A 68,171-nucleotide genomic window follows, 5' to 3' on the forward strand; every position below is an offset into this window, starting at 1 on the left:
TGGCCTGGACCAGCTCCCGCCATCGGTCCCTTGTTAAACAGTGGATTGTTTACCAAGTCACACCTGGTTAATAGAGGATAACCAGGTTTAACCAGTTACACCTGGTTAACATACGATAACCAGGTGTAACAGGACGCCTTAAGGTGGACTGTTTAACAGGTTTAAGAGGATGCCTTAATGTGGACTGTTAAACAAGGTTTAACCAGCTACACCAGGTTAACAAACGATAACGAGGTCTAACAGACTTGTCCTCACCCTCCATCTGCAGTCTGTATAGCAGGGATCATGCGTCCTCCGTGTCCAACATGCCTCCAGTAGATTTACAGCCTCTGGACACCAGACATAAAGAAAAGACCATGTGAGCCTAGAACCACAAACAACACACTGTACGTATACTAAAAGAACGGCACCTGGCATTTACAAGGAAAGAGTACTCCTGAAAAATTCAAGAGCCAAGTTGAAGTGTGTGGGGAGCGCATATGAGTGCATAGCCAGAAGATAATGAAATGTTCCTGAAGGATTTGCGGAGGGACAAACCAGTGTTTCCATCTGTCCATGGCTCTATTTTTAGACAACGAAATACAAAAATCATCCCATTTGAACGGCATCTGCTGAGAGAGAGTTCCTTCTTCCACATACCGCACATACATGCACGACACATTAATTTTAGCCACACATTGGCAGAAGCATTCTTTAATTAAATTCTTCATATAAATGTGCATTCAAATTTTTATTTAGCGGCATTATTAATGGAATGGAGGTAGCCTACCGCCTACTCAAAGAGACTGGGAAAGACGAGCAAGATGAATTGCAATGAGCAACATTCACATCCCTTTAAAATAGCTTGTTTGAGTCTATTCGAAATGCTGTATCTTTCAACTGACTAATTGGACACCTGGCCAATCAGAAGGAGCCCTTCATTGCGTTGGAGTGAAATCCGTTGGCTTGACTGAGCAAACTCATTATATTTATTACCTTCTTGATAAAGTACAACGCCAAGTGCCAGTAGTTATGGCAGGCCAGCAAGTATCATCCCTGGACAAATTATCAAATAATTATCTCTGATGCATAACTATTCCACACATAAGTACACTTGGGAGTCATTCTGGACACATGGTTATCAACAACGTATCATGTTATTAAATCTTCTCCATGTCGAGGTGTGGAGCTGAGGAGTAGGAAGTATTCGAAGAAGGAATCAATGGACAAAGGAAAGGGGTTGGGAACACACCTGCCAGTCTGTCTCGGTGGTCCCCAGGAAGCTGAGCCCCTTGTCCACCTCGCCCTTCATGTCATGACCGTGGGCCATAGAGTGGACCCACCAGGGGGCGGGCCCGTTATCTCTGGATCCTTGGAGATCAGGCACGTTTGCATCTCTGAACAGAGACTTGGGAATTGGGACTTGGGAAGCAATCTTGATTTGGGTTACATCAAACACAGTTTTAATCTACTGTGAACAATTGTGGATGTGAACAATTGTGATTATGATCTGGTTACAAACATTCTGCACAAGCGGTTAAAAATATCAAACATAGGACCAATGGAGATAGGAATAAGAAGCTCTTGACAGTGATATGCAGGGGAAAGAAAGGAACAACTGGGCTACACGAATCCAAGTTAATTAATGTTTCCTTTCACCGTTTTATTAATGCCAACTGACAGTCCCATTAAACAATGCCACACAGTGAACATTCAGACCATGGAGGTGTGCGGGAGTGGGCCATAAAACCAGCTGAACAGCAAACCTCAACGGCAAATAAGTGCTCTGTGCTTTATTGTTTCCAATAAAGGATAAAGGAAATGTCATGGGGGCGGGGGGGTCTCCGACAACCTGAAGGAGTACAAGCCTTTCAGGTTGCTGAGAACAAACACAAAAAGGACAGTTGTTAGACAGATGTTACACAACGTGGGGGGTGGACCTTGGCCCCTTAAAGATTGACTTGAGCATGTGCTATCTACTGAGCTCACTCTGTGGTCATGAGGAGCTGCGATTATGTATCATTCAGACAACCCGGCTCAGGCAACAAAACTGTGTGAATGAGTGTGAACGAAGGAATAGAGCCATGCTTTTATTAATGCATTTTATGATACCAGTATAAAAAAACATATCTCTTTATGATGGTGGGGCTGAGTGGCCACATAGAACATATCCAGTCAGTCTCACGGCCTGTATAACGTTCAACCAACTGTGAGAATCCCCTTTTGGGTTCACCTTTTGTCTCTTTGTAACCAACGTGCTCTGATGTTTTTAACTTTGTAACATTTTCCTATAAAATGTAAAAACTTTCCTTGCTTCAAGTAAGAGGCTTGGTGAAACGCTGCCAGTGTGTCTTTCCATGATCATGCTCCATTGAACCAAATACTTTGCTGTCAAGAAGTGTCTAGAGGGAATCAACTCATGAAACAGTGTATAAGCTGATGTTGTTCTGTTTACATTCACCGTTTTAATGAGCGCTTGAACCGACATAAGCATGCATTTACCTATGTCACATGTGTGTCTGTTTTGGTGAGTTTGGTGATGGCCTACTGTGTGATTATTAAAAAGTTGATAGGATTGTTCCTTTATCAATATTTGGCTATGGCTGCATGTGTAGCTTTATAGCATGGTTTCTAAACGGGGCGTTCGCACAACCTAAGGGGGGGACTTGGAACGTGATTTTTTCTTTTTTGGGGGGGGGGATTTTAAACTTTCATGGTTTTCGAAAAAAAAAGGTGAAAAAATAGGCTATTTTCATTTATTGGTTTCTAACCCCTCTACCGTCTCAGATACTTTTTACTGTCTATGCGCAGTGTAACAGTGGTCATACAGCGTGGTTCAGTCCTGCACACGCCCGGACTTCCGTTGCATCAGCTTCCATCATGATCTCTATCGCTGATAAACATAACCCAAGTTCGCGGGTTAACAGTTCAATAACCAACACAACACATTCAAACATGGTCGATAGCAAAAAAAAGGAGAAGGGTCCATCTGCAGGCTTGGGCGTTTCCGTCATGACACAAGAACGCCCTTTAGGCGTTCCTGGTAGCGTTTCATCGACCAATCACGAGGTGTTTCGAAAGGCATACTGGGTTTCGCGAGGCATACTGCGAAGCACAGTCGCAAGGCATACTATGCTTTCCTTCCTTCATGGCAATTTTACCTCTCTCATTAGATTTAGCAACCATGGAGCCCCCACTTGGCTAACGTCAGTTCTATGCTACCCGTAGGCCTACTTACTACCAGACATTATTTTGTAACTTCTGTTTGAGAAAATCGGGTTCTGTGTTGACGGTAAAAGTTAGGTCGGTTTATAGCAGAGTTTCCGTTGTCCGGTTATTACCGATCATTGACCCGGGAAAAAATGAGGATGACCGAAATGTCTTAATGTCCCTGGTCAGAATGACATATTTAACTTATAAATCTCAGTTGGAAGTGGGGAGAGCTGTGAGCTAACCCCCTGGAGACCAGGATTGAAGTCTGGTTGATGTCCTCTGTTGGAAGACTCTTATCTCTATTTCATGCGAATTATAAAGTCAAGTATAACCATTGTGTTGGCTTTATTCTGTGTCTTGATGGTGCATTGATAAGTTCGGATCCCCGCAAAAACGTTGACAGGGGTACCACTGTTGTTTTTTATTGGTCAACATGGAAAAAACATGAGGGGTAACTCTGTAGTTTTTTATCGGCCGTCATGAAATAAACATAAGGGGTAACACTGTCGATATTCATCAAATAAAACAGGGGGCAAAAAAACATAAAACATCGTTTTTTATTGGTCGTCATGAAAAAAAAAATAAGGGGCAACACTGGTGTTTTTCATTGGTCGTCATGAAAAAAAACATAAGGGGTATCACTGTTGTTTTTTATTGGTTGTCATGAAAAAATCCATAAGGGGTAACACTGTCGATATTTATCCATTAAAACCTAGGGGGTAACACTGTCGTTTTTATCAATGAAACACGAGGGGTGACACTGTCGTTTTTCTTTGGTCGTCATGAAAAGAACCATAAGGGGTAACACTGTTGTTTTTTATTGGTCGTCATGAAAAAAAACATAAGGGGTAACACTGTCATTTTTTATTGGTCGTCATGAAAAAAAACATAAGGGGTAACACTGTCGATATTTATCAATTAAAACATAGGGGGTAACACTGTCGTTTTTATCAAATGAAACATGAGCGGTGACACTGTCGTTTTTCTTTGGTCGTCATGAAAAAAACCATAAGGGGTAACACTGTTGTTTTTTTATTGGTCGTCATGAAAAAAAACATAAGGGGGAACACTTTTTTTTTTTATTTTTCGTCATGAAAAAAAACATAAGGGTTAACACTGTTGTTTTTTTATTGGTCGTCATGAAAAAAACCATAAGGGGTAACACTGTTTTTATTTTTTGGTCGTCATGAAAAAAAACATAAGGGGTAACACTGTTGTTTTTTTATTGGTCGTCATGAAAAAAAACATAAGGGGTAACACTTTTTTTTTTTATTTTTCGTCATGAAAAAAAACATAAGGGTTAACACTGTTGTTTTTTTATTGGTCGTCATGAATAAAAACATAAGGGGTAAGTTACCCCTGATGTTTTTTTTCATGACGACCAAAAAAAATGTTTTATTGGTCGTCATGAAAAAAAACATAAGGGGTAACACTGTTGTCTTTGTCAAATAAAATATAAGGGGTAACACTGTCGTATTTTATTGGTCGTCATGAAAAAAAACATATTTGCAAAAAAAATAAAATTGTCCTTGTCAAATAAAATATAAGGGGTAACACTGTCGTTTTTATCAAAAGATACGTAAAGGGTAACACTGTCGTTCTTTATCTGTCTTCATGAAAAACCCATAAGAGCCCACTGTCGAAAAGTATCGAATAAAACATAGGGGGTAACACTGTCGTTTTTATCAAATGAAACATGAGGGGTGACACTGTTGGTTTTTATTAGTCTAAATGAAAAAAACATAAGGGGTAACACTGTCGTTTTTTATTGGCCGTTATGAAAAAAAACATAAGGGGTAACACTGTTGTTTTTTATTGGTCGTCATGAAAAAAAACATAAGGGGTAACACTGTTGTTTTTTTATTGGTCGTCATGAAAAAAAACATAAGGGGTAACACTGTTGTTTTTTATTGGTCGTCATGAAAAAAAACATGAGGGAAATAATAGAAATACACACATACATTTTAATGTCATGTATATCCTCTTTATTGGATATACATGACATTAAACATTGACACATGACATTATTTATTATTCATGTCTATTGCACTGTCATGTATTACCTCAAACACAATTAAATTACAAATCTCAGTGGGAAGTGGGGAGTGCTGTGAGCTAACCCCCTGGAGACCGGGGTTCAAGTCCGGTTGATGTCCTCTGTTCGAATACTCTTATTTCTATTTCATGCGAATTATAAAGTCAAGTATAACCATTTTGTTGATTTTATTCGGTGTCTTGTTGGTGCATTGATTAGTGCAGAGGTTAACACTCTAAACAGCTCAGGGTCGGATTCCCGCCAAAACGTTGACAGGGGTACAACTGTTGTTTTTTATTGGTCGTCATGAAAAAAAACACAAGGGGTAACACTGTTGTTTTTTATTGGTCGTCATGAAAAAAAACATAAGGGGTAACACAATAAAATATAAGGGGCAACACTGTCGTTTTTTATGGATCGTCATGAAAAAAAACATAAGGGGTAACACTGTCGTTTTTTATTGGTCGCCATGAAAAAAAACATAAGGGGTAACACTGTTGTTTTTTATTGGTCATCATGAAAAAAAACTCAAGGGGTAACACTGTTGTTTTTTATTGGTCGTCATGAAAAAAAACACAAGGGGTAACACTGTCGAGATGTATCGAATAAAACATAGGGGGTAACACTGTCGTTTTTACCAAATGAAACATGAAGGGTGACACTGTCGTTTTTCTTTGGTCGTCATGAAAAAAAACATAAGGGGTAACACTGTCGTTTCCGTGGCTCGGAAGTCAAAACCTTTATGCTAACGCATGATAGTCTTTATTCAATTCTTTCTTCTTCTGCTTCTTCTTCTGCTTCTACTTCTACTTCTGCCTCTGCTTCTGCTTCTTCTTCTACTTCTGCTTCTGCTTTGCTTCTTCTTCTACTTCTGCTTCTGATTCTTCTTCTAATTCTGCTTCTGCATCTTGTCTCCCTCTCTTTGTCTTCTATCTCTACTGCTGATCTTTATGTTGGTCATCATGAAAAAAACCATAAGGGGTAACACTGTTGTTTTTTATTGGTCGTCATGAAAAAAAACATAAGGGGTAACACTGTTGTTTTTTATTGGTCGTCATGAAAAAAAACATAAGGGGTAACACTGTTGTTTTTTATTGATCGTCATGAAAAAAAACATAAGGGGTAACACTGTTGTTTTTTATTGGTCGTCATGAAAAAAAACATAAGGGGTAACACTGTTGTTTTTTATTGTTCGTCATGAAAAAAAACATAAGGGGTAACACTGTTGTCTTTGTCAAATAAAATATAAGGGGTAACACTGTTGTTTTTTATTGATCGTCATGAAAAAAAACATAAGGGGTAACACTGTTGTTTTTTATTGGTTATCATGAAAAAAAACACAAGGGGTAACACTGTTGTTTTTTATTGGTAGTCATGAAAAAAACCATAAGGGGTAACACTGTTGTCTTTATCAAATAAAATATAAGGGGTAACACTGTCGTATTTTATTGGTCGTCATAAAAAAAACATAAGGGGTAACACTGTTGTTTTTTATTGGTCGTCATGAAAAAAAACACAAGGGGTAACACTGTTGTTTTTTATTGGTCGTCATGAAAAAAAACACAAGGGGTAACACTGTTGTTTTTTATTGGTCGTCATGAAAAAAAACATAAGGGGTAACACTGTCGTATTTTATTGGTCGTCATAAAAAAAAACAAGGGGTAACACTGTTGTTTTTTATTGGTCGTCATGAAAAGAAACATAAGGGGTAACACTGTCGTTTTTTATTGGTCATCATGAAAAAAACCACAAGGGGTAACACTGTTGTTTTTTATTGGTAGTCTTGAAAAAAAACATAAGGGGTAACACTGTTGTCTTTATCAAATAAAATATAAGGGGTAACACTGTCGTATTTTATTGGTCGTCATAAAAAAAAACATAAGGGGTAACACTGTTGTTTTTTATTGGTCGTCATGAAAAAAAACACAAGGGGTAACACTGTTGTTTTTTATTGGTCGTCATGAAAAAAACATAAGGGGTAACACTGTTGTTTTTTATTCTTCGTCATGAAGAAAAACATAAGGGGTAACACTGTTGTTTTTTATTGGTCGTCATGAAAAAAAACACAAGGGGTAACACTGTTGTTTTTTATTGGTCTTCATGAAAAAAAACATAAGGGGTAACACTGTTGTTTTTTATTGGTCGTCATGAAAAAAAACATAAGGGGTAACACTGTTGTTTTTTATTGGTCGTTATGAAAAAAAACATAAGGGGTAACACTGTTGTCTTTGTCAAATAAAATATAAGGGGTAACACTGTCGTTTTTTATTGATCGTCATGAAAACATAAGGGGTAACACTGTTGTTTTTTATTGGTCATCATGAAAAAAACCACAAGGGGTAACACTGTTGTTTTTTATTGGTAGTCATGAAAAAAAACATAAAGGGTAACACTGTTGTCTTTATCAAATAAAATATAAGGGGTAACACTGTCGTATTTTATTGGTCGTCATATAAAAAACATAAGGGGTGACACTGTTGTTTTTTATTGGTCTTCATGAAAAAAAACACAAGGGGTAACACTGTTGTTTTTTATTGGTCGTCATGAAAAAAAACATAAGGGGTAACACTGTTGTTTTTTATTGGTAGTCATGAAAAAAAACATAAGGGGTAACACTGTTGTCTTTATCAAATAAAATATAAGGGGTAACACTGCCGTATTTTATTGGTCGTCATAAAAAAAAACATAACGGGTAACACTGTTTTTTATTGGTCGTCATGAAAAAAAACATAAGGGGTAACACTGTTGTTTTTTATTTGTCATCATGAAAAAAACCACAAGGGGTAACACTGTTGTTTTTTATTGGTAGTCATGAAAAAAAACATAAGGGGTAACACTGTTGTCTTTATCAAATAAAATATAAGGGGTAACACTGTCGTATTTTATTGGTCGTCATAAAAAGAAACATAAGGGGTAACACTGTTGTTTTTTATTGGTCATCATGAAAAAAACCACAAGGGGTAACACTGTTGTTTTTTATTGGTAGTCTTGAAAAAAAACATAAGGGGTAACACTGTTGTCTTTATCAAATAAAATATAAGGGGTAACACTGTCGTATTTTATTGGTCGTCATAAAAAAAAACATAAGGGGTAACACTGTTGTTTTTTATTGGTCGTCATGAAAAAAAACACAAGGGGTAACACTGTTGTTTTTATTGGTCGTCATGAAAAAAACATAAGGGGTAACACTGTTGTTTTTTATTCTTCGTCATGAAGAAAAACATAAGGGGTAACACTGTTGTTTTTTATTGGTCGTCATGAAAAAAAACACAAGGGGTAACACTGTTGTTTTTTATTGGTCTTCTTGAAAAAAAACATAAGGGGTAACACTGTTGTTTTTTATTGGTCGTCATGAAAAAAAACATAAGGGGTAACACTGTTGTTTTTTATTGGTCGTTATGAAAAAAAACATAAGGGGTAACACTGTTGTCTTTGTCAAATAAAATATAAGGGGTAACACTGTCGTTTTTTATTGATCGTCATGAAAACATAAGGGGTAACACTGTTGTTTTTTATTGGTCATCATGAAAAAAACCACAAGGGGTAACACTGTTGTTTTTTATTGGTAGTCATGAAAAAAAACATAAGGGGTAACACTGTTGTCTTTATCAAATAAAATATAAGGGGTAACACTGTCGTATTTTATTGGTCGTCATATAAAAAACATAAGGGGTGACACTGTTGTTTTTTATTGGTCTTCATGAAAAAAAACACAAGGGGTAACACTGTTGTTTTTTATTGGTCGTCATGAAAAAAAACATAAGGGGTAACACTGTTGTTTTTTATTGGTAGTCATGAAAAAAAACATAAGGGGTAACACTGTTGTCTTTATCAAATAAAATATAAGGGGTAACACTGCCGTATTTTATTGGTCGTCATAAAAAAAAACATAACGGGTAACACTGTTTTTTATTGGTCGTCATGAAAAAAAACATAAGGGGTAACACTGTTGTTTTTTATTTGTCATCATGAAAAAAACCACAAGGGGTAACACTGTTGTTTTTTATTGGTAGTCATGAAAAAAAACATAAGGGGTAACACTGTTGTCTTTATCAAATAAAATATAAGGGGTAACACTGTCGTATTTTATTGGTCGTCATAAAAAGAAACATAAGGGGTAACACTGTTGTTTTTTATTGGTCGTCATGAAAAAAAACATAAGGGGTAACACTGTTGTTTTTTATTGGTCGTCATTAAAAAAACATAAGGGGTAACACTGTTGTTTTTTATTGGTCGTCATGAAAAAAAACATAAGGGGTAACACTGTCGTATTTTATTGGTCGTCATAAAAAAAAACATAAGGGGTAACACTGTTGTTTTTTATTGGTCGTCATGAAAAAAAACATAAGGGGTAACACTGTCGTTTTTTATTGGTCGTCATGAAAAAAAACATAAGGGGTAACACTGTCGTATTTTATTGGTCGTCATAAAAAAAAACATAAGGGGTAACACTGTTGTTTTTTATTGGTCGTCATGAAAAAAAACATAAGGGGTAACACTGTCGTTTTTTATTGGTCATCATGAAAAAAACCACAAGGGGTAACACTGTTGTTTTTTATTGGTAGTCTTGAAAAAAAACATAAGGGGTAACACTGTTGTCTTTATCAAATAAAATATAAGGGGTAACACTGTCGTATTTTATTGGTCGTCATAAAAAAAAACATAAGGGGTAACACTGTTGTTTTTTATTGGTTGTCATGAAAAAAAACACAAGGGGTAACACTGTTGTTTTTTATTGGTCGTCATGAAAAAAACATAAGGGGTAACACTGTTGTTTTTTATTCTTCGTCATGAAGAAAAACATAAGGGGTAACACTGTTGTTTTTTATTGGTCGTCATGAAAAAAAACACAAGGGGTAACACTGTTGTTTTTTATTGGTCTTCATGAAAAAAAACATAAGGGGTAACACTGTTGTTTTTTATTGGTCGTCATGAAAAAAAACATAAGGGGTAACACTGTTGTTTTTTATTGGTCGTTATGAAAAAAAACATAAGGGGTAACACTGTTGTCTTTGTCAAATAAAATATAAGGGGTAACACTGTCGTTTTTTATTGATCGTCATGAAAAAAAACATAAGGGGTAACACTGTTGTTTTTTATTGGTCATCATGAAAAAAACCACAAGGGGTAACACTGTTGTTTTTTATTGGTAGTCATGAAAAAAAACATAAGGGGTAACACTGTTGTCTTTATCAAATAAAATATAAGGGGTAACACTGTCGTATTTTATTGGTCGTCATATAAAAAACATAAGGGGTGACACTGTTGTTTTTTATTGGTCTTCATGAAAAAAAACACAAGGGGTAACACTGTTGTTTTTTATTGGTCGTCATGAAAAAAAACATAAGGGGTAACACTGTTGTTTTTTAATGGTAGTCATGAAAAAAAACATAAGGGGTAACACTGTTGTCTTTATCAAATAAAATATAAGGGGTAACACTGCCGTATTTTATTGGTCGTCATAAAAAAAAACATAACGGGTAACACTGTTTTTTATTGGTCGTCATGAAAAAAAACATAAGGGGTAACACTGTTGTTTTTTATTTGTCATCATGAAAAAAACCACAAGGGGTAACACTGTTGTTTTTTATTGGTAGTCATGAAAAAAAACATAAGGGGTAACACTGTTGTCTTTATCAAATAAAATATAAGGGGTAACACTGTCGTATTTTATTGGTCGTCATAAAAAGAAACATAAGGGGTAACACTGTTGTTTTTTATTGGTCGTCATGAAAAAAAACACAAGGGGTAACACTGTTGTTTTTTATTGGTCGTCATGAAAAAAACATAAGGGGGAACACTGTTGTTTTTTATTGGTCTTCATGAAAAAAAACATAAGGGGTAACACTGTTGTTTTTTATTGGTCGTCATGAAAAAAAACACAAGGGGTAACACTGTTGTTTTTTATTGGTCTTCATGAAAAAAAACGTAAGGGGGAACACTGTTGTCTTATTCAAATAAAATATAAGGGGTAACACTGTCGTTTTTTATTGATCGTCATGAAAAAAAATATAAGGGGTAACACTGTTGTTTTTTATTGGTCATCATGAAAAAAACCACAAGGGGTAACACTGTTGTTTTTTATTGGTAGTCATGAAAAAAAACATAAGGGGTAACACTGTTGTCTTTATCAAATAAAATATAAGGGGTAACACTGTCGTATTTTATTGGTCGTCATAAAAAAAAACATAAGGGGTAACACTGTTGTTTTTTATTGGTCGTCATGAAAAAAAACACAAGGGGTAACACTGTTGTTTTTTATTGGTCGTCATGAAAAAAACATAAGGGGTAACACTGTTGTTTTCTATTGGTCGTCATGAAAAAAAACATAAGGGGTAACACTGTTGTTTTTTATTGGTCGTCATGAAAAAAAACACAAGGGGTAACACTGTTGTTTTTTATTGGTCTTCATGAAAAAAAACATAAGGGGTAACACTGTTGTCTTATTCAAATAAAATATAAGGGGTAACACTGTCGTATTTTATTGGTCGTCATGAATTTTTTTTTTTTTTTGAAAAAAAAACGGTTCCCTGGCCATTCATTCATTCGTTCAGGGGGCCCGGCGGGAGTCGCGGGAGACGCGGGAGTGCCGTGTCCACGGCCGCGGTGCCCAAGGTCACGGTGCCCGGGCACGACGGGGCAGCTGGGAGTCGCGGGAGTGCCAGCGCCGCGGTCACGGTGAATGAATGTTCAATCCAACCATATCTTCCTCAACTCTTTCTTCTTGGCCAATAGATCGAGAGATATCTCTGTCAAAGTTCAAGTTGCAGTAGGCCTACCTAGCACATGATGTCACCGCTTATCTGATCAAATCTGTAGTCTGTAATCTGAATGCCACTAAATCCTACACAGTGCATCTTTGACCAAAGTATTTTAATCTCTAAATAAAATAAATAAATATGGGACTCTCTGGGACATTGGAATGATTAGGGATGAATTTAAATAGCATAAACAAATGCAAAACAAAATTAAAAAAAATGCCACATCGTTTTAGTCGGGTGTAATGTAATGTGTGTGTGTTTATTGCTGGATATTTAATTTTTTCATTAAATATAGCTGCTAGGTGAACCTTCAGAATTCCATGTAGTAGTAACTGGTGATCCGTTTGGCTGGCTCGGACACACATGGCTGGCAAGAGGAGCAGCTGGGTGAGCCGGGCTGCCAGGTGTAAACACAGGGAGAATTTAGGGCCAACACAGAACAGCACAATCCACCATACTAAACAAATCATTGTGTTTGTCTCTGGTATTTTATATATTTATAATTTACCAAAAATTACAATGATGTCAGCAACTTGAATTGAATAAGACAATGTAGTTTTGTCCCCAGAGCACCGCTAAGGCGTCAGAGTGTGACCTTGCAGTAGCGTGGAAGGCTACTATGGGCACAAATGGGTGTAGTGATTGCCGTTTCATTTTTCATTAAAATAATAATACAGCCTAAAACACTTCATCGTTATAAACGTCTCTTGGTGACACATCCCAGGTCCTATTAATCATGATCAGAACCCTTCGCGGTCGCTAAGTCCCTCGACGAAGATTTACACTACAAATCTCACAACCATACAACATTTAAAATGTAAACAGTTGCTTTTTGCGAAATATATCTATAAAGTTTAAAACATAACACACACACATATACAAAAAAAATCAAAATAAAAGAAATGACAAACAAATAATAATAATAAAATATATGTATATCCAAAGAAAACACATACTTTTATCAGCCTACTATATTAAATGCACATTTTATATAAAATATCTTTCCTCTTTTTTCGTATGTAGAAATGTAAATATATGCGACTTTAAGACTGACATTTAGAGAGTGTATTAGAATTTAAGAAGGTAATCAGGAATCTGCTTAATGCATATATTTTTTAAGCAGGCTCCTTTATCTAATCCTGTTTGTTCAGGAAGTCGTGGCAGACTAGCCATTAATGTTTCAGGACAGCAAATTGAGTTTCTGCAATTCATCAGTAGTTTCACGTCCCCTCTGCCTTTGGTAGGCCTACTGCATATTTCGCACGGTGGCCATTTGGAGAGCAGGTGGCCGTACCCTACGCCTAGGGTACGATACTTGTTGACCCAGATAAATGCAGCTGCAGCTGCACGCAGGTGGAGCAGTGCCAATACGTAATTTGCCTGTATGTTGTGTAAGGATTACAGACATATATTTAGGGGGGAGTTTTAAAACAATCAAACACAATTTATTGATAAAATCCAACTGCATCAATCTGCTGGATTGATAATCTATTGAACCTTTCTCCTTTGTTTTTATCACAAGGTGAGGTTTGGCAACCCACAGAGCCACTCTTGTCTATTTACATACCTGAATTGCAGGAAGTATAATCATGCCTCCAACTGTATAATATCCTGCCTCAGAGCTCTTTGACAAACACATTAGAGGGTAAAAAAAGAGTGATATCTGATAAAACATTTGCATCAGGAATCTTTGATGGTCATCAATCATAAAGGATTGATATTTGACTCATAAATCAAGTACTGGTCGGGCTACAATAATTGTATAACAATCCTTAGTGTTCTAGTGTTAAGCAGCTTTAATCTGAACAAAATAGTATGCCATATAACAGCACTGTAATGTGTATGTACCCTTAGGAAGGCTTTTTCCTGGAAACTTATTTTTTCTTGTTTTGTTTGTAAAGGTAAAATAATTCAATGTCAGAACATGAAGGTTGCAGAAATACTAGTTATACGGTTTCTTCATTTTTCATTGTTGGTGAATTGGCAATGTGAGAACTACGACATTAGACGGATGCGTTTGCCTCTGGAAAGCTTTAAGTGGCTTCATCATGGAGAAAAACAATGACAGGACGCTGTGGGAGGCCCAGCGAGGCTCGGCTGAAGTTCCAGAGACAAACTCCAGGATAATCTCCAGTGTCAAAGCTCTTCATTCTCCTTCTACACAGAAACAAAACTATTACTAGATCAATTCTCTTAAGGAACAGACGCCGTCTCTTACTACCACGGGCTGAGAAGTAAAACTCAAACAAAGTTGACATATCTTTCGCCTCCAGTGGTCTCAGTACATTGGTGAACCTCAACGATTTCAGGGTGAGCCCTGTCAAGGAAACCAAGAACTCTGCCTCAAACCTTAAGAGAAACACACACATAATAAAACAATACAAATCAAATGTTTTATGGATGAGTTCACCCTTCCCCCACCTCAGGTTTTCCCTGATATATAAATTCATAACTGACCCAATGCCGGGTGCATTTGTCCATCTGTAAAGTAATCTGCTGCAGACTGGACCAGGAATATCCACTCCAAGGAGTAGATGTACCTCCGAGTTCCTATCTTACTCAAGCTCTTCTGCATCTGTGATAACATAGTGGACAGTCTCAGCTCCATGTTTCTAAAAAATTAAAGTATGCCAATAGTCAAAGCAATAGGCTATACATTCAAACTTGTTGCCAGCAAGCATTGCAGGAGGCTGGTTCAAATATCCAATATCTCCCAAAAACTACAAATCTGGTGTGAAAACTTTTTGAATGCATGGCTTAGTGACAAGGCTTCTAAAAAAACAACATGGCCTTTAAGTTGCAATGCAATAACTTTTCAATTAAGAATCTGTCTCTGTTTCCATCCCATGAGGCAGGAGGTTGAGTTTTACCTCAAAGCTCAAGAAACAGACGCGTGGATAAGAAAAGAAAAGAAGCGTGGATCAACTCCACCATGAATTATGCACACGGTCAGCATCCTCCTTTCCAAACCATAAAGGACACAGAAGGGCAGACGAAGGACACACTGGCCACAATCTACACACCTGTTAATCAATAATATGCATTGGTTAAACCAGCCATCATCACACACACACACACTCTGAGTAATCTCCGGCATGGCAGCATGGATCACCATCCTAATGTACCATTTTCCTTCAATCTCTAGAATAAACTGGTCTCCAACATCATCATCATGTGTCCTGGTTATAGAGGAGCACCGAAAGCAACCTAGGTCGAGTGTGGCATCCACTCGACCTAGGTTGGAGTGGAGACCAGATGGAGAAGGAGAAGGGGAAAGGGAGAGCATGCAGGAAGAACCAGGGGAGAAAACAACAACAATAAATTGACATAGTGAATAGTGGCAAGCAAAACAGTAAAAACTCATACTCCTATACTTACTTATTGGCATTAAGTAGCCTAATTACATTGACTTTTTGTAACATTATTTTACACCACATTTTTTCATATTAAAGGAGGAGAAAAACAGGGAGAGTCCATAAGGGATGAGAGGGAATCGACTAGTGAAAGAAATGTAGAGACTGAGGGAGTGCAACATAGAGACCACCAAGCCAAAGCAGCAGGGACAGAAGAGAGCTGTTCAGACTTAGGGGATAAGGACACTGGTCCTAAACAGTTAAAGCTGACTCAATACCCTCATACTCAGTTTGGCACACAAAAAAGACAACAGTGGTCCAAAAGTTTCAGATGGCTGGAATACTCAGTTAGACAAAATGCTGCTTTCTGCTTTCCTTGTAGGGTCTTTGGCAAAAATGTCAGAAAGGATGCACTTGTTAATGATCAAATTTCAAAAACATGAAACAACACAGTCACATAAGGACAGTATGGTTTGTTGGAACAACTACAAAGCAAACCTGTCAAAAGGTAATGTTGTAGAGCAGATAGAGGCAGCAAGTGCCACTGAAATCAGTGAAAGAAGGGAGTACCTAGAGCGTATTTTGGCAGTAACCTGCTTCTTGGGGAAGCAAGGCATAGCATTCAGAGGTCATGATGAAGCGGATGAGAGTCACAACAAAGGCAATTTCCTAGAGTCCATGCCACTTTTGGCCAAATTTGATCCCTTCTTGCAGTGTTACACAGCCCCTTCAAACACCACATACCTCTCATCTGATAGCCAAAATGAGATGATAGAGTGCTGTTCACAAGAACTAACAGAAAATATCATCAGTGAGATAAAGGGAGCCAATATGTATGCCATTATGGCTGATGAGGCCAGGGATGGAAAGACAGAACAGTTGGCACTCTGTGTTAGGTACGTATCTGTTGAGGGTGCTGTCAAAGAAAGGTTCCTAGCCCTTACAGAGGTGTCACAGTTTAATGCTACTTCGATAACAGCTGCAATTGAAAATCAGTTGGTAAAGAAGGGAATTCATCAGTTGAAATGTGTGGCACAGACCTACGATGGGGCAGCTGTCATGAGTGGGGATGTTGGGGGTGTACAAGCCCATTTAAAAAAAAAAGCACCCTGACAAAGCACCAAGACAAAAATAATGGATATGTTGTTGAGTCAACTTGTGGGGCAGGCAGTGAAACCTATGGCTCCTCAGAGTCTGAAGATCTCAAGAGGAAACTTTTGTTTCCTTGTCTGGACCGATTGATCTGTTAACTTGAGAGGCGTTTTTCTGGTGTGAATGAGGAGGTACTCAATGGAATTCAGGCATGCAGTCCAACCTCAGGCCACTTCTTGTCTGAGCCACATCTGACAGCACTGGCTCTGCATTACCATATTGAACTTAAGTCAGAGGAAGTGATAATTGCAAAAAACTTTCTGAAAAAATCTTGCCTTGACAATACGAGCTAGCAGCTGTACATGTGAGCGGTCTTTTAGTGCCTTGCGTCGGCTCCATACATGGCTCAGGAGGACCACAGGCCAAAGCAGACTCCAGCACCTAGCTGTGATGTCCATTGAGAAGGAGTTGCTTGAAAGAATTGAACACCAAAGGGTCATTGACAGGTTTGCCACCCTCAAAGTTCGGCGACATAGATTAACTCTCCCAAAGTAGAGTGTACAGTATTACCTGCATACATGGAAGAGCCAAATGGGGATTCAGGGGAAGTACTATCAAAGATTTCCCTCTCTTTCTTTTTTTATATCTTTAATTTCTAAGTATTTTCAAGACCTGGGTAAAGTAGATTTTTTTTACTTTTTGGGTTTACCTTCTTTTTTTTGTTCTTGATGTGAAGCTTGTTTTATGAAAGTTCAGACAGGTGTGCAACCAAGTAGATTAGAGATGGCCATTTGTAAATAATTTGCAGACTTACATGACTTACATTTTGTTGTCCAAGTACCTGTTACTTTGTTCAATGACAATAAAGTTGAATCTAATCTAATGACTGTTGATACAGAAGGAGGCACATGGAGTTAACGGTCAGTAAAACCAGCTGAATGAAGAGGGTTTTGTGTTTGTTACAGGCGGCTGTGTGAACTGTCACAATAAAGCTGGTTTTCTGGAAAGGGCTCCAAAAAAAGAAAAAAATCTTTTGAGTTAGTTGAACCAATGTTAAAATGATAAAGTTATTTTTCAATAGACATATTTTTTTTTTTTGTGAGAAAAAAGGGTGGGTGGTGTGGTAGTGGGGCTCATTGAGTGCTCAGCACCCCTAAAGCTCTGACCCTAGAATCGCCCCTGGTTTGAACGAAACCAAAAAAATCGATGGTGTGAATAAAACCATCAAACCCTGGTGCGGACCAACAGTCGGGCTGAGACCCAGCCGGAGAGTATTCTCGGTTCGCTTCCAAACGAACGCCTCGGTCCGATCCAGTGCTCAAAATCATACGCCTCTTTTGACGTAACAGTCACCCGCTCAGCTGTGCGCCTTATGGAAATTAGTGTTTGATGAGCGCCACGGTAACTCCGAGATTAATGTCGGACTGTAAGTTGGAAATTAGTCGTGATTCAATATGGGGCAAAGAGGAGACGTCTGATATCCAATAGACATTCCGTCTCCTCTTTGCTCCATGTTGAGCCACGACTAATTTTAACCCGAATGTCACGGCAGCAGGTAAAAAGTATGCTGGAAACACACATACAAATTCCAATGCATTTAATACATTCTGAGTCAGGATGAGGGAGAAGGACTTCGACCGGTCTGCAGATCAATGTAGGCCTATATCACGCTGTATAACCATGTTTGATTACTAGCGCTTCCCCCCACCCCCCTTTTTTTTTATTTAACGCTTTACCCCACCCCAGACCTTTTTGTCCAATGATTAAACGATCTTTGCACATATGTGGGTTTGTTGTCATTTCTGCGAAAATTGCAATGTGAAAAGGAACCGCACCAAACCAAAAAGAATATCATTTTATTTTGGTCCGGACCAAAGAGAGCGAACTAAAGGACTTTCCTGGTGTGAATACGCCCTTACTTTCCTGGCGTGATTACGCCCTTAAATTACCATATTAATTTTGGATATGTCACCCAAATTACCATATTCATTTTGGATGTGTCATCACCAAAATGACCATATTCATTTTTTATAGGTCATCAAATTACCATATTAATTTTATATAAGTATGTACATTATTAATGATACACAATGACATTTGGAATTGTGTAAGTTGATTTAACAATGTGTTTCTAGAGTGGCCACTCTAATACAAAGGTTTCATCTTAAACCTTTAGAGAAATTTGTATAAGGTCGTTGTTGTCCAGACGTTTTATCTTGTTCCCATCAGCTACGGAACTTTCTGCCCAAAACGCGTTAAAATTAAATTTCATATTGTTCGAATCATTATCTAGCTGAAACAATAACTCATTAACCCTTCCACACCTAACCCTAACCCTAACCCTAACCTGTAAACCTTACCATAACCCTCCATAACTGGGTTGATTGGCTAGCAGAAAAACCCAGTCAGCTGGCCTAGGTCCAGAGAGGGGGAGCTGGACTAGGTCAAGCTCCGCCCATCTGGCTGAGCCCCACTTGGTTTTAGCGGAGTCGTAGTCTAATACCAGTACCGGAAGACTTGCGCTAGGTGAACACGGCATTGACCTTACATTGGTTGCTGAGATTCAGAACTACTAAAGATGCTTGCCTCAAGTTTTAGGGACTGCAAGGTAAGTTTTGTAGCAAATCGGGTAAAATGGCATGTGTGCAGATAACTTTTGAAACGAAACCCAACATTCAACATCATTGGACTAACGTGTACAACTTCAGAACGAAACATAACTATAAAGAACGGGCAGTATTTGGATTCATATACTGTGTATAATACTGCATAGAGCTAAGCAGATAGGAAATCGAGATAGGATCAGAAACTCTATGTGGGCTCATCAAGGTAAAGAAGTATTTCCTCTGCAACTGGAAACGACCCGACAAAATGAAAAAAATAATTAGTCAAATTAAGAAATTACTAAAATTCCTCCTTTTTCCCATGTAGGCTATGCATAGACCAGTGGTTCGCAAACTATGGTAACCTACGCGTACCACTGGTACCACTTTCGATTAAAAACAATACTATCAAAATACTAGTAGGCTACGATGGAAATACATTTACCAGGAGATCATTTCACTTGATGTGTGTGTATGTGTATGTATTTCCTTGTCTCTGTTCTAGTTCTACGACTTTGTACAGCTGACAACAGCTACAAATAAATAATATTATTTTTATTTTATTTTTGCTCTTATTGAACGGTCGATTATTAAACCAAGACGATTTATGATGAGGTGCAGTTCTAGACGCCGAGCAGCATGCATGCGCGTTATTGATTGATGTTGGAGAAAGTTTGTACTTTACCCATGGTTGTATAATAACAGTGCTTTACAAGGCTGGTTATCACCTGCCTTGGGTAACAGCGAGGTAGAATGCCAACAATCCGCACGGTTGCCTTATATAGGTTGTTTACTGGATGAGACAAATGTCTAAATCCAAAACAATCGTTTGTGTGTGTGTGTGTGTGTGTGTGTGTGTGTGTGTGTGTGTGTGTGTGTGTGTGTGTGTGTGTGTGTGTGTGTGTGTGTGTGTGTGTGTGTGTGTGTGTGTGTGTGTGTGTGTGTGTGTGTGTGCTTGTTTATCCTGTGTGGCTTCATTACCCAATGAAGACTCACCAAGCCAAAGGGTCTAAACAGTCTGACTGTCACACTCCAAAAATAATTCATAATGTAACATAATAACCATCCAGGATACATCATATTTAATATGGCCGAGGCCTACGGTCGACTCTATGTGTCATAATTTCAGTCTCCGAATAAACAGTGAACTTTATATTTTGGAATTCAAACGTTGAGCAAATCATTGGCACAAACAGAAAAAAAAAAAAAAATGCTTTTACAAGTGGTAGTCTATTTTCTAGAGTCCACACACACACACACACACACACACACACACACACACACACACACACACACACACACACACACACACACACACACACACACACACACACACACACACACACACACACACACACACACACATACATGCACCCAGAGACCCCCCTCTTAATGTGACCCCCCAGTATTTGTTTGAACAATCCCTCTGTAATAAACGATAATGACACACACATGGGGCTAGACATCCACCAGAAATCGCAATAGACCTAGTCCTGTATTTTTCTTACAGCGGAATTCTTTGTGCAAAAGGATAATCTCTGACCATCTCTGTTGGGACAGGCATGGAAGGATGAGGGTCTTCCATTGACAACAAGCAGCAATGAAGCCTGCAAAATGTATGACGCAATACTCTCTCAGGTATCCGATCTCCTTTCAGCCACTCATACCTCTGACACACACACACACACACACATTCACAGTTAATCAATGTCATTCTGTATCCAGTATGTGACCTGGCGTAATGATGAAACTTTGGGCGGAATATCAGGCTGCATGACTGCAATTAAGGAAGCCGATCCAAATTTTGGTATGTATAAATGCGTTGCAACATAATGCAAAAATAATCTGCAGGGTAAATTAATTCCTGGTGTCATTCCCTGTTTAAATCATCATCAGTCCACAGATGACTGGCCCGGAGACCTGACCCGGGACCGGGTCTGTTTGAGTAATCGGTTCTCTAACAACGGACCCTTTCCCCTGCAGTCATGGGCCATGTGATGACCAACGGTCTTGAGCTGGTGGGGACAGACAGCTCTATCAGGCTCAACCAACGCCTGGCCAGTGCCGTGAAGACCACGATGGAGCTGGCCGCAGCTCAGGACATCACGCCCCGGGAGAAGCTCCACGCCCAGGCTGTGGAGCACCTCTCCGTCGGGTAGGAACATGGCTAGGCTGTGAAGTTGGATGGTCGAATAAACGTGGTTCCACTTGTGATTTTTAGTTAATGCTGTTGGCAACACAATGCCAAACTAGCAGGAATCATTTTGAACATCTTCAGATGAGAGACAATGCTGATATTGTTCAATCTAGAGCGTTTGTATTGTGCGCTGATACTTATGGAGAGGCCTTATATAATATTTTAGTAAATAAAGCATGGAATGGCAAGGATGATTAAATGTCTTGCGCGGAAACAAATACTTTGTGTATTGCTGACACAATTATTCTGAACGCACAAACTATGTGTGTCTCTCTCTCTCTCTGTGTGTGGGAATGGTTTGGTGGATGTAACAATTACAATTTGGGGTGTTGAAATTGAAATGGGACTGCAGCAAAAAGTATTTTAATGCAGGAACAATAAGGGGTGATGCTAGGAAGGCATCATTAACATACTGATTATCTTCAATGGCCATATTTAATTAGGAAAGCAGCCTCAGCAATTGGCAAATAGCGACTACAGTTAACACAGTTAGCATAAGAAGAATATAGATTTGGAATTAAATGTACAATACACTTATGCTAGGTTATCTTACTTACAAATGATACACACAATAGATGGCCAAACATCCGTTGTGCGGTATATCTAGCCCTGGGTCACATAGTGAGGTCGACTGCATATAGTCCAAACAGTTGCCCTTATCTCAGTTGTTAACTGGGTGAAACAAACATCTAAATCCAAAATAAAGCAATTTTTCCATTCTTGACTGCCGTACAAACATAGTGGTGCAACATGGCAGGGTCTGTAGAACGTAACGTTCTTATGAATAATATATAACATTTCGGCCAAGCACGGTCCGCTATGACCCCAAATTCTACACACTGCACCTTTTAAACACATCAAACATCTCCTATGCCTTTGCTCATTTTTTGAGATTGTGCCAACCGTAGCTGGGTGCATACCTGGAACCCGTAAGCGCTTAATGAGCTTTGTGTAAACATCTTCGTTCTTGAACAATGGAGGGACTTAAAGGCCGTCGCTTTCTCCTTACAGGAACTTTCCTAAAGCATGTAGTGTATGGGAAAGTATTCTGGTGGAGCACCCCACGGACCTGCTGGCCCTGAAGTTTGCTCATGACGGCTACTTCTTCATGGGTGCCCAGGTTCAGTTGAGAGACTCTGTGGCCCGGGTCCTGCCTCACTGGAAGCCACACATCCCTCTGTACAGGTATTCACTCACCTGAGGCTATCTACGCCCAAGTGCTTCAAACGGGTGACGTAAATACAATGTCATCAGGTTATACGATGATGTCCAATTATTTAGAAGGCTGTAGTCCGATAGCACTACCGCCGCAGGACTTACGTGGACTTATTTGTTTGTCTTGACATGCCCTGCTTATAGAGGTTAACATCTATGACCAATTGTTGCTATAATAAGTTAATCATGTATGTGTATTGGCAAGGAGTCGCAAATGATGTAATCATGTATTGACACCAAATCCAATTCACACCTGGAAGACGGTGCTCAGTATGATGGAAAAGTCTGCAGGGAGACAAGGGGTGTGAGATGAAGCTCCTGCAGGTCGATTGTAATGTAATCATCATATTGACTAGTTAAAAATGAAAGCACGGCGCTGTTCATTCATTCACTCTCATTCGCTCAATCAACATTGTGTTGCCTTAGGGCCGTGGCGGCCGGAAAAAATCGATATGCCCCCTAATTACCACAGAGTGAGCTCTCATGATGTCAGAAATTGAGGCGACGCATTGAGATTTCCGGTGCATAGTGTGTAATGCGATTGGGTTTCCTCTGTTTGTTAGCTACCTGAAAGGCCTGTACTCCTTCGGGTTGCTGGAGACTCATTTCTATGACGAAGCAGAGAAAGTTGCCAAAGAGGTAATCACTGTCCTCTTCATTAAATCCAATGTTTCCATCCCCACTTCGTTTCCCCCCATTATCATGTTAATTAAAAACATTAAATCGACTTCCTTCATGTAAGCTGTGCAGCATTAGCTTTAGCACTTGCTAACTTCCCTCTAGTGTACATTTCAAAAGTAGCAGATACTAAAAACTCTATTTTCAGCAAGCTGCACACTACAATATCTTTTGTATAATTTCTAGTTATTTTCAGAAGAGCGTCTGCTAAACGACTTAATGCAAATGTGCTTGATCAGGGTCTGGAGATGACGAGGAACGACGCTTGGTGTGTCCACTCTATGGCCCACATTCATGAGATGAAGGGCGAGGTCGACAAGGGGCTCAAGTTCCTGGAGACCACCGAGACGGACTGGCAGGTGTGTTCCCCGCCCTTTCCTTCGTCCATCGCTTCCTTCTAATACTTCCTACTCCCCAGCCCCGTGCTGAATAATATATCCTCCACATGGAGAAGATTTAATAACATCTTGTGTCAGGAATGTTTCCAAAGTGTACTTGTGTGTCGAAAAGTTATTCATCAGAGATATTTATTTGCTTATTTGTCCAGGGATGCGACATGCTGGCCTGTCATAACTACTGGCACTGGGCGTTGTACTATATCGAGAAGGTAATAAATATAATGAGTTTGCTCAGTCAAGCGAATAGATTGCACTCAAATGCATTGCAGGGTCTCTTGCTGATTGGCCCGGTGTCCCATTAGTCAGTCGAAAGGTACGGCGGATTGTCACTAATAGATCCAAACAAGCTATCTTAAAGGGGTGTGCCATGTATTTTATTGCGGCTAATTCCGATTTATTTATCGTTTCTGTATTTCTCTCCTCATAGGGAGACTATGAAGCTGCACTGAGAGTGTTTGATAATAAGGTCAGTTATTCTTTATATTTTCTTTTTCTGTCTATGCACCTCTTTTTGCTCCACACCCATATCAACATCAACTTTGCTACAGATAAGAAATAAATGCTTAATGGTGTTTTTCTTTTTTCCTTGGTAAATGCCAAAATGTGTGTTTTTTTTGTATACGTACATCGTGTGTCGTTTGTGGTTGGAGGCTCACATGGCCTTTTTCTACATGGAAGGTGAAAAAAAGCCTTAAATCTACTGGAAGCATGTTGGACAAGGTGGACGCCTGCTCTCTGCTCTACAGACTGCAGATGGAGGGTGAGTCCCAATCTGTTAAACCTGGTAATCATCTGTTAACCAGGTGTAACTGGTTACACCTGGTTAAACAGTCCACCTTAAGACGTCCTGTTGACCCTGGTTGTCATGGTGTCTGGTGCAGGTGTGTGTGTGAAGGACCGATGGCGTGAGGTGGTCCAGACCACGCTGTCTCACACTGACGACCACGTGACGGTGTTCAACGACGTCCACTTCCTCATGGCATCTCTTGGGGCCAAGGAGGGCGACGCCTCCCAGCGGCTGCTGGATGGGCTCCGCGACCTGGCCCAGTAAGCTCTGCTCCATCATCTCTCCTCCCTTCCCCACCGCAAAACCAGCCCCCACCCCAACCACCACCACCACCCTTTACATAACTGGCCTTCTTTCTGCCTCCGCGCTGTAGACAGGAACGAGTGCTGGCGCGTGATGGATTAAGGCAAAAAAATCGTCCTGGATTCAGAGCTGCGTTCTGTCTCCCCCCCCCTACCGTGTCTGAACGGCGGCCGTTGTGCTCGCAGCCGCCGCTGGCCCATGTTGGTGTGCGTCTTGGTGCCTAAAATGTGTTCTGACACACTGACCACAGCCTGTCCGCCCCAGCTGTCCTGTTCCGTTCCCCACGGCGACAAGACTCTGAGAGAAAAGCTTGTTCTGTTATGTAATGTTAAGGAAGGGGCAGGGCACTGGGGGGCAGGGCACGGGGGGGGGGCGGCGCTTCCAGGGAGTAGGATGTTTTCACAGTCATCAGGTAATGGGGGATTCCTGAAAATGGACTGCAGGGGCTCTGCATTCATTGAATGGTTTGTGTGCTAATAATACATTATATTTCTTATTCTATCATATGCATAATATACCATGTTTTACTGTGGTAGCGTTCGATGTGGTGAAACTGTTTTATATAATCCACATTTAGCTCTAATTTCACTTTACATATCCTTCTTTGCAGCCTTGGGATAGAGGCATCTTTGAATAGGGATAATCCTAAATGGCTTTCCAAGGCTGAATATTCAGCGTAATGCCAGAGATTCCATGCATCATCCTGCCTCTGTCACTGTCCTCTTTCAGTGCCTTATTACGTGTGCCACGGTGTGATTCTCCTATCCTGACAAGCATACAGACACCTTTTCTACTTTCTTTTTACTTACATTTTAGTTCTCTGAAACCTAAGAAAGAGGGTCCTGAACAGCGGGTGTAACTGAAAAACTAATAAGACATTTCGGTCATTGTTATATAAATTAAGGGATATTTCTTGCATAATAACAGCACATTACAATTTCAGAAACTATCATTAGCTGGCCAATGTTCTGCGAGCTACATAACCCTGTTACCCTGTTAAGTAATAAGGTACCCTCAGTTAACAAGATAGCAAGAATAAGAATTCTCCTACAAAATACAAACAATAAATAATTTTCAAAAGTTATTTATTTAGTACTTCTGCATTGACAAGGTGATACTAGCTCAAACATGTTTTGGAATTTCCTGGCTAATCTTGCATCTCTATGGAAAAAAACAACAAGATTTAGCTCCCAGAGCATTCTATTCTGGGTGGTTCATAGAGTGTGGCTGACGCTACTCAGTTGTAATATGTTTGGAATGTGTTCCCATCCATTGCTATGAATTTGCCTTTTTGCTGGAGTAGTAAGGTTGTTTTCAGCAATTAGTCAAAGCAAAATATATGGTCAAACCCATAGTGTTTCCATTTTATTGCGGAGGCAAACCACTGCATCTTGCAATCTTCTCCGGTAACCAGACACCTAGTCGTGGATTATCCCTTGCATGCGAAAACGATAAATTGTGTATAAAGCTTTGTTTATCCTATAATAAGCATCTAGCAGAGACTACACAGTACATATGTTTAAACAACATTGCTCCTGTGCTGAAACTAAACCTAATTCTGTTGATGCTGTCCCCCCCTCCACAGAAACCCAGGGGACAGTTACCATCACCAGCTCTCCATGAAGCTGGGCGTCCCCATGTGCCAGGCCATGGTGGAGTATGACCAGGGCAACTACAGCCGCGCCGTGGAGCTGCTGCAGCCCATACGCTACCGCCTGAATGAAATAGGCGGCAGTGATGCACAGGTGAGGCGAAAGGCCAGGAGAACGAGCGGGATGGGTGTGTGTAGACTGAACCGCAGTCTGGGTTGTGCTAAGGCATATTCTTTGTATTTGCGACCATTGAAATCGATTGTCCCGGTGCAGTCACCAGGTATTGTATGTTGAGGGGATTCTATTCCCCCTAAGTGTACACACAGCTTACAAAACATATACAGTGCTCAAGGGAAAGGGACTTGCCTTGTTTTGTTAATCTTCTCATGGAATTGTTTACTGTGGCTGCAGCGGGACGTGTTCAACCTGCTGCTCATTCAGGCAGCCATGAAGTCCAGCGACAAGCACCACAACAAACTGGCCAGGTAATGACTCAAGCTCCATCTGCAATAGTTCCTCCTTTTAGATTCATGCACATAGTGACACTTATCAGCGGCACGGTTTGTTTATAAGAGGCTGTCGAATATATAGGAAGCTTAAAGAGTCGTTGTTAATTTGCATACACACACACACACACACACACATACACACGCACAGATAAAAAAGGGCTTGCGCTCAAACTCATACCCATTCCCTTTCATGTTGTATTCTCACATCGTGTCCACATAACCCCCATCGTCTCTCTGTAGTATTATTATATTTTATCCATCATTGAATGACATGTGCTTTTTTTTTTGTTCTTCCATCCGGAAGGCCTCACAGGGGAAGGACTGAAGATGTCCATTGATCTCTGTGTACTCTCCCTCTCTTGCAGGTGCCTGCTGATGGAACGAGATGCTCAGAGAGATAACTCCCCACTCACCACTCGTCTGATCCAGAGATCCCATGCACTTCACGGCTAGGATGCAACGCACATTCCCATCCCCATCCCAGCGCTCCTTTCAAAAGGCATCTACATTCCCTCGTATTAATTGCTATGAAGGAAGTAAACAAGGAAACACTGATGTTGCCAGTGAACCCTATCATCATGCTTTTTCTCTCTTTGTTTTTTTTACTTCTATGATCATGAACATTGTAGTTTGTGTGGCACATTTCACATACAACGTCTGTCATTGTAACATTCAACGTCTGTCATTGTCGGCTCTCTGGCCTCTGTTTAGGCAGAGTCCTAATGTTGGGAATTGGTATCATATAACCAGGAAGGAGGCGAAATCAATTTAAATGTAACTAGATACAAAATACTCACACATCCTCACAAAATGTATCCAAATGAAATAAATCAATCATTGTTTGAGCAAATATAAAATGAATAAATGATCAATGTATTCATACAATCAATGCATACAATAATAATGTATCATTAAATTATAATTATTCGAGGAGTTTGTGTTGTTCAATTGTGCCTACAGTACAGGCTCCACTGTTATTTGCAAATATTATTTGGCAATAACAGTGGAACCTGTATGCCCAATTAAACAACACAAACACTCTGTATATCTGCGTTAATTATGTTGCTTGAAAAACAACATTGCAGATCGTGTTTATGTTCAACAGCAAAGGGACACAATGCCAATCCTACCCTGCGCACAGCGGGCAGTAACTGCTCTTCCTCTCTCATCCCCATCACCTGCCTCTTTCTTTTTATCTCATTCTCCTCAAAGCTGAGCTTTGATTGAAAGCTTCTGTTCATTTTCTTCTGTGTCAGTGACTAAAGTAAACAGGGGGCAAATTGATTTTTAAATGCGAATGTCGCCGTCCGCAGACTGAATAATCGTATAATGAAAATGCACATTTATATGGGTACCTAATTTTAACATGAATTTCCCACCTTTACACACACAGAACTGTAAGGAAAGCATGGTCCATCTTCAGGAAAGCAGCGGTCAATCTACCATTGGATGAAATTAATATTAATTCAGTGAAACTATTTAGCCGGCATCATGATGGACGGTCACCTTTTAAAGCAATGCGACTGCACAGGAGCTATTCCTCGGATAATGTCTGGGGAAGAATTACAGGTAGTCCACTCACTGCTAAAATTCTGAAGTTACTTCATCTGTATCAAGCATTGTATTGATTGAGCTACCTGTCCAATTTGTGGACATAATCAAGGAACTAGCTCCGTCATGAGTAATGATGACATCAAGATCATCCACTCCGCCTACTCACACACAAGATCCTTCATGCAGTCCATCCACCTACCCACGCACAAAATCATCAGAGGTATGCATCCCTATCCAGGAGTTGTTGAGCTTGTGCTCAATGGGATATGCTCTGTTTGCTAATAGTCCAATAGGAAGAGGAGGTCCCCTGTAGCTTTAAAGATAAAGTAAGGAAAACTATTAAAGTCTTGCCTCCCAAACATAATGGTATTTCACTGAACAAGTTATGATGAGTGATAACCAACAAAACTATTGAATTATGAATCATACCCATACAAGTTAAATGTTTTCTCATATCATTTTCAATTACAACTTTCAAGTGGATTGAGATGGTAATTTGGATCATTCAACATGTCACAGTGGCGTAATTTACCTCTGCTACTGTTTGAAAAGTTGAAAGTGCTCCGACATTGCCAATATAATCTGCGTCTTGACAAGGGTCCAGTCCGTTTTGCATATTCGTCAAATTAGAAAAAAATATAGCTACTTCAACCCATGTCTTTAGGTAAACCTAAGGTAAGTGGTATTTCTGTAATCCATAATACTACCATCCAAAGAGGTTGTTCTCTTAAGGGTTAAAGCTGTTATATAGAGTAAGATGATGAGTAAACCACGTTTTCAGAGTAAATTAATTCCCAGTGTCATTCTCTATTTAATCATAATCAGTACACAGGTCACAGGTTAAAGGCGAGCCTAGATTCCTTTGATCATATATGTTTTTGCAATTGGCCCTTAAAACTGACCCTGTCCAGGAGTCATGGGCCATGTAAGCACTGGGCTGAAGCTGGAGAGAACGGGTAAGACCATCAGACCAACTAGGCCTACTGTTGTCTGAGAATCTAGAGCCTCCCAAGACACTCTTAGACAAGTGGACACGCTTTTGAAGAAATTACTGAATCCTGACACTATCCAGACACAATTTTTCTCAACATACAATCATCGGCCGGATCCAATCGTGTTCATAAAAAAGAACTTACTTGAAAATAAATATCAATTTTGTATTGTGCATGAAGCTCTCTGCATGTGTCACTGAGTTTACACTGGGCCGCCTGGCTAACCCAGCTGCTCAGCCTCACTGGCAATGTGTGTCTCGGCAAGCCTGGCCAAATGGCTCCCCAGCTCACCGCCACATGGCCTTTTCCAGCTTGACTTGGTACCAGCCTCCCTCCCTCATACTCCCATAATAAAACGTTAGTGTTGAAGAGAACCCAGACTGACATACTAGACGAGCATTGAGTCTATTTTTTATGACAGTTTGGCCATGGGATGCAAAGCTATACACGCAAAGTGCATCTACAAGCATCTTGAAAGGGCAAGGCCTACCACAAGAACATATAGAACCAAGAGAGAAAGCCCCGGAGGAATTGTAAAACAAATAGCCATGCAGGCTGCAGGGGCGAGGAGGCACATGAGAAGTATTGGCCCTCAAGTGGGACTGCAGAAAATGTATTTGAATTAGAAAACAATAGAGGGTGATGCTAGGAAGGCTTTATTAATTAAGCATCAACAATGTTAAAATCAATAGGTTTGTTATACAGTTAACATAAGATGCACCAAGATTTACAATTCAATATCATACAATTAACTTGCAAATTGCAATTATATTACTTATTCTGCACGACCAGTAATATGCTAATAGACTCTACCTAAAGACGTTTGTTTGATTCCTAGAATACTAATTTCTAATATTTAGGCTTTCGATTTTTGGTTAAAGGCAGGGCTACTGTGGTATCTCCCGGGGGCATGGATCACCTGCTGGTTCCTTGGCTTCACCCACTGGTTGAACTCGGCCCTCATGCTGTATGCAGCTCTTTTTGGTTGGCAGACGGTGCAGGCCTGACTGCTGGGCGTGGCTGAAGGGGAGGTCACACTAACATACTAGCCAAATATTTATCTGCCCTGCAATAAATCCTAGCAGGATATTCTACAGGAAGAAAATAATGGTCTATCAACTGTTCATCGCACTAAATATTAACAGTTGAAGACCCCTTTCTACACCTACTGCATGTGTTTGAAATTAAATTAAATTTGTATAACACAGGAAAAGTCTGACTGCAACACAGAATTGTTCTCACATTTATAGAAACACCTCACACATTTCAAACTCTTATTTTCTGAGATTGTGCCATAGATGGGGTGCATACAGGAAAACCATGTGTGTGTGCAAATAAGTGCTTATATGCCCACACAGCTGCTCAGGTACAACCCAGCTCGCTCACTGAATAACTAGAGGTAAAACGTGACCATGTGCTTAATAAAATGGCTGCCATAATACAATGTCAATAGGTTATACGATTATTTCAGATTATATATCAGGTTGCATATTGCTAAAGCATGACCACAATGTATTGTTGACATGGTATTCTTAGAGATGTTAAATGCTGTTCGCAATTTATGGTACCATAAATTAATCCTGTTTCAGGCAGACAACTTTTGGAAGTACCTTTTGTATTAGCAGCCGGGAGTCCGGGACAATACTTTGTATTATGGTGGTGTGGTTCTGTTTAGGGAAACTACCTTCAAACAACAACTCTGAACAAACATAGTTGCCATGACAGACTTACTGATAGCTTAACCAAGGTTTAAGTCAAATTAATTGGTCAGATTTAACATGCATTGGATATAAGGGTTATACCACATTATAATGTTCATAACCTAGCAGCTTTATCTTCACATATAGTGCCAGGGTTTCAGGACACATGCTGCGCTATGTTAGTAATCAATCAACGTCACATACTGCCCAGCCATCAGCAGGTTTCCGAAAATGTAGGCTTAACGAGCCATCAGCGCGGTTCAGTTGAGCGTGCGGCTTTGCTCTGAAACTTTTTCCTGGGATATACTGATCGCGTCCTGTGGACTCTCTCCGGTTCTTGAAGCTCAATATATGAATCGGCAAAGAGTTATGTATTATGTAGAATTGAGCGCACCTTATGTAGAATAAAGCACACCTGATGGTGTTCAATGTGATGTACAAGCCAGCGGGGATACGAAGGGTGTGGACATGCACCTCCAGCAGATCGATTGTAATGTCATCATCAAATTGACTCGCTTTAAATAAAAGCACAGCTATCATCACTCATCCACTCTCATCCGCTCAATCAGCGTTGTGTTGCCTTAGGCAACGTCGACCCAAAAATAATACATCGATACACCTCTGTGCCATAAATTGTGGAGGCGCATTTGAATCTCATAAACATTGTGTTACACGATTATATTTTGTGTTCGTGTTTGTTCTAAGCAACCTGTTGCAGACTAATTACTGTGCCTGAGCAGAGAATGTTTCCCTTAAATTTTTCTGTAATTAGTTGACATTTACCTTATCTCTGGATGAAATAATGAATTCTAAAGTAATTAATTTGCGGTTGAGGTTGCAAAATGGGCCGCTCACTCGCACTACTTTGGTTGGAACATTCATTGTGCCGTTGTTATTCTGGTGGGTCCATTACTGTCAGTCAGCATTAGAAAAGTTAGGTCGAGTCAATTAGAAGTGGTAAGAAGCACATCTAAACTGGGGAATAATGGCCAAGGCCTGATGAGATGACAAACTTGAATCATTTATTAAATTGCCATTGTTTTCATTTAGTCCACTTTGTCTCTTTTCCCTGCATTTGCCAGCGCTTCTGACCCCTAAAGTTTTTGCGTCCAGTTTTGACCTCTTTTTTAAACTTTTGTTTAAAATAACTTTTGTTTTCTTTGTAGTCACTACTGGTCGTCAGCCTTGAATGTTCTCTGCCTCAATTGTAAATGGATTTTACTGAAAGTGTCTGCTAACGGACTAGATGGAAAGGTGTCTCATCTCTCCCCTCCCAAGAGTCTGGCGAGGAGGATCGAAGCTTGGTGTGTACAATAATTGTTTATGATAAATAATCTGCCCTCGAAAGTTATTTCTTGACCATTTGGTGTGTACAATATTGTGTATAGATCAAGTATTGTACAGTGTATACTATGTATATATATTATATACAGGTTCACCTTCTCCACTATGTGCCCACGTTCATGAGATGAAGGTCAAGGTGGAGAAGTTTCCTGGAGAGTCTCTGGAGACCACAGAGACGGACTGGCAAGTGTATTCACCACCCTTTCCTTTGTCTATCACTTCCTTCTTCTAATACTTCCTATGCCTCACCTCCTCGCCGAATAGATCCTCATGATGACACAATTAAACAACAATTTGTCAGGGAGGTCTCCAAAGTGTCCCTGTGTTTGGAAAAATTATTCATCAGATATATTTATTTGCTTATTTGTCCAGGGATGTGACATGCTGGCCTGTCATAACTGCTGGCACTGGGCGTTGTACTTTATGAAGAAGGCAATAAATATAATGAGTTTGTTCAGTCAAGCAAACATCTTGCAGTCAATTGCATGGCAGGGTCTATTTCGGATTGGCCCGTTGTGCCATTAGTCAGTTTAAAGAGACAGCATACATTTATAACAGATTCAACTTATTTTAAAGTGACGTGCCGTGTATGTTATTGCTGATTAATCCCTTGTTTCTTTCTTTCTCTCTCTTAACAGGGAGACTATATGAATCTGCACTAAGAACAGGGTAGCAAGGCCAATAGCGGTATAGTTTCAACTCCAAACGCCTGGGGTATCACCGTTCTCTTGTCTAAAGAATGAACGCGGCTGCCAATCTAACGGCCGCATGAAGACTTGTGCAAGCATGCCCTGCATGTGTGTGGGTCAAGTGCATGTTAAAAGTGCACATGTAAGAGGCATGAACACTCTGTTTGCTGAGGTCTGTCATGATTTTTTAATCTGGCCGTTGTCTTAAAATAGAGCCATGGACAGATGGTAGCCCTGCCCATGTCCTTTTTTTTTTCGAAATCCTTCAGGAACATTTCATTATTTCGTGGATGCACTCATATGTGCTCCGCCCACATGTAAACTCGCCTCTTAAATTTTTCAGGACAGTTATTTTCCTTGGTAAATGCCACAATGTGCGGGTTTTAGTATACATACAGTGTGTGTGTGTGTTATTTGTGGTTGGAGGCTCACATGCCCTTTTATTCATGTCAGGTGTCCAGAAGCTGTAAATCTACTGGAGGCATATTGGACACGGTGGACGCCTGCTCTCTGCTCTAGAGACTGCAGATGGAGGTGAGGCCCCAGTCTCTTCTGGTCTCCCAGGGGCCCTTTAGAGAAAAGACACACTGGAGACTTCTGTTCTTTCTTTCCTACTTCCAAGCCTACTGTTAAACCTGGTTATCATCTGTTAACCAGGTGTAACGGGTTAAACCTTGATAAACAGTCCACCTTAAGGCAACCTGTTAAACCTGGTTATCGTCTGACAACAAGACGTAACTGGTTAAACAGTCCACCTTAAGGCATCCAGTTGAACCTGGTTGTCATGGTTTCTGGTGCAGGTGTGTGTGTGTGTGAAGGACTGATGGCGGTCCTTCACACACACACACACACACACACACACTGGTCAAGGCCACGCCGTTAACCAAGGTCCGATTCCTCAAGGGGTCTCCTGTCACCTGCAGGAGGGGCTCCATCATCTGTCCCATCACCTCACCCCTTCTCCGCCGCAACCCCCACCCTTTAGCTAACTGGTCTCGTTTCAGCCTCCGCGCCGAAGTCAAGAAAGAGTGCTGGCGTGTGATTGAGGCTCCCTTCAGATTAAGGAAAAAAATAACTCCTATATATAGTCTAGGCCCTCGACCCCCCCTACCTACCATGTCTGAGAGGCAGGCATTTGGCTCTCAGCCGCTGCCCATGTTGGTGTTCGACTCGAGGCTTCAAACGTGTTGCGACACGCTGACCACAGCCCCCCAGCCCCCAGCAGTCCTGTTCTACTTCCCACAGCGACAGGACTCCAAGAGAATAAAGCTTGGAATGTTATGTAATGTGTTTGGTACGGACGATTCCAGGGAAATTAGTCCGTGGGCGAAACGTGGGCCATCCAGGGAAACCCAAAAAAGAGTAGGATATTTTTAGAGTCATCGTGTAATAGCAGGTTGCTAATAGATTGACTGCCTTTATTGAACGGAATTCTATCATATGCTTAAACCATACTACTACATACTTAAACTCACAAATCAGACTAATATAAAGTCAAATCGTTCAAAAGGGCGTTTCACTTTATTCGTTGTATTTGTTTGCATGGATCTTGGTGGGGAGGTGCGCAATTGACTTTGAGCAAACAAACTTTTTACACACTTAAAGAAAATGTATTTTTCAGACACCGACACACTGACACAAAAATAGTGTTAAGGTTTCAAACAACACTTTGTAGAAATACGCTTATTAAAATCCCCTTTTCAAACTTCATTCATTCATGCGTATGAGTTTCTCTTTTCGAAAGAATATGCCGATAACCAGTGGCGGCTGGTGGAATTTATTTGAGGGGGGGCTGAACGTTTGCATTCCAAACCCCTGTAGGGGGGTCTGGGGGCATCCTCACCCACAAGATTTTTTTGTGATTTTCACAAACAAACGAAGCATTCTGGTGCATTCTGACAAAATTGTAAAGGCAAAAAAAGAACATTTACTTTACGAATGGGGCCAGGGAACTAAGTTTTAAGTTAATTTTTTTGCCTTGTAGAAATCAGCAACATTAAGAGTGCAGATATATCAACAATAACTTTGAATTACACACAAGGTAACATTCTCTCTCTCTCTGTGTGTGTGTGAGTGAGAGAGAGAGAGAGATAGAGATAATGGGTGAGTGTGTTACGGCCAAGCCATTGTGTTGGTAAACGTCACTCATAAATATATCTACAGTCTGCATTAGTATGCATTTAGACAAATACAATGAAATATGAATTCCACAAAATTCATGTAAAAGTGCAAACTTTTGTGTGTGGTTGTTGAAGACACACTTAAGGCATGATACCAACATAGGTTTGCAGAGGACTACAAACAGTACAATATGCACACTGAAGGCCTGATGCCACCATAGGTTTGCAGAGGACTATATACAGTGTGTACACTGAATATGTTTGCAAAGGACTATATACAATATGAACACTGAAGGCCTGAAGCAATCATAGGTTTGCAGAGAACTATATACAGTATGTACACTGAATAGGTTTACAGAGGACTATATACAATATGCACACTGAAGGCCTGATGCCACCATGTTTGCAGAGAACTATATACAGTATGTACACTGAATAGGTTTGCAGAGGACTAATATACAATATATGCACAATGAAGGCCTGGTCCCACCATAGGTTTGCAGAGAACTATATACAGTACACTTGAAAGGGGTGGGGGGAGGATGTGAGGGTCTGCAACCAGTGTCCATCTCAAGGGAAATACATATAGGCTAGTGGAATAAATAGAAGTTGCTTACCTCTAGCATGGCTAGCTTCACACAGTTGTTCATATGCACTCTTGCTCGCTTGTGTTTTTTTTATCCGTTCTGACAGATGTTTCAGGTCTGTCAACCCTGTCTGTGTCCACGAACTATCACACACACTTGTTTTAAAAAGTATACAAGGAAAGCAAAAAATTGCATTGGCATACCCACAGTTAGTTAGCCAAGCCTGAACCATACTCTGGAAAAACTTCTCTTGTAGGCTCTATCCTTTTCTCTTGCTTGTTGGGTTATGTTCACTTCTGGCTTTTCTGCTCAGAGTTCTTTTACTTGCAATTTTTCTGCAAATGTTCTTCTTTCGAAGGGATTCATATAATAATTTGGGGCTAGCTGAACTCACAGGGAAACATTGGTAGCAGTACTCAAAGTCGCCATCTTGCTGATCTCTGAGGTAATGGCAAATCCGCGGTTACGCCATGGGTTACGCGCAGTGGACGGTGCACTGCGCTTGTGGCTATATCTTGAGCGCCCCAAAGCCATACAATTCGACGACGCTGATTGGCGAAATTATGTACTTTTCTGCCTAGCAACGGGGGAACCATTGGCTAATAATTCAGGCATGTGGGGCTGAGCAAACTGCGCCCCACGGAAGACATCTACTTCACCAAAATGAACGTTGAACATGTAAGTGAATGAAGATTTAATTATGGGGGATTCTAAAGATATTCTAAAGTAAATGCATTATTCGAATGCAATTAAAATAGATTAATTCTCAAAATGAGAAGATTATAAAAAAAATATAGGCCTATATAAATATATTTTAAAAAGAAAAGATGGCCGGTCGGCGGGAGGGCGGCGACCCAGCGCCCTCTATAGGCGAGCCGCCACTGCCGATAACGAAAGAGGAAATAAAACTCTGCATCTCTCGGTCTTTGGTTTCCTTGTTTTTTTCTACCCTTAGAAGTTCTGCTATAGCAAAGTTAGACTGCTCAATCCCAGATTAATACCATATATACCATGGTTTACTATAGTTGCCTTTGGTGTGATGAAACATTTAAACGTTTTACATAATCCACTTTGAGTTATAATTTCACATAACATATATTTTATTGCAGCCTTGGGAAGAGGTATCTTTAAATAGGGATAATCCCAAATTGCTTTACAATTTCATGGAATATTTAGCCCGAAGATCTACATTAACAGTTTATCACTACCATGCAAATGCAGCCTATGTACGATGATAATAAATATAACATTGCATGGAATAGTAAATCACGGCAGCGCAATGCATCGCGGGTTGTTGGCCTACTCACACTATGCTATACTTCTGCCCAGCGCTATAACCAGTCAATTAAAATCAATCAATAAAGCAACTAATCACACAATGACATTAAAAGGGCTGTGAACCCAAAATCGTTGTATTGTTTTAAACATGGTTATAAGTCTTATTTGATCAAGTATCACAGTAATGTATGCCATTTTGTCACCGTTACTAAAATTAGACCTTTATTTTGAAAAAAATGGAGCACAATTTCTGTCAACCAGTTTGTGAAAATTCTTCTCTGCTCCAAACTCAGTGACGTTCTTTCCTTGGTGAAGTCGGATTGTATTTTCTTATACACCTTGACACTGGCAGTGAGGTGTGTGGTAATCTGTCTGGGCAGTGGTGGACTTTGGTCTGTGTCCAAGAGAAGTTTATGTTTCGCGGACACTTGTAGTATAACACCTCGGTGTGTGTCAGTGAGTGTGTGGAGCTCCGTCTGAGCAACAGTGGATTTTTTTGTCGGTGTTCGAGATAGGGTTAAACTTCTCTGACATTTATAGGATGACAGCACATTATGTGGCACGTTTCATATAGGCTATCCTAAGTAAAGGCAGTTTGGTCGAAATTCAGACACTGATATTGCGTTTATGAGTAGTATATAGCAGCCAATGTTGTGTTACAGTCCATAAATCTTTACATATATTCAATAAAAAAGGACTTTCTGAACCCTGGCCACGGCCCGGGTTACATATTTAATACATATTACTCTCAGAACAATGTTCACGAATCAAATCAAGTATTAGCTATATATATTGCCTTTCTTAGCTTAAGTAACGTAGATCTCTCGTAAAAAGAGAAGACCATTCAGACTGGGTGACTAAATTACGTAGCAGTACGGGAGTCTAATCCAACAATATATTTGCATATGCATATAATTGCATATTTGACCAAAAAGATTTATAACATACTTAGCCTACATGTGAACTTATTAGCAAAGTGATTGTATTTGAGTCAAATGTACCTTTCCATATATTTATCATCATAATCTATCACTGTTAATTAAAGTGATATATTTATTTATTCATTATATGTTTGTATATGTCACTCAAGTCAAATAAATACCCTTTAAAAAAAGACCCATATTAGATGGCAACCAAACCCCTCAACAGAGACCAAGGGGACCCCCACCCTCCCTCCAAGACCCTGGGTGTCCCCTTGAGCCAGGCCATGGTGGAGTATGAGCAGGGCGACTACAGCCGCGCCCTGGAGCTGCTGCAGCCCCTACGATACGGCCGGATGGAAACGGGGGGCCTGGATTGACAGGGGAGGGGAGAAGGCATGCTGTGTGCTTTGCAGTTTTCTTTAACCGCTCCTCTGTCGAGGTGGTGTTAACACATGTATATATAATGGTGGTGCACCGGCTCTGTCGGTGCTAACACGTGTTTGGGTTTTGTGTGCGTTGAGATCCTTGATGTCAAACTGATGTTTATTTGCTGTGCAGTTTCAACCTGCTTGTACAGGGACAGCATAGACGTTGGGCCATCTATGAAAAAGGTTGTGTTGCATAATGACAACTAGAGCCATTCAGACCCATCGGTATGCACACACACACACACACACACACACACACACACACACACACACACACACACACACACACACACACACACACACACACACACACACACACACACAGACACACACACATATACACACATACATACACACGCACACACATACATACACACATGCAACGCACCAAAATATGAATTATGGATCTGTATCCTGGAAGCTGATGGAATCCAGGTATTGTGTGTCGAGAGGAAACTATTCCCCTCAGTGTACATACAGAATGCAAGGCATGTCCTAAAGCGAGAGGGTCTATTTGCAATATTTTCTTCTTTTTCTAATTTTGTTTTCCATTTACTGGCTCCCATCATACGCTTCAAGGTTGGTTAAGCTCAGAGAGGCATTGTGCACCTGCAGACACACACACAAACACCCCCCCCCCCCCCCCCCCCCACACACACACACACACACACACACACACACACACACACACACACACACACACACACACACACACACACACACACACACACACACACACACACATTAATACATCCTGCCACTCGCACGCAGCCACACTCTCACTCCGACTATCTTCAAAGATCTGTATATATATTATAATTAGTAGTACCGGTATATTATTATAGTAGTCTTGTATATTGATTGTTTTTTCTCTGTTCTCCCCAATAAGGCCTGACAGGGGAAGGATTGAAGATGTCCGTTGATCTCTGTGGTCTCTCCCTCTCCTGCAGGTGTCTGCTGACGGAAAGAAATGCTCAGAGAGATAACTCCCCACTCATCTGATCCAGAGCGCACTCCACGGCTAGAATGCAATATTGCACATTCCAACCCCATCCCCTTCCCGAAGGCATCTACATTCCCCGCATTAATTACTATGAAGGAAGGTTTGCTGGATGACAGCTGGTCTATGCAGCGAAATATGTAATCACACAAACCCCATGTTGCCCATTGCATTTTTAATACCTCTTAAAGCTATGGTAAGACATTCATTTTAGAAGTATTTTTTACATATTTGCAGGAATTCCACAAACAATAAATGAAAATGCTCTGACAAAAATAAATGTACCTGTACTGTGTCCACTATAATGCTAGGATGTTATTAACCCCAAAACAATGTTTCAAAAAAACATTTCTTAAAAGAACAAGTGTGTGCCGCTCAAATAAATCACATGAACAATTAAATACTTCCCAGGTAAAAAAAAACATAAGTTCTGAAAATACAATGAAAACCAATCGATACCAAATACCAATACCAAATCAATAAAGTCAAACGTTTTCACCTTCCGCTCTATGGACTCACGGTTGTAGCTTCTTCCCACTGCTCATGACCCGTACCATCCGGTGTCCCCACGGCAACAGCACAATAAACAAGGAGAGATTGTACTTGAAAGCGGTTAGCGGTGGGGGTGACAGGGGAAAACAAGACTTCCTCTACAGATGTCACCGGTTGCTGTCAGGTCTGCGCTCCTCCCTTTATCCCGCTTCCTCCCCGGTGTCCGGGGGCGGGGCCTCACAACACAGCGCTGATCTCGTCCTGGATCTGGGTGATCAGGATCTGGGACAGCACAATGCCCGCGATCTGAGGGTGGGAAGACGGCATGGCAGAAAACACGCAAATCAATGGTTTGTACTAAGAATCAAGCATCTTTTTTGAAATGGGTTTGCTCAGGTCTGGCTGCGAATCTTGCACAACGCAAAACACCTACAATAATAATACACAGTAATACAGTAATACATTAATACAATAGTAATGAAAAATTATAATTCAGTTTATATTTACCATATCAAGTTATGGGGTGTCATATTGTCTTATTTTTGGCGTATCAAAGTGTGATTTGGTACTGCCAAAGTATTGTGAACCTCTAAAGTGTGCAAGAATGATTGGATTCTATTTGGAGCAGGAATTTGGAGCAGGTTTTGCTTCCGCACAGTATGCAAGAGTCCTATCCGAAATGTACAAAATGCAATTTGTCACAAAGAGCAGCCCATTTACATTAAATGTGTTTATTTCATTTTAAATCAGCGGTTGCTCGGAAAATGGAACCTGAAGCTGGATGTCTGATTAACGAGAACTCCATTCTCTTTACGTTCTTGTGAAGAGTGTATTTCCGTTTCCACGTAAAGTTGATGATGAAGCAATAGAAAACGTGAAGAGCCTCCCCATCCGATTTACTCAACATCAAAGCGATTGCAATTGTAGCGCGATTGTTTTGACGGGGGCTCATGGGTAATTTACCGTCTCTCTCTCCTTTTCTCTCTCTCTCTCTCTCTCTCTCTCTCTCTCTCTCTCTCTCTCTCTCTCTCTCTCTCTCTCTCTCTCTCTCTCTCCCATCAGTATTCTAGGGGCACCAATCAGCAGGATATGATGAAGGATGACTGCATTTCATAAGAGCCTCAAGCTGCATGGGAAGACTAGGAGACTCCTCGGAGGTAGTGCTCGGTAACAGCACACACACAAATATTCAGTGGACGCTCCCTGCTGCCCTCACTGGCCAATCACAAATTAGTCAATGACTTGCAATAAAAGAAAGACGAGACAGTACAAGCAAAGAGCGAGCTATTGCACATACTGTTTGATCTGGGAGTGGATGAGATGTGATGAATTAATTATGAACACATATACAGCGAATGTGAACACAAAATGTTGCAGGCGTTACAACACATCGTCCCTCATCGAATGTCTCTGTAAAATATTCAATGATGTTGAGTAGGACTCGAATCTCAAACTGCTTTATCTCCTAAATTAAGCTCCTGAAGAGGTTTTGGGGTGCTTCCCTGAACAGTGGTACCCAAGTGACTGCCGAGGTCCTAGTCTGACCAGGGAGCTGGGAAGCAAGAGGCAGGTCAGTGCTGACTGACGCTTGCGGTATCTCACTGGGCTGGCTGACACTGTGTGTAAGGTGAGAGCTAAGGCCACAGGGTGCATCGATAGGTCGATGGCTACAGAGACAATTGGGCAGAATCTCGGTATGGGCCATATGTTGGTCTTACCGACTGTAAACCATGTCATCAAGGGCCACTGGGGGTTCTCAGTTAGACAGAAGCCTGTTAAAGCTAAAGAAAAAAGGAAAGCATTTCTGGCGAAAAGATGGAAAGGATTAGAGCCTCTTAAATGAAAATGGCAAGCAAGCACAAGGTAAATGCTGAAAGAAAATATGTAAAAGTTGCCATTTTAAAGGACAACAAAAGTAAGTCCGTGAACTGGGTAGTAGTTAGTAGCAATGACATAAGAGCAGCTGTCGCCTACAACAGAGACATCCAGCCTGACCTTAAACATCTTTGGACGCTGGAAGGAGACTTTGGGCTTGTGTCTGGGTATGGCAGCTGCTAAAAAGCTCATTCTTGAAGAATGGAAATCTGACTCAGCACATCGTTCAAAAGAACTTGCATAATGAGATGTTGTTCCGATGGAACAACAACATTTAATCAAATCAACACAGGGAACAAATTTCTAAACATTTGGGGACCAGAAGAACGTGAATAACACAAAGCAGTAACACTACAATATGTGACACCTGCTCTTGATGATTTTTTTTTTAATGGATTTACAATGTGTCTGTTGGAAATTACTGTTATTAGTAAACATGCCACAAATGATACCTCGCATCTGGGTTGGCAGCTATTTTTCATTTTTCTCTTTATGTTTTTTCCTTTGTTCCTGTTTTCATGTTAACGTGACTCTTTATGAATGTTATGAATAATTGAAAAACCTCTCAATAGAATACATAAAAAAATAAACGGTTTTGTAAATACCAATTATACTGCTATTCATCACCAACGAAGCACCTTGATGGCTTATGATCTCTGTTCATATGTTTTTAAAGAGTAGAAAGAGCTCTTTCAGATATTTTGAAAGCGTGCCTGCATTTTATTAACCAGACTGGGAAAATGATTACCATCATCGACTAACACACACCAATTCAATTTAATTTGGATTCCTTCGGGGCTCCTACTGATCAGATCCGATAAATCATCTTAGCGATATTTTGAATCCAACCATCAAAGAACGCTAGGATGTTTCTAGAAAACAAGGCCTGCATTTGATCAGCAGACACCAACATCATCCAGACCCTGCAGATAAAGCCCATGCATGTCCTGTTCTCACACACACACGCAAGAAATTACCTTTGGTAGGAAAGGTCCAACTTATCCGAGCGCAGCACCTTGAGTTTTGACTTGCACCGAGAACAACAACCGCATCCCACGTGCCTTTAATCTGTCATGTTTTCATACATCTCTCAGTGGCTCGGCTCACTAATACAATGTAGACAGGGTTCTGTTTCACAAGCTCACCGGCACTTTATATCGTCCAATGGGTCTCAGTCCGTTCGGTTCAAATTCGTCCAAACTGCTTGAATCAATCTGAACCCGGCGTTGCGTCCGACCTTCCAGATACTCCCAGACTCATGCTTTCTTTAACAGAACGTTCTTAACCCTCCAAACTTTCGGCCAGTGATGTTGCATCATGCTTCCAACAGGGGGTTTGTACTCCATCCTTGACATCTTAAATGTACATACTTTACGCCACGCTTTATGCTTGCGGATGATATCCACGGTGTCTACACATGTAGTCCTATTTGTATTATTTCACGGCTAGCTCCTGTATTGATTCAGGGCCCTCTGTCCTTCATGTTCTATTTCCCATCTTACAGTTTTAAACAGGCAACCTTGAGGTTTGCTTTGAAATTTGAATGTTTGTGACACACCAACAGTGAAGTTGCACCTCACATATCAATGGAGTCGGGCTTTTGGGTCTATGAGCTGGGATGGAGTTACCTGGGGGAGGGCTAGACCCAGGGTCAGAGCTCCCACCAGCAGCAGGTGGGACTCGATCCAAACCACGGCTCTGTCTGCACAGCCGACGGGGTAGATGGACCTATCGGCCTCCAAGGAGTTCTGCGCCTGGACGCCGAAGCCACACATGGTGTTGATCACGGCCTGCGAGCAAGGAAAGCATCTGTTGTGCTATTCAGCCAGCTAATTTCCATGATCCAATTCATCATTGGCCAATACGATCACGGCACGGCATCCCTAACTTTTGGGTTACAATAAAACATGTCTGTAAAAGAGTTGTGGTCCATAGGTCAGAACATGGCCTCCGCTCATGTTATGGCCAATTAGCCCCCCCCCCCCCCCCACCGCACCTACAACACACATACCATCAGCTGTGAGTAGTAAAGAAAGGTCGCCCTGTGATCTGCCCTCTCCGTCCAACAGGATATAAAGTCGATATGAGCGCAGAACGAGACCAACAAGTCACCTTTAGTATTCTACTCCTCTCTGTGCACTTGTGAAATAATCAAGGTTCTCCAAAGAGTCTTCCAACATTCATCAGCGATAAACAGGTCATGACCCTACACTCTACAATGCGGTTTGTGTGTGTGTGTATGTGTGTGTGTGTGTGTGTGTGTGTGTGTGTGTGTGTGTGTGTGTCTGTCCCAGCGACCCACCTCTCCTGGGATGGGGGTGCAGCAGGAGAAGGGCACGGCACAGCGCTCCGTGCTCGGGTTCCCCTCTGTACAGTTGAAGTAGAGGTTCCACGACCAGTCGGTGTAGTCGTTCCACCCGCAGCATTTAAACTAACACACCCACACACACACACACACACACACACACACACACACACACACACACACACACACACACACACAGACACACACACACACACACACACACACACACACACACACACACACACACACACACACACACACACACACACATTCACAAACAAATTAATATTACAAAAGGATCAAAGGAGAGGAAGTATACATTAAGCGATCAGTTGCACAGTGTTCTGTACATTGTGGTGGGGCTGATTCCAAAGGGGGAAGTCCCTGTTGGTAGCACCATTGCATTTGTGAGTATACAGATGGCAGAGGGAAATCACATGAAGAGAGCCTGAACTACAGTGCTATTTATAGATTAGGAAATTCCTAATAGGGGCCAACCTACACAAACACACGCGCACACACACGCACACACACACACTCACACACACACACACACACACACACACACACACACACACACACACACACACACACACACACACACACACACACACACACACACACACACACACACACACACACACACACACAAACAGATAGAAAATAATTCTGCAGGCTTGTTAAGGCAACTGGAGCACCTCTTTCTGTATGTAATCCATCAGGTTCTGTAGATCCAAGTCATCTCTGTAGTGTACTATGGCCTTCTTCACAAATTTCCCCACAGCATGGCGCGTCTTGGGCAGAAGGGGAACAGAGGGTATTTCCATCAGTACATGTTTGAGGGGCTTATTGTAAGATGTTAATACGAAGTGAGCGGACCCCAGGGACTTGTCTCAACAAGGCGAACTCTGGATTACAGCCGGAGCGTCCTGATGCACCATGATGGCTTTCATAATGTTGACTTTAAAAAGAGTAATGAAACAACCTACGCCCCCCCCTACCCCCCGCTTCCCCCGAGAGATCCACTCAAACACACAGTACACACTTTCCCTACACTCAACACACACACACACACACACACACACACACACACACACACACACACACACACACACACACACACACACACACACACACACACACACACACACACACACACACACACACACACACACACACACACACTGCTATTTTAGGTCCTATGTTGAGTTACAGCCGATTAGAATCTCTCCAGATTTAAATAATGAAGTCATATAAATTCACTACACCTGAGACAGCAGATGGAATCTGCCAATCATAAACAAGTTTGAGCTACAGCTATCGAGGCGACGAGTGGGGGCTCGCCCTCTTTGGCAGGCCCTGCTGAAGAACCCCTTGAATAAAAGTATCCGCCGTTCTTTACTACCCCGGCCATGTCAGTTGGAGTAACCCTCAAATTAAGTATTTTTATCTCCTCCTAACACAGCATGGAGTTCGATAATTAAAGAATTTTACGAACAGTAGTGTTCCATAAGGCAGTCTTGTGAGATAGGGATTAGCTGTATCCACTGGGGGTTTCTCTTAAGTGGAGGACATCCATTAGCTCTTGCAGGGCTAAAATCTTTACATTAAAACACGGAGGGCTATGGGGAGCAATACTAAAGCTTAGCATAGGCTACACTGGCGTGTGTTGCTGCTGTTGCTACCAAAAAAAGTTTAAAAATAAAGTTGCTTTTTGAGTTATCCTTTCTAGTCCACATTAAACTAACTACAGATAGAATAAGCAAGTGTGGTAAGTTCAAACCCCGACAAAACTAATATATTTAATTTGTCGTACCAACTAGGGAATGTGTTATGAATCCCTAAGCACTCTCTGGCAGAACTCTTTCCTCTCCAACCCGTCCGACCCTCACGTCAATATATATATATGTATCAATATAATATATATATAAATGTACGCCATTGCTGCCCCCATCCAATGCCTGTGCGTTCCTGCCACTCAGCCAATGCCCCGCCTCCACATGTCGTTAGCAACATGGATATCCTTGAAGGGGGTAGCTGTGGAAATGGAACAACTTGGCTCCACTTTGAAGTGCCGTGGCGGCGTTTTAATCATTTAGCGCGGAGGGGAGAGGATGCCAGGAGGGGATGTTAGGCTGCTCTGTATAGCAGCAGGTGGCGGGACGGAAGACACAGGGGGGGGGCAGGCAGCTGGGGGGGGGGAATGGAGGCATCATGGGGCTGATGCAGAGGTGCCCCCACCGCGGATCACATTTGTGTTATTATTATTTATTTATTATTATTATTCGTTTTTTTTTTTTTTTTTATGTGGAGGCATTCTCTGTGGCTTACTTGGGAATATTATTGTGCCTTTGGAGGAAAATAATGGTATTTTGTTATTGATGTGTAGGTTGTTATTATTTGTGTGTCTCCACACACACACGCACACGCACACGCACGCACGCACGCACGCACGCACGCACGCACGCACGCACGCACGCACGCACGCACGCACGCACACACACACACTAACACACACACACACACATACACACACACACACACACACACACACACACACACACACACACACAGAAACACACACGCAAGCACTACGTAACAATTCTGACTAGACATTGATACATTGAACATGCAATTAAAAAAATACAGAGTAGGCCTGATCCTGGGATGAGTAGGATCCTTATCATACAGAGTAGTCCTACCTGATCCGAGTAAAAGAACCCCAGGACTGCTATGGACAGCTGGGTGAGGAAGACCAGGGTCAGACTGAAGGAGAACTGGAAGAGAAAGGGAGAGGGCGTACGCAGATATTGATTCAGACACAAAGAATGAATCATATTGCAGTCGCACACACACAAGTGCCCCCTAGAAGGCATAGGATAGCCTCTACAACAGAGGTGGGGCCCACTGTCGATGGGTCACTATGGTCTAGGGGTGTAACCATACATGTAGGCCTATTCGTATTGAACCGAATCAGTACGGACGTCACGGTTCGGTGCATGGATTTACATAGAGAATACACAGCATAAAATTAAATAAAATTGGTTTGCGAATTAATTAATGTAATGCGGAACTAATCTTAGATACGCGAGTTCTTCAGGGACAACTGAAGAACCGTTTCCATCGGAGGGTGCGGGTCGGTTCAGTTCGCTAGGGTGCGGCACGGATCACGTTTCCACCGCCAAAAGTGGGCGTGACCCGGACTGAGCCGCATTGAGCCGCACTCGTCCGTTGGGGTACCCCTGAAAGGCTGGCGCCAAGTTCGAGCTACACAAGCCGCCCGGTTTAACCCCCCCCCCCCCTGCTGCGCCGAACCGCACCTTCACTACTCCACCAAGCCGCACCGAACCGACCCGCACCCTCCGGTGGAAATGCGCCAATTCTGTGTAGGCCTACTTTGCAGTTTCATAAATAAGACATGTTGCATTTTCAGTTTTATAGCTGATTGTCTTATTTTGTTTACAAGTTACGGACGGAGTCTGGAGGTGATGTGGGCTACTTATTGTTTACACAGTTCAGGCTGTTGCAGCTAGCTCAGGAGAGAGACTGTATGACACTAGGTGGTACAACCTGAGACATTGTACCGAACTCGTACCGAACCGTGCTGTCTGAACCGAGGTGTGAGCCGAGCCGTGACCTCAGTGTACCGCTACACCCCCCTCTGGTCGGACCAGCCTACCGCTCTCAGGAGACGGATGTTGTCCCGCAGAGCTCCGACGCAGCCGCAAAAGGTGATGAAGAACATGACCACCCCCACCGCGATGAGCACGACGGCCGGGTCGATGAGGAAGGTGTCCCTCACGGTGTCTGAAGACAGACAGGCAGATCAACAGATGTCCCGCAGGTCCAGGTGCATTATCCACTTCCACTTCACCGCTCTCTTTCTCCCTACATCCCCCTCCCTCTTTCTATCTCTTTATCCCTCCATCTCGCTCTCTTTTTCACTTTCTCTCTGTCTCCTTCTCTTTTTCTGTCTCTCTTTCTCCCCCTCTTTTCCTCTCTCTCGTTATCCCTCTATTTCACGATATTTTTCTCTCTCTCTTTCTCCCTCTCTCTTTTTTTCCCTCTCTCTCTCTCCCTCTGTTTGTATTGATTTGGTACTGTTTGCTGTCAATAGTTTTCCTTTTCGCCAGAAAGCCTGCGACTCTTCTGCTCTTTAACTCTCTCCCTTGATTTCCCCTGTCTTCTCTAGGGCTATTGACCCAGCAACTATTTTACCCTGCGTTCTCCCTTCTTGTGTCAGTTGGTTAAAAACAACAAAACACACAAACAAACACATGATTTGAGATGAAATCATCAGTGTGATGATCACCTTTTCGATGACCATTCATTTCTATTGCACAGTAAAAGAGAGTAAACGTATAATTGTACCTTCCACCATGTAATTAAGTTATAATAATTCCAATCTAAAATTAGCAGCACACGTATTTTCCTTTTTGTACATACCTGTTGCTTTCTGCACCTTGGCATACACACCTATCATGACAATCAACAAGGAGAAAACCTGCAGAGAAAATTAAATTTGAAAACGACTCAAATAAAATAATGTGAAAATAATGTGATGCATTTAAAAATACTCCATCAATCTAGAGTGCCGTAGGACTTGCACCATGACCACCATGGTGAAAAGAAAATATTAGATAAAGTAATCTCTTTAATTTTTTTAGGGAATTAAAACATAAAAAATTACAACTTAAATTTGCTAATGACCGTTACTCTAAAACTCTGACCGGCGTCCAGAGTTTTAGAGTAGTGGTTAGTGGCCTTGACTCCCAGCAGAATTGTTGTAACTTTCATTCTCAATGTCTTCATAAGCCAGAATCGTACCAAAATTATTCAGTTATAATTATTTTAACATCATCTTTAGAAAATATATGACATAGTATTCGAAAGAAATGTGGAACTGACTTTATAGTCTAGTGCTCAATGTGCTTGACTCCCAGCACGAATTTGGGAGTACCAGATAGGAAATTGAAGGGCACTTCAAATTTAAGTGTACTGGTAATTATGGCTTTTAATGGAGGACACCTTTAAGCCCCTAAAAACAATGCTGTGTTGGCCACAGAAGGGAATAAAGAGGTGAAGATCTCAATAGAGGTAGCCAGCTGAGATGGCTCATTGGTATGCTCTCAGGCCTCTTAGGCTGAAGGCTCTGGGTTAAGAGATGAAGGCTTCAAGTAATTTCATTTCCTCGCAAAGTCCCAAATGTCTCCCTATATGTTGATTATTCTTATCGATAAAAGTGATCACTTGTTAATCTAAGTAAACGTTATCTTTTCAAAATATATGGAGCACAATATGCAGAATTGACTTGACCTGACTTCAGAATTGTTATGCCAATATCCCTGAGAGATAAACCACACAGCCATGCCTTTGCCCTAAATAAATCATGTTGACGATGTGCACCGCGGGCCGAGCTCAGTGCGCTCTGCTCTTTTTGGTGCGGCTGCAGTCGGACTCCAATAGGCTCTACAGTTTCCACCCCTAACCCTAACCCGGCTGGACGTTGGGTCCGTTAGAGAATTATCCCTTACCTCTGAAAGGCCAGTTCACCCCTGGTTGTTTGTGCATCATGGAATTAGGGTGAAACCATTTGCAATTCATTGGAAGCTGCATAGTCTGAGACTACACCAAAGCCTTATACCCTTTTAAGTGTACGGTTGTCTAATAGGGGAAGATGGGGGAAAACAAGCCTTAATAATAATGTAATTTTAATGTGAAATTTTAATATATTTGGATACCAGTTTAGCATGGATAGCACCTTGGTGCCTAAAATAGGACATTTTTAGGGCAAATAAATCAAACCACAGCAAATTCATCCCATGAACTTGCATGTAAACAAGAAGGCTAATTTCTCCTATCATCCTTTGTAAAATTCACACTTATAATTATTATATTGTTATTGTTATAATTATGAGTAATCTTATTATAATATATCTTAGAATGATTAGATAAGGACATAATTTGGCCAAGGCCTAAATGAGACATGTAAGTCATTATTTTGAGTCATCATTGAGATACTAATTCGTCTTTATGAGGTACTTGGTAATCATTTCCACAAATTACACGTAGGGCTGCTAACACTCCAGGATTCAAGGAGACTGGGTCACCTTGAAAAGACAAACATATGACTCGGATGATGGATCATATCGTTGCAAGATAGCACACAAATTTAACATAAATTATAGCCTCCTACAACCTCATGTCCTTGTCTCGGCTCCATGGAAACCTGACATGATGATGTCCTTTTGGCAATCGAACGATTTCATGTGAATTGTAATGTAAATGATAAACTTCAACCGCAGCAACAATGGTGCTTGTTGGCGCAGAAGAGAGTTCTTGGTTATCAGTGCAGGAGACCTGAGATCCAGTCCCGCCTAGGCTGCTCTGCATCAAAAACCTAAAATATGCAGAAAATGACCCAAATGAGAAAGATAAATCCAATTTCAGAATAGTATTCTCGAGGTGGAAGAAAAAATCCCCAAAAAAATAAATCTAATTTCTCGTTTTCTGCCTCTTTTCCATTCCCTTTTTATTATTCTATTTTCACGATCTCTTCATCTTTTTTCAAGCCTTTCAAAAGCTGAAACCAAAGACATGCCATTGACTGCTACTCCCCATAAGAGACTCCGTCTCAGCATTTATGCTGAGACGGAGTGCAAAGCTCTACCTTATTCAATTACTGACCAATTAGGTCTCTGTGTCCTTTCCTTGAACCTTCCCCGTAGAGTGTTCTTGAGTATTATCAAGGGCACTCCGAAGTTGAATGTTTTATATATGTAATTATTATTATTAATTAATCTTAAGTGCACCTAAAATGTAAGTACACTTCAAATTAAGTCGGCTTCCACTGTAATTGCACTTCATTTTAAACCACACTTCCTCTTGAGTACACTTCCTGATAAATACTTAGGGGATGGTGTGGAACTTTTTCCACTGCATTAAGGTTTTCATCATCTTTTTTTAAATTAGTTTTAGACGGAACTTGGCTTTTTTCATTTTTTACAAAGCTGAGAGGCAATGTAAAAATGTTTCAAGAACTCTTGCTTCTCATCATAGCATGTCCCCAAGATGAAGTGTAACTGGTATGCATTTAAGCTAAGTCTGACTTTCACCAAGCCACATCAAGCACCGTTTTTTTGGGTAATGTTACCATACTTTCATACATAAAAGGAATCCCAGAGATGTCAATTCAATTTGTGTTCCCACTTTAAGCCCCTTTAAGCTTTTCCAAACTGAGCCTTTTAGGGCAGAGGAAACAAAGAAATACATGTTGTCCCTATGATAAATAACCAATTCATGACCTAAGTGCAAACTTTCGTTCTTTCATTGTTTCTTTGAGTATAGAACAAAGTCCATCGCGTATTTTCAGGCTTGTGAGTTATTATCTTGCGCTTAGTGAAACTTTCTGTCATTTTCAGTCTGCCATGTCTATCAAGTTGAACTTCAAACATTTCTTTTTTCAGATTTACTTTATTATAAAACCAAGGCAACATAAGGGTTTTCTTTGTGTAAGATACAGAAAATCCATTTTCTTGATAGAAAAAATGGAGAGAGAGGGAGAGAGAGAGAGAGAGAGAGAGAGAGAGAGAGAGAGAGAGAGAGAGAGAGAGTGAGAGTAAGCAAAGGGCACAAGAATTTGTCCATTGCAGCAAAGGTCTTGTGGATCTCTGAGCCCGGTTCATCCAGCGCTCGTTCTGTTTTTCAGAACATCCTTCCAGGCAATGCGGTAGGCAGCCACAAAAGTGCAAAGCCTGCACAATATCTAACACCAACAGACTGTTGACAATTCCCTTAGTACACGCAAAGGATGAGGCAAAGAGAAGAGCTAATGAGGTCTCTAGACAGAGAGGAGATACAGGTGAAGCAAAGAGCCCGCAGTGGAAAAGCAAGTGTTGCAGTCTTCATTAGTAACTGTTGCCGGATATCTAATTTACTGTGAGTAACCTTTATTGTATGTATTTGAATATATAACAGCAAAGGTATCTATTAAGGTGGAGTGAGTTGAGAAAAAACTAACATATCGAACGTCAGACAGATGGACATATTCATTCAGAGTATCCATCCGCTGTCCTGATGAGCCTTCCTTGACAAGGCTCAAGGCTGGAGGTTTTTTTTGAGTAATGACACCGGTACCCCATGTTTTTACATGTGGTTATGTGCGGTTGATGTGTGCAAAGTCAGTGCAGCATCCAGGATAGGAACCGAGAAACATTTCAGCAATGTTTTGTAGGCTTCGCAACAAAGGAGGAGAGGGAGAGTGCATGATAGAGAGGAATAGAGTGTCAGAGAGAGGGTTTGATAGAGCGAAAGAGATTTAGTGTGAGGGCGAGAGTGAGAGAGAGTGAGAGAGAGAAAGAGAGAGAGAAACAGAGTGAGATAGAGAGCTTTTGAGGGAGAGAAAATGAGAGAGAGAGCATGCGCAAGACAGAGAGTGCGATAGAGAGAGATTGCGAGCGAGAGAGAGAGAGAGCACAAGAGAGAGATAGAAAGAGAGAGAGAGAGAGCAAGAGAGAGAGCGCAAGAGATAGAGAGAGCGAGAGAGAGCGAGAGAGAGAGAGAGGGATGGCGGTAGAGATACTGAGAGGTGAAAGCCAACTGTGTTGAGCCATAGGGATGGGGGACAAAAGGGGCCTAATGGATTATAGATGGAGCGTCCGCTTCTGGTCCTGTCTCTGCTAAACAAGCACAACACGACCAGGGTCAACGGGTGCTGACTTCCCCCACCCCCCGGCTGTGGAGTGTGTGCTCGGGGGGGGGGGGGGGATAGGGTGTGCAGGGATAAGATGGAAGTGTGGTCAAATAAATGGCTTTGGGTTTGTTCCTTGACAGCAGAAAATGATTACTGAAGTGGGAAACGGGTAGGAAGACAGGGTGCACTGGTGTTTGTGCGTGTGTGTGTGTGTGTGTGTGTGTGTGTGTGTGTGTGTGTGTGTGTGTGTGTGTGTGTGTGTGTGTGTGTGTGTCTGTGTGTGTGTGTGTGTGTGTGAGTTTGTGTATGAGAGAGAGAGAGCATTACCGCCGACAAACTTCAGCGCCTCGTCCTGTTCCAGTGGTTGTACTGACACCCACTCCTAATGAACTGATTCACATCGATGGACTCTACAGTCTTTTCTAATTGACTTCATAATTCAAATAAATAGCATATTCAGCACATTCCGCAAGTACAATGTTTTTGCTGGCTTTGAAGTTTCACTGGTCCACTTGGGAGACATTTTTCATTCAATTGAACAAGGATTCATTGGAAGTCAAGCAAAACACCCCACAGGTTGGTCAAATGTGCTGGTTTTAAATAGGGCGGGAGGGGAGGAGTGAAATGAGGAGATAAGTACTGCTGGACCTCTACTCCCACAACAACGGCCGCGCCTCGGTTGCCGGAGGCTGGGTATTACGGTTGTAAATCAGCCCTCCACTCACCAGCAGAGAAGCTAATGTCCCCCCCCCCCCCCCCCAAATAGCAGCCCCGCTACTTCAATTATTTACACGGTTTCTTTAGCTTTCTCTGCCTGCGACTGCATGGGAAGAAAGAGTCCTCTATCTGTTGACCGAGCGGTCAGTATAAACGTGTTCACTGGAACAACACAGCACGGCGGTCCTCACGGCAGGCATGGACTCTGAGTCGCTCACTGACTCAGGTGGTCTGCCCTTCTAGGAATAGATCACTCTGCGGGAAGGCTGGAGAGCCGGCTTACCCAGAACAACAAGCTGAAGAAGAAGAGGAAGTATCTAATCCAGGGGTTGATGTAGGAGAAGGTTTCCGCGCGGTTTAGGTTCTGGATCCTGTCCATGCTGAGCTATTGTTTTTTTTGATGTATTTTTTCCAGTTGTTGGCAAATATCTACAACCGGGAGCAGTTTCTCTCTTGCCACCGTGGGAATCAGCTGCTGTAAAAAAAAAAAAAAAAAAAAAAGAGTTGAGGGGTTGGGTTGCAAAGGGCGACGGGCATCCTAAAAGAGAGAGAGAGAGTGAGAGGGGTGTGTTGCATTGGTGGGCTGGGGGGTGTGTGTGGGGGGCAGAGCTTTGACGCTGCCGGTGGAGAGGCCCAGAACCGACGCGTGACAGCATGGGTCGGGTTGCAGAGAAAGAGAGGACCTGTGGGTCTGGTGACTGCAGGCTGGTGGCCTCCCCCCAGGGCGACAGGTCTGCTGGGCTAGCTTTTGAGTGCCGGGGCCCTTGTTGCACTGAACCCTGCTCTATCCGTGGAAGTGCACACAGAAGAGATTTATTTTACTCCCCCCTCAGCGGGTCGTTCTCGCACCGTCCCCCCTCTCCCTGCTGCGCCCGAGAATAAGGAAAGCGTTAGATCTCAGAGGGTCCTGTGGGCCCCTGTGGTGCATGGAACTCAGGAGGAGACCCTGTTGTCGTAGGGGTAATAATGGTCGGGTTCACTTGCGCCATTCTAAGTAAACTTTGAGAAAACAAACAACCTGAAAGCATCGCACTGGAACAACAAGTGCCGCACTTCTCCCATAGTGTCCAATTATTGGGGATTGAAGATTTTACCTTGGTTGCCAATTGTCGAATTATACGAAGATGGGAGAGCCGGCCATGAAATAGATATTCTGAGGACTTTTCTGATGTGAACAAAGGCACAGAGACAACCCTTCAATGTCTGTATTATTGATCGTTCAGCTCAGTGATTCTGTTTTTGGGAAATATGGGAATTGGATGACAAAATGCAATGCACAATTTAATGAACGGTGCAAAATGGAAACCACACAAACATAGCGTGGTAAAATGAAGACTTGCAAGAAAATAACACAGATCCGTCTAGACAGAAATGTCTGTCTGCTGAAGTTTAGCATCTCCATCCCCATAACCAGCGATCACGGTGAACCGAGGAGTGAAAGAGAAAGGGTAAGATTGTCAGGCTGGCTAGGATCTATTCTTGCGTTCAGATGTCACGGTTACGGACGAGTGATGTCTGTCATTTCATAGAGTAAACAGCACTACTGGTGTACGCTCAAATGTGTCTGACTGTGGAAAAGGAAATAAAATTAAAAGGTGCCTTATTCAGAAGGCCTCCGAATTGTTCTTGACAGCAAGAATACCTTAATCTGTGGGGTTTTCCGGTCAATCCCAACACTCCTGTAAAATCACAGCTCTCCCTCAGGTGACATGTCATCGTCTGTCTGCCCCGGAAACGATTTCACACCCTTGACTTATCTTTAACGCTAGATACTAGGAGACAGCTGTCAAACAGGGCACAGGAAATGTCAAGAGTCGGAAAGATTATCTGCCACGTTCTCACTATTTCAGACGAATACAATTGACTTGGCTACTAATTTGAATACACAGATTCTAGGTAACTGAATCAATCCTGACCATTGTGAAACATTCAAGATTTTTCATCTTTTTGATGACATTTCCTGTGATCTGCTCTTTGGAATTTTGTAATATGTAATGCATGAAGAATGACCGGTAGGTGTACTTGTGGTTTATTAAAAGTTCAAAAGCATTTATAAAATGTAACCTTCAAAAGCAGAGCAAAAGACAAAATGACGAGGCAGCAATGAGTTTCTGTACAGCTGAGCAGGTGGTGAGAGATATATGCTTTAAAAGATATTTGTGAGGTACATCTCAAAAGCCAGACTTCATCCACATACTCTGTTGCATGTGGATAAAGTTAAATGCCTCATTAAATATGCCAAAGACTTCCCCTACTAGGTTAATGAAATGTCTGCTGCCACAGACGTATAAAACCAATGCAAAGACGCTGTAAAATAACTAGCATAAAACGTGTCGGCACCATTGATTCTATTCATTTTATTTGAGTTCATGATACCAATACAAAGTACTGTGTACAAAGACTAAAATAGGTCATGTGTTTGTTGGTCTTTATCTTTTTTCGTGATGTTGCATAGAAGGAACAGTGAAGGAAAGCCAGGATGGAATGGTGCAAGGGGCCAGGTCAAGTACAGAAACACTCTGCTGCTAACACCACCAGATAGACAGTTGTCAAATTGGTCAACTACAACTTTTACCCCATTGTGAAAACCCTATCAGTGCAAACCTCATTGTCCAATCGGGACGGGACTGTGTTTTAAATTAATCATCTTTCTCAAAAGGCGAGCAAAGTGTCCCGCTGGTTTTTTTGTGAACCTAAAAGAGGAACTCCATTTAGTCAGGGTTTGCATCTCTCGTATGACACAATTTCCCAAACCCTCAAGGGGAACTCCAAGTGCTATCTAATCCCCCCCCGCCCAACCCACCCCGAATAATTTAACAAACGACTCGGCTTCAAACACGATCCAAAATACAACCTCGGTAATTGTCAGCGCCAAGAATAAGGGACTAGGCCAAGCGCAGAGAAGTGACGAAACATGAAAGGCAAGCAGTGTAGGGTATCATTGGTTTTCTCAACACTTTTTTCTTCTTTATTTAAAAAATATGTTTGTTTTAGAGATTGAAGCATGGAGTGCACCCACCTAATATAGATATTCTGAGTGCTTTTACATATAGCAAGGAGAAAAAAAAAAGAAAAAGGAGAAGTCAAAACCTAAACGATACCTGACAGGTATCAGACGGTGTTGCCACCTACCATAACACAACAGCTATCATCACAGGAAGCTGTGGAGCTTACAACTCCACTACTCAGAGTCAGGTATAGCACTAGGGAAAGATTAGCAGGTTTGTTGGAAAAAAAAACGGAGAAAACGTAACATTATGATTGGCTTTAGTGCCTTACAGTAGACAGAAGACAGGGAGAGCGTGTACATTCTGGCTCCTTCCGTCTCGGTGCGGTACAGACAGTGTTTTAGATGAGAGGGAATACTTATAACTCCTTCTGAAAATGTTTTGCTCGGTACACGCTGCAAACACTTACTTATAGATGAACACTGATGAATAAACACAATTACAAATCATTTACAATGCGTAAAGTTCTAATGTGTAAAAGGAAAAGGAAAACAACTCCTTAATAAATGAAACAGATGATGAATTAGGGATGTAATTCCTTCATTTAACCAAGTGGAAAAAGGCAAACCTGTTTAAAAAAAGTTCTCCAATACCAGAGTATGTCAACATGATGCTAACTCAGAAGCAATCGCCACCAGCGGATTTGCAATAAAGACATTAAACGGTAAATCCCTTGTAAAATTAGCATATTTACATCCAAGAATAAGTAGTGGAGTGATATACTGAGACAAGCTATGTTATACAATGCCATCTGCTAGATTAGAAGAAAAAAGATTGTTGGTATTCCCATTATAGGCTTTTCACAGGCTGCTTTCAAAAACACCTCAGATGTCACTTGCACATGATGAAAAAACAAAAAGCAAATCAAAAAAACAAAATCATATAAAGGATGATAACCGTAAGGCCATTATCTCTGTTCATAATGACCAACACTTGACTATAATCAGATCTAGAATGTACTATCACTTTTAATGCCTGTGGCATGTGTTAGGTCAGAGACAATTGCATTTTGGTGATGCCCAACCCAATGTCTGTTGTTCTATTTGAAAGCTGTCCTAGCTTATAAAATGAGTGACTTTAAGCCACTGTCATGTAACAAAAAGACAACACCAACTGCATATTTAAAAAAAAAAAATGCACATGAAATAGCCAATATACAAAAATAGCATCATTAATCAATATTTGTTAAAATAATCGTTTTTCATTCCCATATTCTAACCTGTGATGCAGGATGAAATACTTTCTTTAACAGGTAACAACCAATGGAAAATGTTCAAATAACACTTAAACATCCTTGTCTGGAACACCTTCCTAATAATGGCCCAGACCAGCACAGTTGGTATAATATAATCTGTTTTCTATCGGTGCTGCATGTCCATTCTGCTTCGCCCTTGCATACAAAAAAAAAACAAGAAGAAATTAAAAGAGTAATTGAGTGGTATATAGTTTCACAATCACATTATGGTGTAATAGGATTTACGATGTAAGTGTAAGTGGTGGGTCAAAAAGGTTGAAAATGCAATTTCTTTGAGCGGTCCATCCCTATGACATAGGCGGACAATAAATCTATTAAAAGTCAAATCACTACGCCAGTGATGTTAACAAACAAAAGATGTTCAAATGAGATATGCCATGTTTCACTTCATGTCGGTTTTCGTCTTGCCTGGGTCTGCAAACTCATCTACCCAAACCCCAAGTTTCCCGCAGATTTCTCCGGCTATTTGAGACAGGTCTTGTCATTTCAAGAAAAAAATAGAAAGCAAAGGGCTTTTTGTGCGAGTTGCTGGATGTTCCCATCTGGCGGATTCCCGTGTGACAAACAAAGACACACATGACCACCCTCACATCCTGTTCTCTTACTTCCTGTGTCAACTGTTCCTGTTGATAGCAGCACTGCTTGGTGTCTCATCACCTCTGACCTCCTCCAAAGCCTTACGAAACATGGGATTCACGTAGTTTAAAACTAACACACAGACACACAGACACACACACACACACGCACACACACGCTCTCCTGGTCCCCAAATGATACCTGTAGCAGGTTTCCCACCTGGCGATTCGTGAAACGACACAGACCTTTTCTCCCCATATCCACGCCCATTACTGTTAAAAGCCATTAAGGATTCGTCCAATTAGCTTGCTCCGATCTCTACAGCCACACGTGTGCCTTCACAGAGCGAGCTGACGCACAGCCGAGCGCAGGAGCAGTCCGTTACCCCGGCGCGTAGAGTTCATTACCGCTCCTACCCTTCAGCGGATTTCTTCCTGTCGACGCTGGGGCCTCCCGCCGTGCACTATGGGTAACCCAGATGTACCACTCACAGCACGGTACAGTACGCGTTCCTGCTTTTTGATCTGCGAGGCATTAAACACACCTTTCCTCCCCCACACACACATGCTCATGTGAATACACAGCCACCCAAACACACACACACACACACACACACACACACACACACACACACACACACACACACACACACACACACACACACACACACACACACACACACACACACAACGTGGACGCACACGCAGTGAGCCGCTGCAGAGAGAGGAACCGTCTACAGTTAACTAGAGCGTGTTGTGTGGATGTTCAACAGCCCGTGGCGGGCGGGCGGCGGTTGAGCAACAGCGTTGGCGTGGGCATGTGCGGCGACACGGTGTGCAAATTGGTTTTCTAGCTCACCGGGACAGCAAGAAAAAGGGTGTGAAATAGGAGGGAAGGAAAGCACAGAGGAAAATATAGTTGCCTCGTTGGAGATAATTGAAGAGGAGTAACACTGTTGTTCTTATTTCTACTGGATATGATTTGATGACTTGATAGCAGCATTGGTGCCTGCTCTGGTTCTGCCCAGCGTGGGTTTGATAAAACACACACACACATAAACAACAGTTACCCGGGATGCTCGAAGTAGGGAGAGACGGGTGAGACTCCATAGATCTCCATCTGACAGGTCTGTTTAGGGATATTGAAACCCTTTAACAATATATGTTGCTTTTGACAAGAAATACTAGTGATGCTGAACAGTGTTAATGTGTTTGTGTGTGTGTGTGTGTGTGTTGGTGTGTGTGTGTGTAGTGCACGTTCATTAGCAAAGACTAGCAAGGGGAAGAAGATATTCAACCCCTCGCCAAACAGGGGCAAGAGATGACACAGCTATAATGAATCCTCCCGGATCTAGATACATAAACATGAACCATGAACCGTGAAATTAATTACTTTGCGACGTCTCAGTGAAAACCTTGAAGAAATAAACAACTTTTGAACTGACTGTTAAAAGATAATAAAATGTGCCAACGAGATATCACACAACACTGGTCACACCCGTCCTGTGTCGCGGTGCACAACCCCTGTATGTCCCTCAGTCATCATGCCCCACAGCCAATCCCGTTGCTCGGTTTAATTGCCCCGACCTCTCCGACCGCTTACATTCCACGGGCGCGACGAGGGGTGAAGGTAACACGAGGAGAATACAACGGGCAACATCTCTTTAAATAAAAGACATTCGACACCAACCATGTTCACTCTGGGGAGGTACAAAAGAAGCATGCTATGTTTCGGAGTTTGTTATCGTCCATTTACAGGAGTGAAAGCGGGGAAAATACGTTAAATCGACCTGTGTCATCCTCTATGACAAGGGTCTTCAGTTTTGTCAAGCCTGATGTCTGTCTTTTTGCACTGGTTCAAGGGCATGAGCGCTCGAAATAACACTCATTGTCTTAGAGTCCTTCCTTCCGGCAAACCAGTTAGTCAAAGCGAAAGTGAGATAACACCGGAACACACACCAAACAGGAGTGAACACCAAAATGGCTTCCTCTCTTGCAAAAAATGTTGAGCTCCATTTTCTTCCAGTAGCGATACTCTTTGGCAAAATGAGGCGGAGGGGTAAGAGAGAGAAAGGGGGGGGGGGGGGGGGGGGGGGGCGGCGGGACGGACACGGCTTGAATCTGAGCAGACATTTTCCAGGAGAGGATTGATGGGACTGGATACATAGCAATGGCGGGCAGGGGTGGCTATCCAGAGTCTGTACCATCAGGCAGTGATGAGCGGTGAGACCGCTCTCCACCGGGCTCCTTCCAAAGGCTATGCGTCGTACTTCTTCCCCGTTCTGTGGATGTGGTGGAAGAGCGTCATGGAGAACGCCATGCCAAGAAGCTGCGAGACACAAGAGGAAGACATTAGGAGATGGTGAATACAGATCAACAGAACAACTTAGAACCTAGGATGTTAGAGCCTAATTTCCTTCTTTTCTCCCTCTGTTTCTCACCTTCTTTCCTCTTACCTACCTCCCTATCTTTCGCGTGTACTCCATACAATGTGTGATGTACAGTGTGTGCAGGCATGATGAGGTAAATTGAGATACCACTGAATCAAAGTAGCTGGCTCACCCTTTGAAGTTTCCATTACCCCTTATACTCAAACATCAAACATAGTCTCCAGGATGATCCAAAACCCTATTATCTTGCATTGGCCAGGGAGCTGACAGACTGTGAAATACAGCATATAGTCTTTGATTTTAAAGAAGGACGCTGAAACTCCTGAAAACGACACCGGCTCCAATGCTATACTTTTAGGGAATGATTATTGTAGGGAAGCCTGCTGACTCACTCCTTTGAGTTAAAGTCCAAACCTCGGTTGTGAATATCCATTTGAAAGTAAAATGCGAGCCTAAGCTGCTGTCAATCAGAGTGCGACACAATAGCAAAAGAGATAAACAGTGTGGCAGTAAATACAAGCTTAGGCCCAGACCAACGTGGACTTTCTCAATACCTTCTTGAATTGAAGTATAAACTCAATTATCTACACATGCCACATCTGTGACACATTTGACAGCCACACATTTTGTTGTGTTAGCTGTACATCCTTTTTGACTTTATTCTCTCTGAATACTGTGACATTGCAGCTGTCCCCAGAGGACTCTGGTCCCACATCGTGTCTGGTTATGAAACATCCATCCGTCTGGATATGCAACACTTTTGTACCAAGTAGTGAAGAGGTTTTTCCAAACCAAGAAATACGTTGGGACATTTTTATTTTGTCCTTGCCAATGTCTTACAAACGTCAACTGCTAATTGAAATCATCCCCAATAGAGTACTTCACACATTGTTCGAGTATTGTGTCTACATTGGATCTGGTTTGATGAAACAGAGGCTGATGCTGTCTATTCTTTCTCAAAGTCTACCTGCTAGCCTCTACTCCTCTCTGCTCTTCCAACCTTTCTCAAATAGATATGTGTGTTGGTCTCTGTCTGTGTTTGTGTGTCTGGTTGTGTGGGTGTGCATGTGTGTGTGAGCATAAGAGCGTGAAAAACCAATGATTGATGTACTGAAACGCTTGAATGTGTGTGCGGGTTTGCCTGTGTGCGTGTTTGCTTTCATGTGCTTTTCCTATGCATGTGTGCCTGTTTGTATGTTCTTCTGCGTGAATGTGCCTTGGTTTATATGTGCTTTTCGTAAGTGAGTGTGGGTGTGTGCGTGCCTGTATATGAGCGTGTGTTTGCTAATATGTGCATCTGTTTGTGTGTGTGTTTGTACGTGCTTCGGTGTGTGTGTGTGTGTGTGTGTGTGTGTGTGTGTGTGTGTGTGTGTGTGTGTGTGTGTGTGTGTGTGACGTGTGTGTGTGTGTGTGTGTGTGTGTTTGTATGTGCTTCTCTGTGTGAGCGTGAGAGTGTCGCATGAAAGGACATAAGTAATAAGTGGGCAATTTGGATATCAAGCACTCAATTATGGAGTGGTTAACAGGATCGACCCGAGATGGAGAAAGTAAGTGAGACACCCTTGTGACATTTCTCATTTCAAATTGGATGGAAAAGAACAGAACGAGGCGTGTCGTCTGAATACTGCACTAATGTATGTGACCTAGGTCGTGTTGTACCGGCTACGGGCTGGTGACACACGCAAGTCTATAACAGGAAATAGGAAGAGAATAACGGCACACTGATATGAGAGAGAGAGAGAGAGAGAGAGAGAGAGAGAGAGAGAGAGAGAGAGAGAGAGAGAGAGAGAGAGAGAGAGAGAGAGAGAGAGAGAGAGAGGGAGAGAGATAGGGGAAGAGATAGGGTACGAGAGAGAAAGGGGAAGAGAGAGAGAGAGAGAGAGAGAGAGAGAGAGAGAGAGAGAGAGAGAGAGAGAGAGAGAGAGGGGGGCGAGCTGCAGTCAGGATGGCTGAAAGATGCGTGATTACATATGACACAAGGGAGCGAGGGAGAGCGTGAACACCATGGTAACCCCACCACCAGAGAAGAAGTCTGGCGGAAGCCGGCAAACAAAACAACAGAGTAACTACCACTGTGCAGCATGTAAAATGTCAAAAGTGTGAGAGAATTTTTTTTTGATCAAATTGATAACATAAAAATAACCAACAGCGATGGGAAAGAGAAGGCTTATCTCCACTCAATTTCACACACTTCTTCACTTCATTTCCTGCCCTCTCTCCTGCTCACACTCTCTCTCCCTCTCCCTGACTTTCTTGCTCAATCTCGCTCGCTCTCTCGCTCTCTCCCACTCAATCCCTCACTCTCTCTGTCTCTCTTTCTCTCCCACTCAATCTCTCAGCTATTCTCAGTATCTCTCAGTTTCTCCCATATCTCCTAAGGGCAGTTGAGCCACTGCAGTGACCTACTGGCCCTGAGGCTTTCATTCTGCCAGACAGGATTGGAGAGGGTGGGGGGGCGTGCAGTCAACAAAACGCTTCAATATTTAAATTCACGTGGGTGTTACACACACATTCACACAAGCCCGTACACACACACACACACACACACACACACACACACACACACACACACACACACACACACACACACACACACACACACACACACACACACACACACACACACACACACACACAAAGCCAAAAACACAACCCATTTATAAATATTGACGAAGAGGCCGTTGCCAGTACCGGCGACGCCTACGCACCCGATGCAGGCGAAGAACAACTTCTTCGAGGAGGAGGAAGAGAGACGAGTTGTGAGGAGGAAATGGAGGAAGACTAAACAAGGCAGCTTCTTTACCTGCACTACCAAGATCACCATGGCGACGGTTCCCATGAGGTGCTTGTTGTCGTCCAGCCACTCCTCCACCTTCTCAAAGCAGCCCTGATGGTAGAACAAATATATATATATATATATATATATATATATATATATATATATATATAATAGAACCAATTCACATAATTAAACAATTGTTGAATCAGTAGCCGAACAGCATTCCTCTCCAATCTATGTACACCATTGTCGAATCTGAGCCAGAAAAGAACGGATGAATCACCGCAGTGTGTATGAATACACACTGCTTGTTTGTCCTTGGGCGTGTTCAGTAATCGGGCGTCTGCCTGGATAAAACATATTTTTGTTTACTTTTATACTCCTACTCGAAAATGCGGCTTATTATTTTTTCTGTGTGGCCGCATTTTCTGTTAAGCCCGAAAAACTATGAACACAGTTATGGTCAAGGGTACAAAATACATCGCCTGAGACAAGGCCTGTAGTGGACTTTGTGTGCGTGTGCGTTTGTGTGTGTGTGTGTGTGTGTGTGTGTATCTTGTTTATTGTGTGTATCTGGTTTAGTGGTTCAGGGATGCTAAAGTCAAGATGGTGGTGTCTGTCTGTTCTCCTTTTGGCAGGATTACAAACATACACGCTTTCCAAAGTAACCTTTAGCTATTTATCAATGTTGTCCATGATTTTAAAGCTCTTAATTTGGAGAGTATTCGAGAAACAGACCACAGGGCAGGAAACAGATGAGACTGGACCATATAAACAGGTCACGACTGGTGAAAACTTTAGTGCAGTGAAAAGGAGTTATTTAAGCAAAGAGATCAAGTTATCTTGTGCATCAAGTGAGTACAAGTTAGATCTTCCAAAGCACCGAGAGGGGCAACTAACCTTTTAGTACGTTTATAGGTTATATAATCCAAATGTCACATTAAAATATATATATATAATATATTATATATATATACGGTATATGTAATGTTTGCATGCCAATAAATATAAATAAATACAGAAACAGCCCTTAAAAAAACGCCATTAGGAAATCGAACCAAACAGTTTGTCAACAAGCTCTTTGATAGCCGAACAATAGAGAGGAAGGCAATGAGCTTTCAAATGAAAAACGCCCCCTTGGAGAATGGAGATGAAGTCTCTCCTCCAGAGCGGATGGTGAATTTGCTTCCACCTCTCCTGCAGTGTAGCATCTTTATGTTACCCAAGGGGGGGGGGGTTGTCCAGGGCTAGCAGGCAGAGCCAGGGGGGATGATTGAGGGGGGTAGGGGGGGACGGGGGACCCACCCTGCTCCAGAACATGTTGGTGGAGTTGCGACCACACTCCTGGTAGTGCTCCTGGCAGCAGCGGTCCGGCACAAACTTGTCCTTCAGCGCGTCGTGCCAGTCGCTGTAGGCAGTCACACCGCAGCACTTCCACTGAGGAGGTACAACACACACACACACACACACGCACACACACACACACACACACACGCACACACACGCACACACACACACACACACACACACACACACACATCAGAAAGCCACACAGACAAACACACACGCACGCACGCACGCACGCACGCACGCACGCACGCACGCACGCACGCACGCACGCACGCACGCACGCACACACACACACACACACACACACACACACACACACACACACACACACACACACACACACACACACACACACACACACACACACACACACACACACACACACACACACACAGACACACATCAGAAAGCCACACAGACAAACACACATAGACACACACACACACACAAGCAGATGAGGAGAAAGTACCTTCTGAATGCGTGCTCAACAAGATGTTATTAACTATACCAGATTTGCATGATTAAAGCACTATTCTTTTCCAGCGTGATTGCAATAATGGATAAAACCCTTGTTCCGCGGCTGGAGATATGGCACAGATGCCTTGAGAGTAGCATTGACAATACATCTGCCAGCCTATGAATATATTTACATACAATATTATTTTACACTGAACATCCAGCATTAGCATATAGGCAGGGAAAACTAATTAAGTTACCGTTAAATGGATTCCTCAAAAATATGAATGCATTAATAATGCATCCCTGTGTTCGTTCCAACATTCTGCAGTGTGGGAAAGACACTGAGTTCACCATAGCACTGCTGTTGATGCACATGTGTTTGCGATGGTGGTTGTGATAGCGTTGGTGCGCGCGTGTCTGGGTGCGTTTGTGATGGTGGCTGTGTGAGAGTTGGTGAGCGAGTGTCTGGGTGTGTTTGAGCTGGTCTCTCACCTCCGCTTGAATGATGTTCCAGGCGTTGCGTAATCCCACGTTGTTGTCTGTGTTGTAGAGCGCCAGTCCGTCCTTTAGATCCTGCTTGGCGTTCTCTCGCACCTGCACATCAACACACAACACACTCTTTGAGTCACATGCTAACTCGCTTGGAGACGTGGGAATATCGAATGGGAATTAGCATAAATTTCACTATTGCACACTTTTATCCTAAAGATAGATAGTATAGGTCAAAGCTAGGGCAGGAAATCCTAGAAGGATGTTTTTCATGTGTGTTGAAATTCTCTTCACATCCAGCAATCAACAAATCAGGAAATCATAATAAAAAACACTAGATTCTGTTGTGGACCCAATGAAATTATTGGATAGCCTACCTATCTGTGTTATGGCAACCTGGCTACATGTGTGCACTATGCCCTTGGACTCATTCTGCATTGCCAGAGTCTTCCATGAGGCTAGGCAGACCTATGGCTAGTCGAGCTAGTCGTGTGTTTTATGGCGGATTTGCAAGCAGGCCTTGAGGCCTGAAGGCCATCAAAAATAAATTCTTACAAAATCAAGCTCACTCTGGCCGGTTTCTCCAGATTGCCCACCCTACCTTCAAGGAGCAGGTAGGGGGCGGGTAAGGCATACCAATGAGCCTCAAACTCCATGGCCACAATGATGCTGTGATTAGACCTCGAACACATAAAAGGGCAGCGGAGTACAGCCACAGGTTCCTACATCGACCCACGGGGGCCATCTTCCCTCAGAGTTATTTTAAAGTGGTGATGATTCACCAGAATACATATTGACGTTCCGCTCTTTTTGAAATAAAGCCTCACATGCGACTTGGAAGCACAGCAGGTGCATCATGCCCTTCGCTTTCCAGAGCCGACAGATCATTGGCTCACTTGATCGGGAGGCTGGGTGAGTCTGTGCTCTGGCTAATATTTCCTATTTGGATGTGTTAATGAGAAATACAATCGGTGCTTTAGTCCTGCCCACAGGGGCTTCGCTGTGTGCCAGTGCAGCAGCTTTGATACGTGCCAGTACAGATTGGGCCAGACTTCCAGAGACGTCTGTAATTATATTGGAAAACATGATGCCACTGACTGCCAGGACTGTGTTCCACATCGTTATAAAGGCGTGGAAGTTATTTCTGGAATGCATTGCTTTCACATCTGAAGTGCAAGGGATTAGTGCAGTGTTTGCTATCCCCCCCCCCCCCCCCCCCCCCACACACACACACGCAACCCTGTTGTAGAGACATGCATAAACATAGATGATCATAGATGATCACGCTCCCACGCGGACGCGCGCCTACATAGACGCAGACACACGCAAACGCACACATACAAATAAGATGCATTGTATCAGGAAGCTCACTGAAAACCGGAGATGATGATAACCAATAAATACCTATTGAAAGATGTTCATTCACCGGGGTAAAGCTGTGAACTACCTTAACCCCTGTGTTTATTATTCCCTAGAGGAGGAAAGCATCACTGCAGGAGCAGTACTTTTTCTAGTTGGCCTACGTACAACTTTGCGTCCTAGACTGATCTCCCCATATCCATTATAATGCGAAGTGCAATATACAGGCCAACATAAGAGCAAGTGGCCTCATCATCTAGCCTCTCACATGATGGAGACCGTCCGTTCAGGCCTAGTGCCACATCCTTCACCAGGCGCCTCTGTTGCCATCAGGGAACACGGCGGATCTAGGGGAGAAGACCCCAATAAAAAACCCAACGTATGGTTGGCGGGCAGAGAGGTCTGGTGTCCCCTGTCTGTAAAAGCTATAGAAAGGAATCACGATGGCACAGACCTTTTTGGCCCACCAGCACCCACCGATATCCCAGGGAGACTTGACATGACTGACTGACTGATTCCCTCCTAGATCCTGTATGAGGACCAAACAGTAATAACTCTACTATCATGGTATAGGATCCTGGTTTGGTCCTGAATTACGGTTGTTTCAGTTCTTACTTGGCAGCGTATAAACATGAAGATCAAGATTTCTTCCAGGCTTGGAGGAATGAGTCAATTATATCCGGGAATAAACCCACGTCCTCCACCCCAACACTGAGCAATGGAAGCCTCCCCAAGAATAAACAACTTTCTCATTAGTCATATATGAAACAGCCCTGAAAAAAAATGAATCCACAAACTCTGAAACCACATCAATATGATTACAGATTCCTTCCTCTTGGTTGTGGTTGTTGCTAGCACTGTCTATGCAGATGAGTGCTGTTGCAGCAGACGCTGTACAGTACACTCCGGGCTGCTGTAATATCGCTCTCTGTAGTGGTAAGAACTCTCTCTCTTTCTCTCTCTCTCTCTCTCTCCCCCTCTCCCTCACTGTCTCTCTCTCCCGCCGTCTCTCACTTTCTTCCACCCTCTCCCTCCCACCCTCTCTCTCTCCCTCTCTACCCTTCTCTCACTGTCTTTCTCTCTCTCTCTCTCTCTC

At 42.1% G+C, this 68,171-nt stretch overlaps 2 protein-coding genes and 1 long non-coding RNA gene across 4 annotated transcripts; 1 reads left to right on the plus strand and 2 right to left on the minus strand.

The window, feature by feature from the left end:
• Positions 1–18,923: 18,923 nt before the first annotated feature.
• ttc38 (tetratricopeptide repeat domain 38) lies at positions 18,924–27,640 on the plus strand. Its single transcript, XM_056599393.1, has 14 exons — positions 18,924–19,041; positions 20,597–20,674; positions 20,762–20,843; positions 21,020–21,191; positions 22,245–22,418; positions 23,012–23,087; positions 23,366–23,485; positions 23,674–23,733; positions 23,952–23,990; positions 24,203–24,284; positions 24,406–24,571; positions 26,200–26,359; positions 26,618–26,691; positions 27,081–27,640. The coding sequence occupies exons 1-14, from the start codon at positions 19,012–19,014 to the stop codon at positions 27,166–27,168; spliced, it is 1,401 nt and encodes a 466-aa protein (XP_056455368.1). The 5' UTR covers positions 18,924–19,011; the 3' UTR covers positions 27,169–27,640.
• An 11,858-nt stretch (positions 27,641–39,498) lies between these two features.
• On the minus strand, positions 39,499–53,878 carry tspan33b (tetraspanin 33b). 2 transcript variants are annotated; one of them, XM_056599395.1, is made up of 8 exons: positions 53,695–53,878; positions 48,449–48,506; positions 47,682–47,809; positions 46,705–46,779; positions 44,701–44,796; positions 44,000–44,128; positions 43,326–43,487; positions 39,499–40,128 (listed from the first exon to the last, which is right to left on the minus strand). In XM_056599395.1, exons 1-8 carry the CDS (start codon positions 53,788–53,790, stop codon positions 40,060–40,062), a joined length of 813 nt encoding a protein of 270 aa, XP_056455370.1. In that variant the 5' UTR covers positions 53,791–53,878; the 3' UTR covers positions 39,499–40,059. The 2 variants fall into 2 exon arrangements, with proteins under 2 accessions (XP_056455370.1, XP_056455371.1); XM_056599396.1 differs by lacking the exon at positions 43,326–43,487.
• Positions 53,879–60,350: 6,472 nt separating this feature from the next.
• LOC130389566 (uncharacterized) lies at positions 60,351–66,328 on the minus strand. Its single transcript, XR_008896569.1, has 4 exons — positions 65,720–66,328; positions 64,724–64,855; positions 63,443–63,526; positions 60,351–60,578 (listed from the first exon to the last, which is right to left on the minus strand). It is a non-coding gene; the product is annotated as an uncharacterized LOC130389566 (long non-coding RNA).
• Between the last annotated feature and the right edge of the window lie 1,843 nt (positions 66,329–68,171).

The sequence above is a fragment of the Gadus chalcogrammus genome, chromosome 9 (assembly GCF_026213295.1).
Source record: "Gadus chalcogrammus isolate NIFS_2021 chromosome 9, NIFS_Gcha_1.0, whole genome shotgun sequence".
In the NCBI taxonomy this organism is placed as follows: domain Eukaryota; kingdom Metazoa; phylum Chordata; class Actinopteri; order Gadiformes; family Gadidae; genus Gadus; species Gadus chalcogrammus.

Coding starts and splice junctions, on each gene's coding strand:
- ttc38 (XM_056599393.1), top strand. CDS start 19,012: ATGCTTGCCTCAAGTTTTAGGGACTGCAAG. Junction 20,844..21,019: donor GGAAGCCGATCCAAATTTTG/GTATGTATAAAT, acceptor TTTCCCCTGCAG/TCATGGGCCATGTGATGACC. Junction 21,192..22,244: donor GTGGAGCACCTCTCCGTCGG/GTAGGAACATGG, acceptor TTCTCCTTACAG/GAACTTTCCTAAAGCATGTA.
- tspan33b (XM_056599395.1), bottom strand. CDS start 53,790: ATGGACAGGATCCAGAACCTAAACCGCGCGGAAACCTTCTCCTACATC. Junction 43,488..43,999: donor GCACCCCCATCCCAGGAGAG/GTGGGTCGCTGG, acceptor CCTTGCTCGCAG/GCCGTGATCAACACCATGTG. Junction 40,129..43,325: donor TGGGTCTAGCCCTCCCCCAG/GTAACTCCATCC, acceptor TCCCACCCTCAG/ATCGCGGGCATTGTGCTGTC.